The sequence below is a fragment of the Phoxinus phoxinus genome (assembly GCF_949152265.1).
Source record: "Phoxinus phoxinus genome assembly, chromosome: 24".
NCBI classification, from domain to species: Eukaryota; Metazoa; Chordata; class Actinopteri; order Cypriniformes; family Leuciscidae; genus Phoxinus; species Phoxinus phoxinus.
In genome coordinates this window covers 13,981,180-14,053,268 of record NC_136899.1, presented here as the reverse complement: position 1 = coordinate 14,053,268, position 72,089 = coordinate 13,981,180, and the positions used below count along the sequence as shown (strand labels likewise).

The window sequence follows — 72,089 nt, the reverse complement described above, 5'->3', positions numbered from 1 at the left end:
TCCCTACTGAGGTCTAAATCCACGAGACTTTAAGATACCAAGCCTTGTGACTATACAGTCTGCATGTAAAACAATGTCATTATGTATGACGAAGTGCATTGGTATGTTATATACACGAAGATGATTTTCACGTGCATCCAAAAACCACCAGAAACTTGAGCTCGACAAACATATTTTGATATGTATCTGTATCATCATGATTTCAGAGATTAATGGGAAATCTAAGCTTGTGAAATGCCCTTGTGTGTTTGCAGTCGAGTGAGCTGGATGATATCCTGGATGATCTACAGAACAGTCAGTCAGGCCTGTTCTCGGACTCCCGGCCGGTGTCTTTGCCTGCTGCCGTGGACAAGCAGTCAATCATCAATGACATCCTTCAGATGACTGGAGAGGGTGGAGCCAGCATGGGTACCCAGCAACAGAGAGCACTACAGGCTGTGGGCCAACAGAGTGAGTAACACACACACACACATTCTCCTACAGTTTTCATCTAGGAAGGAATACAGGAATCAAATCAGGACTGATGTTAAAACACTAGGCACTTGACGACTTTTTAAATGGTTACAGAGGAAAAACTGGGCGTCATACAATACACAATTGCTACACTGTAAATAATTGTGAAATTGACCATTTTTAAGTGAATTTCTTTTCAAACAAATGGCAACATTTGAATTTACAACAGTAACATTGAATTTAATGTGACGTTTTGAAATCGAATGTAGTATTTTCTTTTAAAACATACTCCATTAATCGGTATTTACAATATTGTAATGTGAACAATGAGTTCTAAATAAGCTCAATTGCCAAATATGCCTGATACACTTCGACTGGATGGAATCCGCGGAGTGGAGTCCGTATCCATCGTACAGTACGCCATTTTCTGTGAAATGTCATCTCAAATCTGCAGACTGGCTATGACTTTCCGGACTGTAAATCAAAGCAAAAGAAGTGTAGTGCGTTCCAACCCTTAAAGTGTCCTAATTATGCTATATTAAAGATTCCTCAATTTGTTTTGGAGGTCTTCTGAAAAACATCTGAGATGGTTAGATAAAGGATTTGGTTTCTTTAAACCCCTCCTTTCTGAGAGCCTACTCTTCTCTGATTGGTCAGATGACCCAGTCTGTTGTGTTTGGTCTACCGCTTACAGCGTGTGTCGGAAACAAAACGGCCATTACCAAATCTGATATTCAGCGGCTTCCTCGACATTTTTAGAGCCTACACCAGGGGTCGCAATCTTTTTGTCATGAAGTGCCATTTTTTTACGTTTCCGAGTTAATCAATGTGCCACAACCCTCAATCCTCATCCTTAGGAAGTGCATGCAAAATGGAAATGCTTTTCCAGAGTAGAAAGTAGTTCCAGTGTCTTCTTGACATGATAAAAACATGAACCAAACTCGCCCAGTCCTCAGCTACAACTACAGTGTTTGAGGGCGGGTCAAAATAGATGTTGTTTGCAGGCAGCCAATGAAGACCGTAGGCTGCCATTATGCTAATTTGTTACATACCTACATAGATTTGTGCAGAAAGTAATGGACTTGCTGACGATTCGCTTCAGTCAGGTCAGAATAGTTTTTTTTGTTTTTTTTTTACAAACTTTGCTGATCTTTTACATTCACAAACAGCACACGCTTTTATTAGCACTATATAAAAGGTAATATCCGAAAATAGCATAATAGAGGCACTTTAAAAGACAAAATTGAACGTGAACAACTTTCCAAGCGTGATTGTTTGTATACAAATAGTTGCCTTATCTCTCATATGTATGCACAATTACCCTCTTGAACTCTCATGTAAGAAGATTAGACCAATGTAATGCACTTGGTTTGAGCCTTGTGTATGTTGTGTTATGTAATCAACTACCTTTAGAACAACTTTGTCACCTTTAACCAGCTCTGACATCATAATCCTATTCAGACTTCACATGATATTTAGTGTGAATGTGCGTTTGTGTATTTACAAGGAGTTTCATTGACCAGTCTTGGATTTATTTGCACTTGTTTACAAGGTGACGGCAGAAGGAAAATTCCTCTCTTCTCGAACAGAGTCCTAATGTATTTGCAAAAATATTTGAAATAAATGAACGTGACAATGAAGTGAACCCAGAGCACTTTACATTTACAAACATGTCATCATTTTTGCAAAACACCCTGAAACTACTCGAGTGTGCCCAGAGGCTGACAAAAACTGTAAGCGAGTAGATCATGAGTTTGTCTTTTGTTTCTCATCCACATGATTTCAGCTGCGCGTATGTTCACTCACATACTCGGTCAACTGAGACATGTCAGAAACGGCAAAGACCGCTAATGCTACACAGTTGAGTCATGTTAACACTGGCTAGTCAACTACTTTTGGGAAAATAAGTGAAAATGGGTAGGCGTTCACACAAACCATAATATGTTACAATGAACATTATACATTATCATTCACTCATTTTCAAAAGTAATTTTTATACACTACCGTTCAAATGTTTGAGCAGTAAATCCATTAATAATGTCATAAAAGATTTCCAGTTCAAATAAATATTTTTGGAACTTTATATTCATAAAATAAACCTAAAATAGAGCATCATGGTTTCCACAAAAGTATCAAGCTGAAAAACTGTTTTCAACTTTGATCATAATAATAAATGTTTCTTGAGCACCATATTAGTATGATTTCTGTAGGATCATGTGACACTGAAGTAATGATGCTCAAATATAAAACAGTATTACAGTTTTTACTGTATTTTTGATTACATAACTGCAGCCATGGTGAACATAAGAGACGTTTAAACGGTAGTGTAATTTATCTAGAAACTCTTAAGGCCAGACTTCAACTAAATAGGGTGTTTTTACTGGATGTTTGCTGTGTGTGTGTGTGTCCTTAGATTTCGGTGCGCCGCGGCCAGGTCATCCCGGCAGAGCTCCTCCGGTCAGAAGCGTGTCTTTGGAAATGAACATGCCTGCTAAAGGTGCTCAGGGTCAGTACACTCTGATGAGGAACAACAGCCCCTACTCACTCATGCAGCAGCAAGGCATGATGGGAAACCACAGTGGCATGCCTGGTCAGCCCAACATGGTCAATGCAGGTGAGTTTAGCTGGGGTCAAAAGTGGACAATTGAAACGTGCAGTGACAAAATAAAGGACAAAATGAAGCTTGTCTGTGGAACTCAGGGCTTCCCCCACACTTAACACCTACTATGAGAGGAAAGTTCCAATGGCGCCTCGACCATGTGCAAACCAAAGTTTCTGTGTGATCACTGATGCACAGTCAAGTGTGACGCTGTTAGCCAAGAGAAAGAGAAAAGTGTAAAACGGCACAAAAGTGTTGAGTCAGATCAAAAGAACCCCTCTGTTTTGTTTGTGTGTGGTGGGTTGCATTCGCGTGCATGTGAATGTGCACATAAGGTGAGACTGTGAGCGGCTAGATATGAATGACTCATAACCTTTGGAAAGAATTGCAAGGTTTCTTTTCTGATCATACTGTATCTTCATGCATTTTTCAGGTGGTCCTTTTTTAAATCTCACAGTTTTGAGACATATTCGTAACACTTTAGTTTAGGGTCCAATTCTCATTATTAACTAGTTGCTTATTAGCATGCATATTATTAGTATATTTAGTACTTATAAAGTACATATTAATACCTTATTCTACATGACCATATTCTACATCCCTTAATCTACCCAATACCTAAACTTAAGAGCTACCTTACTATAAATAAGCTGTAATTAGGAGTTTATTGAGGCAAAAGTCATAGTTAATAGTTTCTTAGGACCCTAATCTAAAGTGTGACCCATATTTTATATTGAAAGATGTTGTCCTCTCACTCTTATTAGAGACCCGGTATCAACATTTTACCTTATTTTGGGATATTATCCGTAAAACCGCAGGAAAACCTCGGACTTGACAACACTGAAGATCTCTTATGCTCACCAAAGCTGCATTAATTTGATCAAAAATACAGTAAAAACAGTCATAAAAACTTATTAAAATAGTAATAATATTTTATGAGTAATACTATGTAGTCTTTACTGTAAATTTGTATCAATTTGATGCATCCTTGCTGAATAAAAGTTAATTTCTTACAAAAGTATTGTCCCCAAACTTTTGAATGCTAAATTCTCAGTTTCAATCAAAAAAATATGGCATAAAAAAAGAAACATTAAACAAAAGGAACCTTAAAATTAAAACCCCTTTTCTTTCTCTGTGTGTGTTTTTTTTTAAGGAGTCATGGGTAATAACGTTTCCCGTGTAGGAATGCAGCAGGACGGTTGGGGCGCACAGGGTCCTGGTAGCGCGACCTCACCCGCCACAGCTGCTCCCGCCGGCCAGCACCCAATCCCGCAGGGGGCGCTCCACGCTCGCATGGTGGCTAACTCTGGCACAGGCATGCCCATGAGGCCCAACAGCCAGCCTGGACCCAGACAGATGCTTCAGTCCCAGATGATGACCAATGGTAAATGTGCACAGAGCAGAGATTTCTGAGTGTCTTCTAACTTTGCTTTTATTCCAGACCCTTACAAGCTTTATTCAGTGACTTGTTAACTTATTCAGACCTATTTGCGTAAGAAGAAAAGAAGGTCTGAATGATCTTTACTGCTGTTTTAAACGTTTTGTCATCTTCTGTTTCTTCCTCAGCCCAGTCAAACATGGACATGGGCATGGCTGGCCACCAGTTTCCCCAGCAACAGGCACCGCCCAATCAGACGGCTCCATGGCCAGACAGTGTGATGCCTATAGAGCCGGTGCCATTTGGGAACCAGAACAGGTAAACAGCATTTATTATTGTCACTATTGTTAGACCGTCTGCTTTATTGGAGGCGTGTGCTGTCTGCACATGTTGATTTTGTACTTCTTTAACAAAAGAGCTTGACAAATGCACTCAGATGTAATCCATTATGGGATGTCCCATCATTCATGTCTCATTTACTGAATCAGTCTCTTGTGTCTGTCAGCTCCATATACAGCAGTTCTCAGGAGGATGTGCTGGGCCCTCCTCCCTCTGAGGGTCCGTCCGATGAGGGCGCTCTGCTCAGCCAGCTCTACACGGTCCTCAAAGATTTTGATGGTCTAGAGGAGATAGACCGTGCACTCGGCATCCCGGCATTAGTGGGACAGGTACGTAGTGCATTTTTCTTTTACAACCCAGGCCCTTTTTTTCTTTCAATGGATTGACTATCTTTCATTATACCTAGTGAAGCACAGACATAAAGTTTACAATTAGACAAAAAACAAAATAAAGTTTATTTAATTAATTTTAATTTGCATGAGCTCAATACTGACCGTGTTTCCTTTCCTTTCATAATAATGTTATTTTACCAAAAATAAAACTATTATCTCCACTCCTGACAAACCTTTTATTTTCAATAACCAAAAATGTATCAAATTTATTAAATAATCAACACTCAGCTCTAGCACTATATATAAACATTTAAATTGCACATAAGGCCGTTTATCAACTTTTGTTTATATAATTTATATAATTGTTTCTACTCCAATTTGTAGAGTTTATAATATAAACTTTTAAACCGTAGCTCTAGTAAAAAAACATGTTATCATGGCAGATTTATTCTTACATAAGTTAAATAATGAAGTAGAAATATTAAGAATATGTAATATAGTACATATATTTAGCAATATTCTCCTCTCTAGAGTTATTTTTTGTAGCTAACCTACCATTTGTGGACATTGAATGGCTTTCCTGAGGTAAATATAATGTTATGTGACATTAACAAGCTTTTTTTATTGATGTCTTTCCGCAGTTGAAACACTGATGCGATTACATGAGACATGATTCTTTTTTGGCCATATATTTTCAGTTGCTCATATTATTGCTTGTTAAAGTGTAACTGTATCCTCATCCTTGTGTTCAGGCCCAGCCGGTGGAGCAGGATCAGTTCTCCGGTCAGGACCCGGGTATGATGATGGATCAGAAGCCGCCCATGTACAGCCAGCAGCAGTACGCTGCGTCCCAGGCCCACATGCAGCAGGGCGGGTACACACCCATGCAGGACCCCAGCTTCCACGGCATGACGGGACAGATGGGACAGAGGCCGGGATACCCCATGCTCCGTGTGCCGGCCAGACCAGGACTCAGGCCCACCGGGGTCGTCCCTAACCAACCCAACACACTCAGACTGCAGCTTCAACACAGGCTACAAGCACAGCAGGTATAGTTTATACTCTCAAACTCAAGAAGAAAGCCCAGAGCGTGATTCAAGTTGAATAAAAGTGTTTATATTTTTATTTCTGGTGATACAATTAATATTAAGCACAGTGATCATTTAGTTGCTTTCTTTCACCCAAAAAAATCAAATTCTGTCATAATTTACTCGCCTTCATGTTGTTCCAAACCTGAATTACTTTCTTTTATTTGTGGAACACATGTTTTGCAGAATGTTGGTTACCAAACAGCTTTGGTAATCATTACAATCTTAAAATTAGCTTCTTTTATTTTTAAGTGAACTATACATTTAACAAAACCCCTCTTTTAAGTGGATATAAACAACACAATGGAAAGCTTTCCCTGTTTTGTTTTTGTTTTTTTATAGTTAGTTAATTGGTGACACTTAGCTTTGTTAATCCAAAGACTTAATGCATAATCTTTGTCTATCCTTACACACACACACACACACACAAAAGCTAAAACTATTATTTAATGTAAATCAGTACCGTCTGTGGTTAGCTGCCCCCTGCTGGACATTTCAGGAATTGTTCCTTGACCTCATTTGGGTTTATTTAGGGGTCATCACTCCTAACTGTATGGTGTCTGATAATGTGAAGCTACAAGCAGTAATTATATAGAATGTGATCATTATTATTTACAATATAATTTGATTTTATAAAAAAAAAAAAAAAATTAGAATAACCTTACCATTTTTTATTGTTATATTTTAGCTTTTTTATAATTGTAATATTTGCACACAACAGTGCAAATTTGTTCAGTGCATTCCAATACTGATGATATTTTGTATTACAGCCCTAGAATGTGTTGTTGTTTGTATCACTCCACTTTGAATGCTACATAGAATTCCAGTTTTATGGGTCATAATGAAACTTGATGACAGAGCAAAAATTAACAAAAAAAATCTTGTCCTATTGTGTCTGGAATGCCTTTTATGTGTAATACAATTCTTGTTTGTCAAGCTGATGTATATCAGTATCATACAAACAAAGAGTGTTGTTGTAGTATAATATAATTGCTTAAGTATTGAATAGTAATTACAGTGAAGCTTCTTTTGAAATAACTCTAAAATGTGACATCATGCTTTCGTGTCTCTCCCAGAATCGTCAGCCTATGATGAATCAGATGACTGGAGTGTCAAATATGAACCTACCTCTAAGACCCAACGTTCCAAATCAGGTATGCCCATTCACTTCCTGCATGCTCTCTGGTGCGCAGATGTCGAGCTTGCCTAAATAACACGCAGAACTGTCTCTGTCTTCCAGGGGACAATCAACGCTCAGATGCTGGCCCAGCGGCAGAGAGAGATGCTGAGTAATCACTTACGTCAGCGTCAGCTTGACCAGCAGCGACAGCAGCAGCAGCAGCAACAGCAGCAGCAGCAGCGCAGCATGGTCATGCGAGCCCAGGGTCTCAACCTGCCGCCCAACATGGCCGCCGCAGGCATGCCCGGAACCATGAGCAACCCGCGGATCCCCCAGGCCAACCCCCAGCAGTTCCCCTATCCGCCCAACTACGGTACAGGACTGGCCTCGCCGCCCCCCTCCACCAGCCCCTTCTCCCCCGGTTCTCCCAACCTCCCCGCCCCCCAGCTCCTCTCCCACAGCGCCATGCATGGCTCTCAGATGAGTCTAGCTAACCAGGGGATGCTGGGCAGTCTGAGCGGACAGTTTGGGGCTGTTATGAGCCCTCAAATGCAGCACAGTGCCTTTCAGTTCCCCAGCTCAGGTACTGCCTGCCCTTTCTCTCTGTCTGTGTGTCATGCGCTTCCACACACACGCACAAACACCTGCGACCAGCAGCGCTACAGGCTTAAGTTGTGTGATCGGGGCGTACAGTGAAAAAATCAGGGGTCAGTCGACATGGTTTAGTTAGAAACACAATAGTTCCGATGCAGGTCAGCTGTGTAAAAACACCATTCCAGCGACTATTGTGAGATACGATCTTAAAAAGCATATTCTAAAAAGACATAAATGATTATTTTTTGCAGAAATGATCATTTTGACATAATTTAATCACCCTCGTGTTGCTCCAAACATTTAGACTTTTTGTCTTCTGTGGAGCACGAAAGGTGACTTTTTCATTTCCTAACCAGCTTGTTTGAATAAAGACTAGACTCCAAAATTACACAAAAACACATCATTAATATATCATAAGTGGTTCATGTATTTTATTCAGTAGCCAGGATATTCTTAAAAAATCACCTTTTGTGTTCCATGGAGGGAAGAAAGCCAAGTTGTTATTGTTAACTAAAACTAACAAAAAATAGTTTTCGGTAATTGAAATTAAGCTGAAATCAAAGAAAATAGAAATATTAGATGAAAAACTTAAATGAGAGTTAGAAATGTTGCCTTTGCTACTAACTCCAATAGATAAAGTCCTAAAACTAATAATACTGAAATAAAAATAAATTCAAGCTAAATAGAAATATTAAAAAAATTATAAAAACATTAACAAAATTACTAAAATGTATAATAAAATTAATAATAGCAGTGGCGTTTCAGAACTATATTATGTACTGTATTAGGAGATTAGATGCCGCCATAAAACTAAAGACCAAAATTCACTTGTGTCTAGTAATGTTCCTTTTTATAATCTTAACTTTATGAGCTGTTTCAGGGAATATTTGGCCTTTTAAATATCTGTTTGTACATGTTCAGTCAAGTACTGTGAGATAATAGGTTATTTAGCACACTATGCTTGTTAAGTAGTATTAATTAAGCCTTTTTATTTATGTAGTGCCCTTGAAACATCTTAATGGTTATGGCAGAAGGTGGCACTAGAGGGCAGAAGAGTCACTTGAATGTTTTCCCCACATGAAATGAAGCACATGTTATCTGAATATATTACAGGAATATTCCAGCTCTTTTAGGACTTAATATCTAAGGGTAGCATGCTGTCTATTACCACAGAAAATTATTATGATTTACCGCTCAGTTTGTGAAAACAAATAGTGTGATCATTTGCATATTTTAAACTGCCACCTGCTCAATGGCCCTGTTAGGCTTCCATTGGAATTACATTTGATGAATTGCATTTTGCATTCTTTTTTTACAAACTGAAGAATGAGTTGAAATGATTCTGTGGTAATCAGCCAAATTCAACAGATCCAGACATTAAGAATATCCAGCTTTGCCACAGTAGATCTTTAGGTAACACATGAGCTCAGAGTCAGTATAGCATTACGCAAAAGCTTGTGTCGTGTCAAACTGTTGATAATTGTGGCCGTGTCTATGCCTGTGCTGTGTCTTATGTGTCAGTGTCTGTCCTGCATAGACTAATTGGCTGATGGTGATCAGTGGAGGCGGAGCAGTTGATTTTTAAACCAATTATGCGGTGACCCAAACCCCACCCCCCTATCCCGCCCATTACCCACCCACCCCTCTTTTCTCTGGCTGTCTCAGCCACTAACACTAACCTGCATGTGTAACTCTACTTTACTGCCTGCTTATAACACCTCTAAACCCCTCTAGTTAAACACAGGACACCAGTTCCTCACTTTTGATTATGGAGATGGGCTGAATATGATTTCTGCTTTGACATTTCTAAAAAATGATGATCAGCTAATTAGTTTGTTAAACGAATGATTTGAGTTGGTGACTAGTGTGTGTCTGTGAGTGTGTTTGTGTATGTTTCGATTCTGATTTGTGAATATTTGTAATCAATATTCCTGTTGTGGTTACAGATTAATTAATTAATTTCTGTGTGCTAAATGTGAATGCTGTCAGAGTGCGAGAGAGTGAATATGATGTGAATAGAGTGCTGTACAGTGATAATTATGTCATTTGTGTTTGATTCTTTGATTGTTTATTTCAAGCCGAGGTTTGTCTCCTCACATCTGTGTGTGTGTGTGTGTGTGTCAGGTATGAGTCAGCAGTCAGATGGTGGGTTCGGTGGTGCCGCCACCCCTCAGAGCCCCCTCATGTCTCCCAGGATGGGCCACGCCCAGAGTCCCATGATGCAACAGGCCCAGGGCAACACTTCTTTCCAGTCCTCCCCTGAAATGAACGGCTGGACACAGGGCAACATGAATGCCAACAGGTGCAGCTTTGTCACATGACATTCACTCGCTTTCACACAAAATAAGCACCAGGTTTTCGGTTGAACCCTTTTGCTAGTAAAGTATGTTTACTTATTTGTGATAGCTGTATGTTTTTAAATATATATTTATAGATCTTGATATACAATATATATATATATATACACTACCAATATTTTATTTATTTATTAATTACAATATTTTTTAAAGAAATTATTTGGCAAAAATGCATTTAATTGATCCATCTGTAAAAAAAAAAAATTTAATTTAATATAAATGCCATTGTTTAAACTTTCTAGTCATCAAATAATCCTCATGGTTTCCACAAAAATAATAAGCAGCATAACTGTTTTCAACATTGATAGGAATTGAAAAGGTTTATTGAGCAGAAAATCACCATATTAGAATTCTGAAGGATCATGTGACACTGAAGACTGGAGTTATGATGCTGAAAATTCAGCCTTGCTAAAATGTAAAAATTAATTTTACATTTAAATACGAATAAAATAGAAAACAGTTCATTTAAATTGTAAGAATATTTCACACTATTACTGTTTTTAACTATTTTTGAACAAATGAATGCAGCTTTGGTGAGCAATGGAATTTTTTATTTTTTTTATTAAACATAAAGAGTTGTTGTCTTAGAAAGGGAATTAGTTAGGAAACATTTGACCACCTAAAGGGTCTTAAACCTTTTATGTGCTTCCCTCCACAGTATGTTCACTCAGCAGTCGCCACCTCAGTTTGGCCAGCAGGCCAATAACAACATGTACAACGGGAACGGCATGAACCTCAACGTGCCCATGGCCACCAACTCGAGCAACATGGGCCAAATGGGCAACCAGATGAGCATGAGCTCAATGAACTCTGGACCTGGGGGCAGCATGGCCAACATGGGCCCTGAACAGGTTAGACACATACAGTCATGATGCGACACCTTCATCTAGAAAACGTGTGAATGTGTATTGCCTATTGGGAACACGTTCAAGCTCCGCTGTTCCCAACCATCACCTGAACTAGATGGTTTGAAAGCTCAAGCCACTTTTAAAAGCCATCTTTAGAGTGAAACTACTTTGCAGTGCTCGTCAAACTTTTCATTGCTAATGAAGCCCATATAAACTCCTCAATGTTCCAGCCAAGAGTTTAGTAAAAGCGTTACACCGTAGATTTATTGGATGCATTTATTTACTCAAACCATTAGACATAAAATGTCTAATGGTCAGACTTTAAGTGTCTGAGGTCACCAAATAGCGTAGTTGACTCTGAAACTAGCTCGTTAATAATTTACTCTAATTATCCTGGGTAATTTTGCAGATGATGCCGAACTAGACGTAATAGGACAGTGATGTGATTAGGCGCTGGCAATTAGTGCCCGTTTGAGGTGGATAAAGAGATCATATATGCAGACATGACGGACTTTGAGTGCTAAATATCAGACATGACGTCTATAAGTCAGCTAGAGTTTGACCACACATTTCTGCACTCCCAGAACTCCCATCTAACCAGATCTCCGTATCAGATTATATCGTCAGTAACAGTATCAACAGTATTGTGGTTCAATCATATAATTAAAAGCTAACTTACTGTGAGTGTGTATACATGTTTTATATACAGTACACTAATATATACAATATTGTTCAAAAGTTTTATTTATTTTTAAATACGTTTTTATTCAGCAAAGATGCATTAAATTGAGCAAAATTCATGACATTTATACTGTTACTAAAGATTTCTATTTCAAAGAAAGGCTGTTCATTTGAATTGTTCAAGCGATCCTGAAAAAAAAAAAAAATCCACACAAATATCAAGCTAAATCGATTATAAGAAATGTTAAAATAGAAAATATCGATTTTAAATTGTAATATTTCACAGTATAACTTTTTTCTGTATTTGTGACCAAATAAATGCAGCCTTAATAGCTAATGCAGTCTTTCTTCTTTCATTAAAGAAGACATTAAAACAATCTTACTGACCCCCAAACCATTGAATCCTTTAATATGTTGTTCTTCAAAAATAGTTCTTTAATATGTTTACTTAAGTGATGCACTCTCTCGCCAGTTCTTTTTTATGCTTTACACAGTCCGCTGCAGCTTTTAAGCTTCATTAAATAGTATGAATATTTAACCAAGCTGCATGGGTTTGATCGTGTGCACTTGGTGTTGTTATAAGTCCACAGGCCGTTGAAATCTCAGTCCGCTGATTTATTCCCAAGATGTGTGTATAGTCAGTCTTTTAATAATTTAGCATTTTGCCATTAGTGGAGGTTTAATGAATTATTGCACTCTGTTTCTTAGCTGTAATTATCTCTTCATGGCAACACAAAGTTTGGCATTACAACACATTTTAGTGAGGAGGGGTACATGAAACTGGGTTACAAGAGCTTTTAAAAAGTACTTTACCTGACGTGATTTATTACAGCGTATCTTTTGCCATATAACATCCCCCTCATTTAAGCACATTCTCATATATATTGTTGAGTATACATTGTTAAAAACTTTAGATTAGATTAGTTCTCATTTTTCACTAACTATTAACTACGACCTTTTCCTCAATAAACTCCCACTTACTGCTTATTAATAGTAAAGTAGTTGTTAAGTTTAGGTATGGGGTAGGATTAAGGGATGTAGAATATGGTCATGCAGAATCAGTCATTAATATGTGCTTTAAAAGTACTAATAACAGCCAATATCCTATCTATCCTACATGCTAATAAGCAACTAGTTAATAGTGAGAATTGGTAAATTTCAGAAAACTTTCATGGCCCCCAGAATATTTTGTTGTGTGACTGTGAATATTTGAACATGCAATAAATAAATAAAAACTTTAACAAATAGCTGAGAAAATTATGTCAATGGCGAGGAAAGAGTTATTAATAAGCTGTTAATGCATGTAGTCATTTAAATGTGTTAACATGTTTTCCTTTATCGGAGTAAGGTCATAAACCAATAGATACAGCAAAATGTTTGCCCCTTACTCTGATTTTGCCTGGTTTCGCCCACAATAAAAGGATAGATCACCCAAAAATGAAAATTCTGACATCATTTACTCCCCCTTTAAGCTGTTCCAAACCTGTATGAATTTCTTTCTTCTGTTGAACACAAAATAAGATATTTAGAAGAATATGGTTAACCAAACAGTCGATGGGCCCCATTGACTTCCATAGTATGGAGAAAAACAATACAGACTCAAAATGATTACTGGCATTCTTCAAAATATCTTATTTTGTGTTCAGCAGAAGAAAGAAACGATACAGGTTGTGAACAACTTGAGAGTGAGTTTAACCTGCGTTCTGTCGTCTGTGTAGTATATAACAGGACAGCATCCTAACTGCAATTTAAACAGACAAACTCTGACTCTTTCTCGACCCAATAAATGATAAAAACATGTTCTCATCTCTGCAGCCGAAGCAGAAGTCAAAATACTGCTTATTTATTTAACATCACATCTCAAATAACACGGAACAATCAGAGTCAGGTACAGGGATTAGGTTTTGATGTCACTACAGGGGAATAACCAGATTTTTTTTAATAAAGTCTTATAAATGCAGTTTACTTGTGTTGCCAAGTTATTGGTTTGCATGTAAATCAGGACAACGGGTTAAATTAAATAAGCTGATTTTAGGGAGTTATCAGTGTGTATGTTGATGTGATCAGTGACAACAACCACATATTTAAGAACAGATGCAATGAACACCCATTGACGCATAACTTAAAGCATACGCAACAACACCACTAAATAACCCAGCAAACAATAAAACAGAAGTTCACATGATTTATTCATACCATGATGCATGCCGTAGGAACCGTAGTCCTGACTCCAGCACTGCAGACATCAGTATAGAGTGCTGCAGGGATGACATGTTTTTATAGGCCTAACCCCAGTTAGCATGTTAGCATTTTAGCTCTCAATGGAGTTTGGTTTAAAGCCTGAAATAACGTCTGTGGTGAACACAAGCTCAAGATATTTTCATGTTTTATTCTATGACAAAAAAACACACCAGTAATACCTCACTCTTGATTTTTTTTTTTTAGAAGCTTTTATAAATTTTGACGAAGTTGCCAGAAGCATGGCTGTGGTGATGTTGAAGTCGAATGAGTGTGGTGTAGTTTGTTTACAGCCTAAGATTTATTTCTTGAGATTGTATTTAGGCTTCAACATTCATAAAAGTTGTGTTCATTTGTGAAAATTATCTTGATGGGCAAATCGTTTAAGTATCAGAAACTTTTGTTGATCACAGAGCTTATCATTCAAAAAATCACAGTTTTTTTCTCTCTCTCTCTTTTCCACAGCAGAAGTATTGTTGACACGGGGCAGACGACATCACAATGCAGTAAACCGAGTTTAATGAAGATGTTTCATGAGTGATGTTCATCTGCAGCGTGATCAAGGAGAGTTTGGAGTGATGCTGTGCTATTTAAGCTGCTATCGGGGCCGTACGGGTCTTTAGAGAGCCTGTCTACTGCCCCCTACTGGACATCTCTAGAGGATGCATCAGGGGTACTGGAGCTCGGAGGGGACGGACACTCTCCCTCACTCTCTCTCTCACACACACACACACACACACACACTGACACTTTGATCTTCTGGACCTAGAGCCCCCTCCCACCCCCTCAGTCGAGCACGGCCTTCTGTCTCGTACTTACACCGTAAGCCCTTTCCGTCAGTCTGCTCCGTTGCATTCACCGTAGTGTGACTTAGGTCTCCCCTGTCAGTGGCATCGGAATCCTTGTTTCCCATGAATGTATTCCTCCCTCTCTTTTTTTTTCTCTGTCTTCTCGTTTCTTCCTCTGGACTTCAGGCTCTTCTTAAGAAGACGTTCTATTGCCCAACCATCTTTCTCTCTTGACTCCTTTCCAATCTGACGTTCCAAAAACAGGCAAGAATACTGCATTTGAAATGCACGCTCAAAAATTCAGCCACTTTGCCTTTTTGTTTTCTTTATTGTTTTGTTTCAGAGTGCAAATAAAGATAGAATGATGTTGAAACGGCATCTATATAGATTATGAGAATCCAGATGGTGGTTTGTAAAATTAGCTTGATCTAGTCAAGAGGTTTATTGTGTATTAAATTAAGTTTTATTCTAATGTATAGTTTGTTTTTTAATAACAGTGTAGATTTCTTTATAAACCATCAGTTAGAAAGAGAAAAGTCACTGAGAGTGCATACGAAATGCCTCAGCATAAGATAAAGTTCAACATGGATTTTGTTTTCATTGGTCCAGTAGTTTCAGAGAGACGGTGATTTTTGTTGTGGTTAGTCAAATTAAATGCTGGTAGATTGTAAATACCAATTCTGGGGGGTGGGGGGACTCTGTTTCGTATTATATTTAAAAAAACTCAAATTTTCCAGTATATTTCCCCTTCCTCCCCTCAAATTCCAGTCTTAACTGTTTCTGGAACTAGGACGGAGTTTCTCACCACCACGAGCATGTTCGTTTTGGCGGGAAGATGAGGATGAGCTGATTCCTGTGGTACTAAGGAAGGGGGAGCTGGGGTCCGGTGGCTCTTCTTTCCTGGGTGGGGGTCTGGGAGGGTGCTGTGTGTACAGTGTACAGATACTCGCTTGCTTCTAAGCCTTTAGCCGGGAGCCCCACCGGAGGAACCCAACACAGCCATAAACTCAACACTGAAGCCTGCTTTCTTTGTTGTGTGGAGTGACGTGCTTCATGCCAGATGCTATAGGTACAAGCAGAATCCGGTGTGTGTAAGAAAAGACAACAAGCAATAAATATTACTTGAGGTTTTCTTTTGCTTTGTTTTGTAATTTTTGTACAGGACTTTTCAGGAGACACATTTTTGCTCCCCGGTTTAAACTCAGTATTAAAAACAGATTTTTTTATTGTGCTTTCTATTTTGAGAAGAAGAAAAAACACAAACGAGATGTCCAAATCTACTTGTTTCTCAGTGAAAAGCAGGTTTTTAGTTCTGGTGTAGCCAAAAAAAAAAAAAAAAGGATAAAAGCAGCAGCATTGGTGTTTTACGTGGCTATTCCTACATTCACACATTGTTCGCCATCTTGAAAACATCAACGGTTCAGATTTGGATCAACGGTCACTACAAACACGTAAACTCTTATCGCTGTAATGTTCGCAATACAGTCTTTGTTTTCTAGCCTATTTGAGGACTAAGCCAAATTTCCTCGACTTTAAATTGATCGGTAGACTTACACATGCCACTTTCTTTTTGTTTTCGTCTCATGTCTGCACACAGGTTGTATCGGGGGTTAGATTGTCAGCCTTTAGCTTTCGCTGAAAATATCGCCATGTCATCTGTGTTTAAGCTGGTGTGTTTAAAAAAAAAGTACTAGGCCTACATGTTTTAAGTATACTGTATGTACCAGCAGCAGCAACTGAAGTTTGCGACGACCAGCTCTGTCATTATTCGCTGAAGGTGCCGTGCTTGTGTACGAATATACCTGGTGTTTTGGTATAGCTTTAGCTTTTCCTTTTAAACACTGTAAATACAAGTTTGATTTCACATTGTTTGGGGTGAAGCGTCACTCTGGCCACCATTCAAAATGTTCTGTATCCTTTGAGAAACACCTGCATTCTCGTGTGGGATATAATCGATTTCAATAAACCCGCTAGCATTTGTCGACTAAAACGAGTACTTATTTATTCCAAGCTTTTTTTGATCACAATTTCGATGAATGTTGGATGCCTTGAACAAGGACTGACATCCATACGCATCTATACTACTATCATATTGGAGAAAAGCCAGTTTTGAGGTCGCACATGTACCACTACCCTCTGCAAAGTCCAAAGATTGTCAAGATTTTGAAATAAATATAAGCCATGATGTGAAGGTGGTGCAGAGTTTTCTAGACTTTTTATCAGTGCTAGTGCAAAAGAGCCATTTGTCCTCAAATAAAGAAATAAATCAATGGAGTTGTAACGGCTATTGAATTTCCTAAAATGATTTGTCTTTACCTTATACCTTTTTGGTTTTGTTTTTCTGAGACTTTAAACGTGTTTTGTATAGTCTGCCAATTTCTTAGAGCTAAATGCAACAACCTTGAAATGCTATAACTTAGCATATTGCCTTAGATCTGTTTTATCGTCTTGTATATTACAAAAGTTGTCTGTATTATATTTGTATAGCGAATCATTGACAGGATCGACCCAGTTCATCAATGGATACGTACAGAACTCTCTCTCTCTCTCTCTCTCTCTCTGTCTCTCCCTCACTCTCCTCCAGTCTCAATATTGCTCATTTTCCATGTTTTGTTTGTGATCAGTTGTGGGTTTTATTATTTTGTACAGTCCTGATTTTACCCTCTCAGTTATGTGTGAGAATGAAGACGATGCAATGGGAAATCGAAGCAATATGTAATTTATAAGGACTTTTTGGAGAAAGCTTACAGTGTTGCGCTCCTGAGATGTATTTTATTTCCCAGTTGTGGTCACAAACATCTCTGTTCATCCGCATCGATGTGTGTAATCTTAGTGTGAGCCTTTTATGCAAAGTTAGATATACCGAGAGAAATTTAAATACAGTTATGCAAGTTGTCAACTAATATGGCTTTGCTGATGCTATTTGATGTTGAATCAAATTGAATTGTAAATAAAGAATTCTGTTATTGCAACATTTATAATCATCTCATGGCTTATGTTTTCCATTTTACAGAGAAAATGATGCACAGATCTTTCTAAAAAAATAGCTTTTTAAAAGTAGGAAAACCTTGTTCGTATAAGGTTAATTAATAATGGCGCGCTTGCCAAACCATGTGAATAAATGAATAGCGTCAAAACCTTAATTCCACAAAACGCGTTTATTCAATGTAAACGAAAAAAAATGCTTTATAGACATTGAAGACAAAAAACAACACCCGTTACACAGGAACTGAAATGAATAGTGTCTTATTTAATATAAGAGAATATCAGAAGATTACGAAGTACAATGTATTAGGCTATATGTGCCTTAAAACCGCAATACTTTTTTAATAGGCTAATTATTAAATAATTTACTAATTAATATAGTAGTATTATATAAATAAGTGTATTTGTAATATTGTTAATAATGACAAATGGATTGTTATTTGTGCTAGGCTACCTAAAAAATCTGGTTACGTTTTTTTTTTTACATTTAAGTATGATAACAATAATTAACAACATGTAGCTACTTATATTATAGGGTTATGGTTTGGTTTGGTTTAGGGTTGCAATTAGTTAGTTGCAGTTGCAGCTAACAGTACATTAGTTGCAATTATGCATAATTTACTGTTATTGCCAAGTAGCTATGTAACGTGTAACAAGGACACTGTAATAAAGTGTTATCAAGTTTTTGCTTAATAGTTTATTTTTTGGTCTAAAAAATAAAAATTTTACCCAACAGAACTTAATGATTACTGAATTAATAATAATTTTTGTTCTTTTTATTTAGGAATAATTCCAAAATTATTGTGTTAAAGTCCCTGCGGCGAGACTTATTTTGTAAAAAAATTTTTTAAATAGGCTACCTTTTTTCGTAATAAAATTAGGCCTACCTCTCATTCATCTGGCTGTGAAGTGTCAATGATATTGCTGTGAAAGTTCGTTTTCACGGAATAAAATGATCCACAACAGATGTTTCCTCTTTGAGAAACTCCATGTAAAAAAAAGTAGGCCTATTATGTCAAACTTGAAGTAAGTTAGCTGGTTGCCTTAAAATTTTGAGCTAACACAATGGAGATCGCATGGCTTAATAAATAGAAATTCAAAATAATGTGTTATCTGAACCACAATAATTAAGTTAATTTGACAAAAGAGAAAAGTTTTATTGTTATACAAAACAATTATTGTTTAGTGACACGGTTAATTCCCATTATTAAATGCATGCTGCTGCAGACTTGGTTTCACAAACAGCCTCTATATCTAAACTGAACTCGTGCCGTTAGGAGCGGTTAACAGTGCGCCTGCAGTAGTTAACACATTAGAGACTGCGGTGCATATGAAAGAGAGCTGTGAGAGGATTCTCAGTGCTGCTACAGCGTGTTAAAGTGTAATTCCCTGAGGATGAACCCCAGACTGACCAATGACAGCACAGATCCGGGAAAGGCATCCCCTCTCGAGTAGCTATCCTACACTCAACCATATGTCTTCAGACCTGTCTCAAGCTTCACACACACGAGACCTTAGTTCATCGCTCCTGAACCGCCAAGTAAAGCTTCCCCATACACAATAGGAGGATCTCAGGACTTGCACACGTCGCTATATGGTAAGAACATCTTTAAGTAATTACAACTAACAATCTTTTTTCTAGTTTTGAAGACAGCAATACATTATTTGTGTTTTGTTTTGCATTAACATTATGGATTTAAGGCCACTCTTCATGCGCAATAACCAGCTGAGGTCAGGAGTATATGGAGCATGACACCTTTAATGCTTTTTAAAAGAGTTGGAAAGGCTTCATTAATGATGACCTTTCTTGCTGACCCTCTGTTCTTAAATTGTAGTGTCATGACCCTCATTAGTCTCTGTTAGTGGCGCGCTCGCGCGCAGTTTATTCCAGTGCTTAGTTTAGAAAAAGTAGAGGAATACTGGAAACTTTTGCTTTTGAAATCTCTGCAGTCGGAGTTATTTCTGTGTTGGGTTAGTTGACAAACCATTTCACAATGCATTAAAACATGACTTTCTGCGGGCATTTAGAAAGTCATATTTTTGGTTTGTCCGTGTTTGTAATATATTGTCATACTGTTTTAATTGCTCAGTAAATTTCAACTTAATAACACGTTAAATAAAATCAAATAAAAGTTGCAATAACCAGCCCAAAATGGTTGGGAATGATATTGGCTAAACATTTGCAAAGAACCTTTCTTTTAAAAAAGTACTTTTCATTTGAATTTGGACAAAATGGGACACTATACACTTTTAAAAATAAAAATTATTTATTGGCATCTATGGTTCCATGAATATATTAAGACCCACTGCAACAAATTATATGATCAATAAGTTATGACAACATGTTTTACATTTTATTCAACTATTCAGTTTAATGTAATTTAAGTTGAAATTACTTATCTAAGTTGATTTGTAGTAAAAAATGGTTCTTTAGATTATTAAAAATGTCACTAAGAAAAATAAAATATTCTTCTAAGAACTGAAAGGAGTGTGCCCTCTTAAATTTACATTTAATTTGAATTGTTGTCTGAAATATTTAAGTAAATGCCAAAGTTACAACCTGCAAGTTGATTGCCCCTTTTGGAGAAAATCGAAATGAAACTCGGAAATCATAGAATTTGTGAAAACTTGTATGGAAACAAAGATATTGTTATAGTGATGAAAACTTGTTTACAGTCTACAGGACTGAATACAAACCGCAAGTGAAACTGTCCTCGGATCCCCCTCATCGGCTGTGATGTCGGTGTCTCTCTCCAGTCACCCCGCAGTGAGAGACAGGAGTCTCGCTGTCTACCCGTCTCTGCCCGGCGCGCACTACACGAACATCCTCAAGAGCGCGCACAGCATCTTCCATCCGCTCAAGTCTCTGGGCCGCATGGTGACCGACGCACAGACAATCATGCCGTTCAACTTCACCGGGACTCCGTCTTTTTTCAGCCACAACAGCCACCAGACCGCGGTGTTCCATGAGCAGATCCTCAACGTGTCCAACATGCCATATTTCCAGCACGTGCATCCTCCACAAAGCATGTACAGCAGACACGAGGAGCAGAGCACCGGCTCTCCGTCCGAGTTCAGCAGCCCCTCCAGCAGAAAGTCTTCTTCGGCTTCATCCTCTCCGGTTAAGGACAGTTTCGGTTGCCTGCAGGCTGCCGCCCCGACACCCGAGCACACGCGCACCTTCCGTTTTACAGAGGAAGACCTGTTCACGGTCCTGTACGGATATTCCAAAAAACAAGGCCAAAGTCCTGGACATGCCATCTCTGGACTATCATTCCCTCCCAGCGCAGGTATATAATAATCATTTTAATGTAGTCTATTCATTGCAAAAAAAAGAAAAGAAAAAATAAGCATTTTCGATGTGCTGAACAAAAAAGGAGAACAAATCTGGTTGCACACTTAAAATTTTTGTTTACAATTATACCATGGGCTACTTTTCATTCTATTTAAACGCCTCCAGGTTCTTTTTTATTTTTCATGTTGGATTATTATAATTGTGTATTGTAAATTTTTTAAGTACAATCAACTTGGATGTTTAAGTCATTTCAACTTAAATTAAATTAAACTGACTTTAAAATGAGTTGAATCTTGTATGACTTAAATAAGTTAACTTATTTTGATGAGTTTGAGCAATGTAAAAACGTTTTTCTTCTTCTTCTTCTTCTTCTTCTTCAAATAATTAGCTGATCGTCATCTTCTCCCTGTTGATGCCGGAGGATTTGAACGCCCAGAAGGTAGAACTCTTTCTTTCTTTCTTTCTTTCTTTCTTTCTTTCTTTCTTTCTTTCTTTCTTTCTTTCTTTCTTGATAATTTCTTTTTTCTCTCTCTAACTTTACTGCTGGCAATTTCATAGAGTGTGTCTTGAATTTTTCAGGCTTATCGATTCTCCAAACTAATTGTGGAAGCCTTTCCCATTATGGAGTTTTTGCTGATAAAAGCACAATTCCAAAAGGCACCAGGTTTGGACCGTTTCAGGGAAAACTGGTGAACACAAGTGAGATCAAAACATTTGATGACAACACGCTCATGTGGGAGGTAAACAGCAAATTTGAAATTATTGCATTATTATTTAAATGCTTATTTTATATTAACGTGTGTGGGGATTTTTCAGTGAGATAATGCATACAGCTGTTATATTCTGATATGTTTATATTAAATTCCAAACCTTTTTTTATTTTCTTCCTATAAGATCTTTGAGAACGGGCGCTTGAGTCACTTTGTGGATGGAAGAGGCGCTCCGGGGAATTGGATGTCGTTGGTGAAGTGCGCGCGCTTTCCAGAGGAGCAGAACCTGACTGCGGTGCAGTGTGAAGGCCAGATTTACTATGAGGCCTGCAAAGAGATCCGAGCCGGCCAAGAACTGTTGGTCTGGTACGGAGACTGCTATGTGCAGTTTCTGGGTATTCCTCTCACCCTCAAAGAGTTTATTGATGCCAGTGAAGCGCTCCCAGCTGAAGGTATGCATGTGCGCAAAAATTATTTTATAGTCCAGCACGTTCTGTCATTTGTTATGAGATTATAATGTGATGTTTTTGCAAATGTTTCTTCGTTCCAGATTCTGGTGAAGGTTTTAAGTGTGATCGCTGTGGTAAAGTGTTCGCGTATAAGTACTACAGGGACAAGCACTTGAAATACACGCGCTGTGTGGATCAGGGCGACAGGAAGTTCCCCTGCCACCTCTGCAACAGGTCTTTCGAGAAGAGAGACCGACTCCGAATCCACATTCTCCATGTGCATGAGAAACACAGACCGCATAAGGTAAATATATCTTCATGCCGATCCATTGGATACTTTTACGGGGGGAACAATCAGCGGTGGTGCTGAAAGAACAGCTCCCTTTTAGAAAAACTGTACAAAACCGATGCCCAAAAGAAAATATCAAGATATTACCATTTTACTAATATTTTCTCACTCAACTCCTATTTAAAATTATTTGAATAAGAATTAGTGTAAAATGGTCTTTCAAAATGGGTGCCCTTTCCATTTTGGAAATGTGATTTTTTTATGAATTAGAATTCATTTAATTTTTAAGAATTTACGGATTATGATTTGTTTTGTTTATTTATTTATTTATAGAATTATACACTGAAAAAAATGCTGCCTTAAATTTTTAAGTACAATCAACTTGGATGTTCAAGTCATTTCAACTTAAATTACATTTAACTGACTTATACAAAACATTTGAATCTTGCATGACAAAAAAAAAAGTTGAAAATTGCTTAACTTATTTTAATAAGCAATGTAAAAACATAGGCCTATGTTGTCATAACAAATTGATCAGTGTAGTATCGTCATCTTAATAAAGAAAGGGGTGGAAGGAGCTGACACAACCTGGGCATACAACATTTTGTAAAATATTTGTGATATTTTTGTAACACTTAAATCGAAGAGTTTTAGCTTTTGATCGAAATATGCATAATAGCTATAATCGCAAGGAGCAATAAATAAATAAAACTTTATGTTATTTAAATACGTTTTTATATTATTTTTGTTTCAAATAAAACTTGATGTTAGCTTTTCATTGTCGCGGTTTACTCATATGCTAATGAGGGACACAAAAAGCACCCTTTTCGAGAAATGTCCCCCAGATGCACTAATGTTTAGGTAAAGCTTTTTACAATGTCAATAAAGCATCTTGAATGTAATTTGTGACCCTCTTTTTCCTCTTAGTGCTCCGTGTGCGGCAAAAGTTTCTCGCAGTCCTCCAGTCTGAACAAACACATGCGCGTGCACTCAGGAGAGCGGCCTTACAAATGTGTTTACTGTAACAAGGTGAGTGATGCTCAGCTCCAGCTAAATACTGTTTTAATTTCATGGTTTATCTGAGCTCTCATTAGCGCTGGACAGACACTTACATGCTAATTAATGGCAGATGCAGATCCAGTGCATTGTGCATGAGGATTATGTTTTAATTTATGACTCTCAAAGAGACAAAAGTTTGTCTGTCGCTTTGTTTTAAACTCGTCTCGTTCTATTCTTAAACACTTACGCGTGCTAAGAGCTCTGCAATGGTCACGTGTCACTCTCTCTATCTGTCCTTTTTGTGGAATGCTAGAGTTTTATTCCAGGAGCCTATAGCCCAATGTATGTTGGTCATGTTTTACCTACATCATAGGAAAAACTGTTTTAATAAACACACTAAATAATGCATGGAATGATGGTTTATATAGGCTATAAAATACAGGAAGGTTTATATGACGGTAGAAAAATTGTTGTTGTTTTGGTTATTTATAGACCTATAGAATTTAATTACATTTTCTTGCATTTTAAAATGCAATAGCCTACCATTAGGCCTAACAAATGTAATTCAACAGGATGTTCCTATTGGGATATTAACCTAAAGTAACTTTTTTTTGTGTGTGTATATTACCATTATTTAATATGAACATGTATTTGTGAATGTCACAGGCGTTCACGGCCTCCAGCATCCTCCGCACGCACATCCGCCAGCACTCCGGCGAGCGGCCGTTCAAGTGCAAACACTGCGGGAAAGCGTTCGCCTCTCACGCGGCACACGACAGCCACGTCCGCCGGACACACGCCAAAGACAAGCCCTTCTCCTGTGACGTGTGTGCGACCACTTTCCAGGATGCACAAGAGTTGAAATACCACATGAAGACGCATAAAAGTAACTAGTTAATACCCTACTAAGCAACCGAAAAAAAATAATTTATGCAATTTGAGAAGGACCGAAAACGTAAATTAAATGAAAACAAAACTATTAATTATATAAACATTTGTTGGATTCATGTGGCAATTATTAATTAAATATATTGTTATAAGACTATTTATGGGCTAATCTAATGAAATCTCTGCCTTTAGAGCTACCACTTTTGGACAGCACTGTTGTTCTTCCTGGAGACGAAAACACGCTTTTCCCCAGCAAAGATTCTTTACAGAAACAGCTGGGAGACAGTTTCTCATTTCCCGGGATGACCAGCATCACCTCCGAGTACAGACCCTGGAACTAATGCTTCACCACTGCATCTGCATCACTGGTTATGTTATTCCATTATTCAGCCTTTTCCCAGAAAAGATGGCTTTGCGTCAATGTTGTTTGCCGGTATTGTGTATTATTTAATCTAGTTACCTGTCCCCTAAGAAAATATTTTTGCTTTAACTTTATTATTTTTACTGTTGTTTCTATTTATTAAAATGTATTTGGCATTAGAAATACGTGTTTTTTTTTTGTACTTTTTAAAGTTAGCTCAAAGCAAATGTGTCGTCGTGTAATTGTGAGCTGCACAACCAAAGCAAGTTAATAATACCAAAGACTGAATTTATTATTGTTATTACTACTGAATTTACTGTTACCTATCGTTCATTTATATTTGTATTGTCTTTATCATGAGCTGTAACTGCTGTTCAAATTTGTCTGTGTCCGATCGTCTGCAAACTGAAAATTAAAATTAATGATGTGAGAAATAACTTAAATTACCCTTAAAGAAGATCATGTTTTTGTTCAATGAAACTTTCTGAAAATTGTGAAAGGGATTCATTATGAATGCAATTTTTGTTGCATTGATATAGGCTATTTAATTCAAATCGAACGAATTATTATGGTATTCTAATATTCTGGTTTCAATATATTTCAATATTTCAATAGCCTTTTTAATATTATAATATATACTATAAAACGTCAGACAGACAGATCAATCGTAGATACAGTGATTCACAATTCTGTTTCAAATAGTCTCTTTCTCTCTTATGCACAGACAGAATTTCAGATAAACTGGAAATGGAGAAATATCACATCACTAAATCATTCACATTTATAAAAGGATGAAATGAATGTATATAGATAGATAGATAGATAGATAGATAGATAGATAGATAGATAGATAGATAGATAGATAGATAGATAGATAGATAGATAGATAGATAGATAGACTGCAAAAAACGTTGCTGCCTTAAATTTGATACAATCAACTTGGACATTTAAGTTATTTCAACTTAAAATATACCGTACGGTGACAGTTATGAGTTGAATCTTTATTTTGATGAGTTAATGTAAAAACACATGTTGTCATAACTTAGTCTACATGGGAAGTCTACATCTATCTCTACACTGTAAAAAAATGGTATGATCAATGAGATTTTAGAGTGCGCACTTCTAGTGTTTTACTAAATGATGGTCAGCGACAGGAGAGGAGGAGTGTGAACATCCCCCAACAGCAAATTAATGACAATGGACTACTGCAATGAGGTGGTCTAGTGTGGAGAGAATAGAAACAAAGGCGGTCTCACTGACATCTGCTGCCCTCTGATTGTGTCTTCGTGCTACCAACTGTCTGTGATGGAGAAGGAAAGAGAGAAAAAGCCTTTCTGATAGATCACTCCGTCCATGAGTGTTCACCTTCTCAAAACACACAACAACAACCAAGGGTCAAAGGGCATCGCCAAATGTGACAATCATTAGTACTGCTGTTTGTTGTGATCACTACCTAGAATGCTGGACTGAAGCATTTTTGGACGAGTTTGTTGAATTCACTTCAAGTTATTGTATTTGATTTCCTGATATCATTACATCCAGTCACTCAACATATTCACTTTAAAATATTCCTAACATCAGAGATAGCATCAGGCTCAGAGATCATGTAAAGATGTTGAGCTCATATCCATAGTCATTGTTGTGAGGGATTCCCTGGCCAGGCTTCTCATTTGACTGGATTACCTGCAGAGTCTCAATGGTCCCCTGCCATCAGATTCACCCAGTGCTGGCACGAGGAGCGGACATGGATTCCTATTATTAATTTCACCCTCACTGGTTACATACAAAACTGGCCAGGTCATAGGTCAAGATTCAGAAGACAATTCAATTACCCTCTCGTCCTTCAGCCGGGAGAGATGCAGGCTTTACCATTCTGTCCGCCGCTTTTGAAGTTCCCTGGGGCTTCTGGTAGTACATATGTACATCAGAGCTCATGGTGAGTTAACAGAGCTTTGAGGAATGATAAAATCCAATAGAAGCCCTCAGGGTGAATGATAAAAAAGCATCCTAGGTGATAGTATGCTTTCCCCATGCATGCCAGAAAAAGAAGTGCACTTAATTGTACTGAATGTGCACTTAGTGTAAGGTGTCATTGTTACAGTGTAATTATACATTTAAATACTGAGTAATAACAACATGTATTTAATAGGTTTAGGATTAGATTTAGGGTTAGTTGCATGTAATTATGCATATGCAATTTCTGTTGTTACAAGTAAGTACATGCAAGATGTAACAAGGACACTGTAAAATAAAGTGTTACCATATAAGTTTACCATAAAAGCTTGTCAGTATATTCTGCAGTATCTAAAACCGTATTGTAAGTCATTTGGAAATTACTAATTGCTTTCAATTTACATTTGAGATATATAACGTGCAATTGTGTCCGAAGACATTTGCACTTAAGTCCTATATCATTTCTGTAGTAAGTACTCCTCTTTAAAGTATGACCAAGTGTACTTCTTTTTCACAAGGGGAATGTTGGACGACGCAGCACATGTGGTTCATAATGCAGAGCCCATAATGAGCTGGTAGAAACAGGCATCCTGATGCACTCGGTAAAAGCTCTGTGGCGTTAAAAGCGTGACTCGACAATCGTGCTTTGTGGGAAACTCATTTAGAGGCTGCGCTCGCTTTCTGTTTCTCTCCTTTCACTCGCCTGAATTTTTATACGCTCATTTATAGGCATTGATTTCACACTTAACCTTTGGTGCTTTAAAATGCCTCCCCGTCCACTGCGGACATCCATAATTCAGTTTGATTTCTTTATTAATATGAGATTAATGGCATCCCCCCAGTGGCGTTTAGATAATTGTGAATGATACGGCTACACCGAGGTCAACCTCTCATAATGGCCGCGCGATAATTCATTTGAAATGAGGGTTGCAGTATGTACTGGAATCACAAGTGGTAGATTTGAGATAAATAAAAAAACGTGTCTGTATTGGTTTCAGGGGAAAAGGGGCACATGTCCTTATGTTTGGCCCACACTGTCTCTCTTTAAGTGGTTACCTGTCAGTTCCTATTTCAGCTCTACGTCTAGTAGCCACCAACAGTTGAGCTAAACCACAATCTGATCAATTAGCCCTATTGATTCCCTAATAGCAGTCAGCACACATCACTAGACTTGTCTAAATCTAGCCCTGGGCTCTTTGCTGAGTGAAACCATAAACTCTGCTCTGTTCGGGTCATTTTGACCCGAAACGACTCTTATCTGGTGTGGTTGCCCTTTTGAACAATAACCACTCAAAATATATGGTATGCCGTCTCGAGTGGTCTTGCTAAAGAGGGTGAGGTGTTAAAGACTTTAATAACTGATCCCCGGTCAGGTGTTTGGGTCTCTTGAGCAGCTTGGAAGCAGAAGGTACAGGCTGGGGTGGTGTTGTCATTGTGCTGGTTGGTTCCTCTGGGACAGTAGGTAATCCTCTGCAAAGTCCAGCTAAATGCTCAGCATGCTGCTTACTGGATGAATGACAGATCAAACACAGTAAAGCCGCTCCGTACTGGTAGAGAGAGGAGTGAGAAGAAGGGAGAAAGATATTGTGCAAGAAACATATAGAGGGGGAAAGAGGAAAGAGGGATCGTCCAGATGACAGTAGCAATGGGGCAGATGGCCCTGGTTGCTTGGATGAAGCTTCAGTGAGCCTTCACTGACGGTCAGTCCCGTGGGGACGCACACACACACACACACACACACACACACACTTACACTTCTCTCCATAGATATCTGAGGTAACCCTGTACATGTATAGTGTAGTGTTCATTTTAAGATTTTATGGTATAATGTGATTACATTAAATAGGAGTGTAAAAGAAAAAGTCTTTCTCCAATTTGAATCATAATTTTGTCTTCACTGGTTCATTTTAAACAGTCCTATTTGCAAAGTTATGTTTATAATAGCTAGATTTGTAGGGATGATTGATGTTAGAATAATAAAAATGTGTGCTGTCAAATCGATTAATCACGATTAATCACATCTTACATAAAAGTTTGTAAATATTCAACCCGATCTCACGGCAATTCGTACGAATTTTGCGAGGTCGCTAATTCGTACGAATTTTGCGAGGTCGCTAATTCGTACGAATTCATACGACCTCACTCGTACGAATTCGTATGATTTTTGCTAAATCTTACATATTTTACGAGTTGTCCAATTTGCATGAATTCGTATGAATGGCCTACACATGACCCCGCCCCTAAACCTAACCGCCACGTGGATTTAGACAACTCGTACGAATTTGTACGAGTGAGGTCGTATGTATTCATATAAATTAGTCACCTTTTACTCACAAAGGTGTCTAAATTGTATGAATTCGTTTAGACACACACACACACACACACACACATTTACAAACTTTTGTTACATGCGATTAATCGTGTTTAATCGATTTGACAGCACTTTTAAAAATAGTTTGTTAATTTCAAATAGTTTTTTTTTTTGCAATACAATAAGCTTTATGGTTAGGCTACTTCATAATTCAGAATTTGATATTATGATATGAAATTAGGACATGTAATAGTGAATCATGAATAATTTATGAAATCGTCAAACAGTATTTGTAGACCAGCAGGTCTGAATCAGACATTGTCATTCACATTTGAGAGCTCTCTCCCCATGCATCATGTTAAACAATGGCCCAAGAGGAGTGTGTGTATGCGAATGCGTGAATGTGTGTGTGTGTGTTTGATGTGCCTTTGTCTCTTTTTCGCAGTTATTCCTCCTGACTCTAGCACAGCAGTGGGGGGTGGGGGGTGAAAGAGAGCAAGCGAATGGCAGAATGATTGAAAGAGAGCACGAAAGAGAGAGTGAAATAGTTAGGAAGAGAGATGCAGTTTAGGTGTTGCTGGCATGCTGACACTCTGTACTGGGAGATGACCTTTCTGGTTTTACATGAACATTCACACGCACAATATCACTAATGGTCTGTGTGAGTAAATAAAAGGACTATTGTTTTATAATATACATACTTTTCACACTGATGACAATTGAGGATCTCAAAAAGAACTATATATAAAAAAAAAGGTACAAACATTCACTGATGCTCCAGAGGGAAACACAATGCATTAAGAGCCGGGGGGTGAAAACTTTTGAACAGGATGAAGATGTCCAAAAAGTTTACATTTTGTTTAAATATTTTTTTTACAAATCATTTAGTACTACCCTTTGAAAGCAACAGAAGATGCTTACATATTTCCCAGAAGACAAATTTAGTACAATTTACCTTGATCTTTAAAATTCAAAAAGTTTTCACCCCCAGGCTCTTAATGCATCAGGTTTCCTTCTGGAGGATTAGTGAATGTTTTAGCCTTTTTTAATAGTCATGTTTGAGTCCATTTATTGTTTTGTAAACCTCAATTGTGAAAAGATGGATCTCAAAATCATACAGTCACTGCTGGAAACGGTTCAAAAATGCAAAAGATGCTGGAAAACTGAAGAATTTGCAGGACCTGTAGGATTTTTCTGAAGAACGTTGGGCAGTTTAACTGCTCAGGACAAACAAGGGACTCAAGAACAACTACACAAAACAAACAAAACAGTTGTGGATCATCCAGCTAACAGCACACATTAACAATTAAAGCAAAGTAAACTTTTAGGAATTGGGTAATTTTTATAAATTCAGCTTTTTTTATTATGTAAACATATTTAATGTAAAATATCTTATTCAGGACAGTACTAAATACATTTTCACATTTCCACAGATTCTGCAAGGGGTTCACCAATTTTCAAGCAGCACTGTATTCAAACTTTTATGTTAGATGTAATTAATCGTGATTATTCTATTTGACAGCATTAACACATAATATTATATAACATTTTATTATTTATTTTATGTTATTTCATTTAATTTCTTCATTTCATTATTTTATTTTATTTTATTTTATTTTTTATTTTTGGATATTCGTCTAACTATTATTAAATGTTACAACTGATTTCAGAGTGTTCAGAGAACATTCACAAGAACATTCCCATAATGTTAAAATAATGATAAAAAGGAATGATTCCTTAGCATTCGCATGACCACAGGTCATTTATTTGCATTAAAGTCGACATTTTGAGTGTTCAGAACAGAAATAACATCTTCATAATTTAATAGGAACATTAGCAAAACATTTTTAGAACAATTTTTTTATATCTAGTAACTATTTTAGTCATTTTATCAAGAGTTTTTCATTCCATAAGACTAAATTATAGAAAATCCTCATAGTACATCTGGTATTCAAATGACTATTGTTTTAAACAGATTATAAAGTCATAATCAGATATTGAAGTACAAAAAAAAGTAAATTCATAGTGTTTGATCAATCCTCCTGATGTGTTTTGCACTGAGTAAACTGTTTACACAGAGGATCTGAGTGATGAAAACTCTGCATCCCTGTTCTCTCTCCTCTGTGTTTACTGTCATCCTCCCTAATCCCCATCCTCTCACTATAACTGTCCTTAGGAAGCAGTGTGTGCACGTATGTACACGTCTGTGTGTGTGTGTGTGTGTGTGTGTGTGTGTGTGTGTGTGTGTGTCCTGTTTTTCTTGTCAACAAAATGACCATTCAGGTTAGTATCATTCACATTTAAAATAAAACAGTTTTTTAAATTGCAATATTTATGTTTTTGCTGTATTTAATATATGTAGGTTTACAAAGCTATAAACCAAAATGAAATTCATTGTGTGAGTGAGCACTCTGCCAATTTCATATATATTTATGTGTGTGTGTGTGTGTGTGTATTGTGTACGTATATATGATGATGACCTTGTCTTTCCCAGGATAGTCTATTAATCTGTTTAATGAGTGTGATGATTGAAGAATCTGTGACACTGTCTTTCTTTCGCTCTGTCTCTCAAAAGCAACGTTCTGCCCTTTCTTTTGTGCATAGGACAATTGGCAGTGACCCTTTCCAGCTCCCAAAGGTACTCAGAGGTCAGGAGGAGTAACTGCGAAGATAAATACACACTCTCAAACACTGGCTGGAGTGGGACGGGACGGCTGGCCGAGGGCTGTTGGGTCTGTAAAGAGAAGCTGCGGGCTTCACCTCATGTGGTAATATTTGGCTTGAAAACATCTTTGATAACTTTGGTTACTTTAAAGAATTCACAAATGAGATACAACTTGAATTTTCATTCATTGATCGGAAATAAAATCAGGCTTTAAACAATCAAGAAGCCTTTAAAACATAAACAATCACAGAAGCCTGAGCATTCATGACAAAGGTGAAATAAGACACACACACACACACACACACACACACACACACACACACACACACACACACACACACACACACACACACACACACACACACACACACACACGGACCGCTTGCAAAAGCCACAGCTCTCTCCCATGGAGAGCCGCCACAGGACAGTCCTGAGTATCTCTGAAACATTTATGAAGTCTTATAATCCCCTCTCTGCCTAATGTACCCTAACAAGCCTTTACTGCCTCTCTAGCCCTGCTCTAGTTCCCGGCATCTAACCCCTTTAACACCCTACACTTTCAGCGCTTTTACGTGGTTTTTGCATTTTTAAAACATATAGCATCAAATAGAGATGAGCATCCTAACAGATTCATAGCATACTAGTGCTTGTGCAGTATAATGTTTATACATAGTATTTGGGACATAACATATGTGGTAAAGAATTATATAAAAAGATATATACATTTTTTGACCCTCCTGTATATTCATTACTCGTATTATTACTCTTTTTTTGGTAACACTTTACAATAAGGTCCATTAGTTAAAGCATTAACTAACATGAACTAACAGCGATCAATACATTTGCTACAGTATTTATGATTCTTTGTTGACATTTGTTAATAAAAATACAGCTGTTCGTTGTTAGTCCATGTCATCTCAGGGTCATTAAAAAATATGAAATGATACGACTTTTGATTTCTTGAAATTAATGTTGAAATTAACATTACCTAAGATGAATAAATGCTTTAGAAGTGTTTTTCATTGTTAGTTCACGTTAACAAGTGTTAACTAATGTCAAAAAATTAAACCGTATTGTAAAGTGTTACTCATTTATTAATATACATATATATTAATATGAGCATTTATTAATATATATATATATGTGTGGATCTATTAATTTATTTATAGATACTATTGAAAGAATGTAAATAAAATGTTATTATCATCATCATCATTATTATTGTTAATTATAAAATAATTATAAAATATTTTTTATAATGAACAATAATAATGGTGAGGATGATGATGATTATCATGATAATAACTGAAAGACAAAACAGAAACATTTTATTTACATTCTTTCAACAGTGTCTATAAATAAATTCATAAATTCCAAAAAATAATATAAATAAACCCAAATATAGAAGTAAATTTGTATTTAAAGGTATTTTAATGTAAAGGATTTCATTGGAAAGAAGGATTTTTTAAATTATTATAGTTTTTACAATTTTATTAAAACTGAAATACAAAATAGAAATATTTTCTCTAAATTATGTTCTTTAACAATCTGAACATACAAATGTAAAACCTATAATTTAAAATCTGGCATAACCGGGGAGGAAAGTGAACTAACATGATTGATTCAGAGGCGCTGGCTGGGTGGGCGAGAGGTCCGTGTGCAGCGAGTGAAGTGACCTCAGGTTGTCATTGTGCTATAAAGGCTCTGACTGGACATCAGGAAACCTCCATTACTGCATGTATGTGAGTGTGTGTGTTAAAAACGGGGTCTTTGGGGACCTGGTCCTGATCCCGGGAGGCTGTTTTACTGCAGCCTCTGCCCTGTGCCTATGTTTACATGTTGAGAATGCCATATGCTAAATGGCTAGTGTTACTGCTCAGATTTCCCTTCCACACTCACAGCTCAATGAGGAGTTATCAGAGCACAGTTCCCATTTAAAGCAAAGCGATATTGAGCTGTTGGGGTTATTGATAAAGAACTTTACACCTGACAGTTCTCACAAGCATTTTTTTGACATTGCAAAGCCTTTTTTTCTCTCTCTAATTTCCATTCAAAAGTAAATAAAAAAGTGACCTGCAGACAAAAAAACAACAACAACATTGTTTCTTGAACAGCAAATCAGACATTGGTAAAAAATAAAGCCTGGAACAATGGCTGCTGAAAATTCAGCTTTGACACCAAAGGGAAAAATACATTTTTAAAGATATTTAAGAAAATAATATTTCACAATACCACTGTTTTTACAGTATTTTTGATCAAATAAATTCCACCTCTGTGAGCAAGTGACTTCTTTTAAAACCATTGAAAAAAATATGAATGATTCCCAACTTTTGACCGAAAGAATCACGTGTGAGAAACACATTTTGGATTAAAGCATGGCACTTTGTGTTTTTAATCAGCAAATGTTCTAATTACTACTGTTTATTAAATTAATTGGTGGATTGTTACCGTAATAGTTCATTTCAATACCTTAATAAATAAACTATAGGAAGTAAAAAAGGAAGAGTAAGTCGTCTGTTTGCTGGACTGAGCTTGTTTTTCTGGATCAATGCAGCTGCAATAGAGAATGCTTTTCATTCACAGTAGTCAAGCTAATGGTTCAGAACATCATCCAAAGGCATCCCATCAGCGCTGCACAGTCATAACACACACACACACACACACACGCAGGGGGAAGGAGACACAGAGGTCAATACGGCCGGTCGTGAGGAAGCTTGTGGTGTCCATTACATGCCATCTTCATTAGTAGCATGTTGAATACAAGAGCACGGAGAGTGGCCTCATACGATACAGCGTCTGCATCCAGAAAGCTGCTTTTTACGTCAAAAATACACCCCGTTCATATCCTTCAAGTCCCTCGTGTGAGATAACCGGCCCTTTTCTACATCCGTGTTGCCACTTCCTGACACAAAATATCCTGTCTGGTTGATATCAGCTAGTGTTAGTGATCAATGAGGAGAAAAGCATTTTTAATCCCCTAAAACACGTGTTCTGTTCTCCATTGCTGGATGTTGTGGTTACAGGAGGGCTGCAATATTCTCTTGCTGGAGGGACATTTGGTCAGCTCAGATCAGCTTTAGAGGAACCTCTCATGGGACAATGGATGTTTCACACAGGGAGGTCATAGATGGGGAGACCATTTCGAGCCCACCCAGATTGACAGGACAGTGTGTGTACGTGTGTGCGTTCTTATTTAACCTACATTGAGAGGAGAAACAAATGTCCCCATAAAAAGTGTGAATATTTTTGACGTGAAAAAAACAGCGTAGAAATCGTACTTTTTTATCATATGCTTTTTGAAAATGTAAAAATGCAGAACTATTCTGTGATGGGCATAGGTTTAGGGTTAAGGGAAAATATAGTTTGAACAGTGTAAAAACCATTACATCTATGGAAAGTCTAAGATTTTAAAACTGTGTGAGTGTTTGTGTGGTCTTGGTAAAACCTACGTTGTGGGGACCAAACATCTCCACAAAGAAGATAATAATACCACTTATTTTTTACCTTGTGGGAATATTATTTGGGCCCATGAGGAAAACAGCTTAGAAATCATACAGAATAATTTTTTTATATATATAATGTAAAAATGCAGAAAGTTTTCAGTGGTGGGTATAGTGGTAGGGTAGTGTAAACGGAAAGAATATTCAGTTTATACAGGATAAAAACCATTATGTCTTTGGAAAGTCTCTGTAAGACATGAAAACCCAACGTGTGTGTGTGTGTGTGTGTGTGTGTGTATGTGTGTGTGTGTGTGTGTGTGTGTGTGTGTGTGTGTGTGTGTGTGTGTGTGTGTGTGTGTGCGTGTGTGCGTGTGTGCGTGCGTGTGTGTTCCAATTTTCAAAGAAAATAGGGCCATTACGCTCATATTGTGAGTCAAAACGTTAAATACTAATAATTCTTAGCCTCTTTTTATTTTATTTTTTATTGATATTTGTCTCTGTGTATTTCACCAATGAAAAATCATCCTATCAATACCTCCTGTTCTCAGTTACCCAAATAATTGCGCTGTTTGATTACCTTTTCCCAGTGTGTAGTAGAAAGCATTTTTTCCTTTTGTTCTGGCAATGTTCAGCCCCGGCGGTTTATTGATCGGAATAAGTCAGTTAATAAGCTTGAGACTAATTCATCACGAGGCTAGAGACTGGAACAGCAAAGCCTAGCTTAATCAACTCATCAAAGCTCTCCGCGCATGAAGACGGTAATTAAAGGCAAAGCGGAATGTGTGTTAGATAGATAGTAACAGGGGTCTAGGCCCAACCAAGACTAAGATAGAGAACTTTCATTCTCTTTGCCCCGTTCATTGTGTGTAAATCTGTTTCGGCTCGCCGAACGCTGGCCAAACAACGTCTTTTGGATGATTATAAACTAATGGATAACGGCGGAAATGCCAGAACAGTGCAGCTTCATTTGCAACTGCTGGGGTTTTGCTGATTTAATGCAGTCATATCACATTTTTTTTTAATCTGAATATGAATATGAGATATTCAAACACTTTGAATGGACAATCAATTGAAAAAATGTCTAACTGTATTTTAAGGTGTCTTTGTTACATTGTAATTATACATTAATTACACATTAAAGTAATATTAATTAACTACATGTATAGGATTAGGGTTTGTTTTAGGGTTGTTTGCATGTAATCATGCTTAATTTATAGTTATGAATACAGTAATTACATGTAACATAAGTAACAAGGTCACTGTAAAATAAAGTGTTGAAAATTAATTAACTTAATTATATTGAAATCAATTAACTCAAGTAAAGTATTTTTCATTGTTAGTTAATGTTTATTACTAACTAATATTGTAAACTAATGTTAACAAATGGAACCTTGTTGTAAAGTGATACCAAAATAAGTTTTTTTGCACAATTGGTCTCACCTAAACCCCATGTGACTTCACAGCTTGAACCGTGAATCTGGCCGATAATCAGCGACCAATCGACTGTCTTTCCTCAGTTAGAAGATGATGCAGTCCTAATGACAGATAGGGCCTGGGAAAATCTCCAATAATTACCACCATCATCATCCGCAATATTTCACTCTACCTTGCAGGGCAACTATCGAGAGCTGAATACACCGAGAGCGATGACCTCACTGATAGTTCATGGAATCTAAGATTTACAGCGTGATGCAGAAGTAATGGCGGTTTTCCCAGTACAATAACTTCTCTCCTAACAGGCGAGTAGAAGAGAAGTGAAGACATTTAATGAGCGTTGGGTCTGGTTCAGAACATTGTGAGAAATGGGTTCATTAATATGAGAGAAAAAAAGGACATTTAGCAAGAATGTGCTAATAAACCATATAAAAAGCACTTGGCTGGTGGGAAAAAATAATAATTAATAATTAAATAATAAAACATTTTATGATGTCATGTAATATAATATAGTAATATAATATAATATAATATAATATATAAAAGGATTTCAAGTGTGTGTGTGTTTTGTTTTTTTGTTTTCTTTTATGTATGTTTAAATCAGACTTCAAATAGAAACATCCAGGCAAATATTTTGCATCTATAAATATATTATTAATGAATATTATATAAATATGTAATTAATGTAATTTATATTATATATATATATATATATATATATAATATTTTAATAATTGTATTTATTATATGTTTGGTAAATATTTAAAATATAATAATACTTTACAGGAGTCTGAACATGCTTTTTGGATTTAGAAATATTTTGCATTAATGTTTAAAGGTGATCAGTTGCTGTTTTGCTAATATTTGACTGTGAAACAGTCACTTTATGCAATACTTTAAGCCACAGTTCTGGTTATGAAGTACATTTGCGCTCTAAAAACTTGACCTCATTGTAATTTGTGGATTCATCAGCCCTTGTGTCATAATTGCAGTATCTGTCTCAAATTCATCGCCTTTAACCACAATAATAAGCTCCCCAGGTGAGTCCATGTCCACCAAAAGACTGAAACATTATTAAGATGTCTTTGTCTGTTGCTTTTGAACCTTTGTGAGTCCATGTGAACTGTCCATCCTCTCACGCAGGTAATATACCCCAGTGACCTATTAGATGATGTACTGTCCACTGAAGTACCCGTTCACAATCCTTACCTCAATAACACCCTAATGAATGAGGCCTGATGAGTAATTGCTCCTGTTGTTGCCCTTGAAGCCTTTCTCCAGGTGTGACACAAGTAGCCAAATGAGGTTGCACATCAGGGTTAGTTAGCGCTGCTGTGAGGCTTTGGCCCTTAGTGGTGGGGAGGACTGACAGGGGACATTATCATCAGCAGTGGTCAGTAGGTGTGAAAGAGTTGACCTAAGCGCTTTAGGACAGCCCTTCCAAATATTATGATCATGTATGCATGTACAAAACATGCGCACACATATAGGCCTATTCCAGCTGTTGAAGTATACAGTATGCATGCATTATAGCTCACACAGTCATGCAGTCATATTTATTTTTTCATTTATTTTATTTATTTTTGATTTCTTATATGTGAATGTGAATTATTGTCAGAATTAGGTGACTTAAATGTTGATCTGTATTTTATTTTATTATATTTATTTAAAAAAAGAGATTCCAAAATATGAGTCTATTAGTTTATTCTAAATGCAAAGAAGTATAAGCATTCAATTTTTTTAATAGCCTAGTTTATAATACTATAATATAAATTATTTTATTATTATTTCATGGGTATTTTAAGCAAAGTATGTTTAAAACAGACTTCAAACCTCTATTGTGCGGAAACATAATCTTTTATTTTCCTTATTAGTAGATGTCTACAGTTTTTTGACAGCTTTGTCCTACAGAGCATTAGCATGTCTTCATTTTATAGCGTTGTGGCCCTGGTGATGATCAGCTATTGATTAGAATGAGGGTTAAACCTAAACTGTACCCTCCCACTAATCATGAGCCGACCCAGTGGATTCCAATCCCCTCTCCCCCGGGACCCCGCCGAGGTCCTGCAGTCCTGCCATTCTTACCAATCCACGTCATTAAAGCGTGAATCATGGATGGATCTGCTTTACTGATACATCTTCATTTCATTTACATTCAAGAGCCATGACTTTTTCTTCTTTACGTCTGCTTGTATTACAGTATGCCATTTCACAGTATCACTAATAGCCAGAGAGTCATTTTTCAAAATGTATTTATGTCAGAAGAGACAAAAAAAAGGATTTCAATTTAAAGTGGGTAGCATATGCCAGGTATTTTTGGTTTTTAGAACAATATTGTTGAGAAATGTTAATATCTAAATATGTTTTCAGACTTTGGTATCTTGTCAAAACAAGACAAATTTGACACAGTTTGTCAAAATCAATCAGCTTTTAAAGACATGTACTTTAATTGAAATCTACAAATGCAAATAGATAACGTGGGGATAAAATAAACACGTAAATATGTATTTTAAATGATGTATTTTCTTTGTACTAGTCTGAAAGAGACCACTGACAAATATGAAACAAACACTCACACGCACGCACATTTCTTCATTCGCTTCTCAATTAATCTGACTGATTTTTAGGAGAAACTATTAAGATATTAATGAGATTTCAGTTATATGTTTTCTTCGCTACACGGACACTAACTGAATAATTTCTGATAGTTTATGGGTGTGTTCACACTTGGTTCAATTAAAACGAACTCTGGTGCGATTGCTCTGTTATTCAGATTTGAATAAGTGTGAACGCTGACATCCGAATCCTGGTGTGGACCAAACAAACCGACCGAGACCCATCTATTCAGGAGGTCTCAGCCCACTTCCAAATGAACTCGAGTGAAACATGAACACAACACTGACTAAAGACATCTAAACGAACCTAAAACCTGACTTGATGTCACAAGATGCGACCCTAAAAAGGACAATGCTCAAGGTTATTCTCGTCACTGGAGCTACGTTGCCCATTGCAGTTCGGCACACATTTTATTAGATCTTTGTGAGTTTTCAGTTGGTAAAAATACCATCATATGTACAGTCACCATGATTTTGCCAAATGCAACATGTTCCTGGAACAACATTCGTGTCCAAAAATTCTTTCTAGGTCTTAACCCTATCCCTAAACCTAACCCTACCTATAAATTGTCCATAAAATCAGAAGGAAATAATAAGTGGATAACACTGATGTAGAAGCACCTAACCCTGGTTGTAAGCCTAAACTAGACATAAACTGTAGACTTGTCCCTAAAAAATCTGATTGGTTGATTGGAATGTTGATTCAGGATCATGCTGTATATGCACATACAACAAGCACATTTGGTTTTGTATCTTTAGGCTAAGTGTCAAAAATGACAGTGTGAACGTTAAGCGAACCAGAACTAAATGTATCAAGAACCAAGAGAACCAAACTACAAATGTAAACACACCCTAATTTGATTCAGTGGATATGTTCTCCATATTGCTCTAGATTAGTCTTAATCTCTGTCATATTATCCAGCCCTGAGTATGCATACATGCAATTGAGAGCAGAATGGATGTTCATGCATAACCAGAGAGGCTGATCAGACTGGGACCGAGCTCAGGTATACACCCTCAATCCATTCTCATAGATCTGTTAGTTTGTCTGATCACTTGATCAATACCATATAACCTTAGAAGGTTTATTTAGGCAAGCGACTCTAGTGTTAGTAATATAAACAGAGAGGGGGGAAAGAAACATGTTGATTTGTTTTATTACAGATCAGGAACAGATGCAGCTAATCATTGGGCCATTGGACCGCCACCGAATCCCCACATGGGCCTTTTACACGGCCAAACCCAGACATCAGATCAGATCAATGAGATCCTCGGCAGTGCTTACCATGCTCTCTCTCTCACACTCACTCACTCTCTCTCTCTCTCTCTCTCACACACACACACACACACACACCTCGAGTTCATTGAATTCTTCCACTGTTTGGAAAACAGATACTACAGCGCTGTAAATATAGCCTTATACATGATGAGATATCAATAGCACATTGAGTTGAGTTGTCACGCTGGAGAGATGAATGAGACCATTAGAAGCTGTTAATAGTGTGTAGGCAAGAAAAAACAAAAAACAAACTGAGCGTCACGCTTTGTGGTGATCTCACTGAGTTAAGCAAATATATTCTTCTACTACATGGAAGCATCCGGATAAAATGTCCACAGATTCGATTTAAAACACACAATGTGCACACAGTATTTAAAGGGATAGTTCCCACAAAATTCTCTCATTATTTACTCTTCCTCGTGTTGTTCAAAAACCCGAATTATTTTCTTTCTTGGAACACGGATGAAGTATTTGAGGAATGTTGGTAACCAAACTTATTTAGGTAAAAAAAAGTCACTCGTGTTTTAGGATGATAAAATTAAACATTTTCATTTTTAGGTGAACTATATCCATGACAAAGAAGTTTGAACTGTGAAGCACATACAGTGACAGAAATATATGGCTCAGCAAAATAATGGTTGTTTCTTTAACTATAAACACTTTTGGCCATATGGTCGTGTAGGATATAAACATAAAATGTTCACTTTTCACAATCAAACTAGTTTATTTAATGTGTTCAGTAACAACGTCTAACTAAAAATATACACAGACAATACAAATTTAGAAGATGTAATAAAAATGTGTTTATTTACATACAGTAGAGACTGTATAATACAACAGTCAACATATTTTTTATACAGAGAAAAAATTAAATAAAATAAAAAAGGAACACACACACACAAAGAAAAAATATTTCTCTCAAAAAAAATGCTGGGTTGTCATGTTTTGGTCAAATAGGAAAATATGAATAAACCCAACTGTTGGTTTAAATTTTTGGTAACACTTTTGTTTAGGGTCTAATTCCGAATATTAAGCATATTAGGATATTGGCTGTTTATGAGTGCTTATAAAGCACATATCAATGCCTTGTTCTGCATGACCATATTCTACATCCAAAAATCATACCCAATACCTTTTGGGAGTTTTTTGAGGCAAAAGTCATAGTTAATAGTGAGAATCTATACATTGTTTGGTAACACTTTACAACAAGATCCCATATAGTCAACGTTTTAGCGTTAATTACATTAATTAACATTGAGCAATACATTTGTTACAGTATTTATTGATCTTTGTTAATGTTAGTTAATAAAAATACAACAGTTACCAATATTTCCAATGTGACCTTCATAACTAAATGAAAAGGTTGAAATCTCTTGAAACTCAAAACTCATTAAAAAAAAAAAAAGTCTTGGCCTTTCGTTTGGTCTGATGGTCGGGTTATTTGTAAGTCTAACTTTGCTGTGGCCCGTTACTCATTTGTCAGCCAACTGTGTCTTCATTGATCCTCATACAATCATTGACAGGGAGCTCTGAGTGCTCAATGAGGAACTGCAGCTGAATGACAGTTTAACTTCTTCACATCCATTTGTTAAGCAGCATTTCCAGCTCATAATCCGTGTGCCACTCACATCACTGGCAAAGTGTGCCCTCCATCACACCAATCACAATAGCCAGGCGTCACAATAGCTGTGTTTTGCGGGGCGGCACATGGGCTGTGGGTTTTCAGAGTGCCGTATAGAAGTCGAAACCCATTGTTCCTCGGGTTCCTCTGTTTCTCCTCACACTGGCTGTCATTCTGCTAATTGTGTCCCTTTCAGGGCTTTGTAGATCAGCACACTTCTGGACCCGAGTGTGAAAAGAAGAAGGGGTGGGGGGCCGGGGTCGGGTTAGCTCGGGTTAGCTCTGGTCGGGCACGTGCGCTCCACAATGCAGACTCCAGATTAGGGGCTGAACAAAAGCCGGGCGAACTGTAATTACACAGCAAACAGCTCTGAGGGTGAATGGGGGGACTGACACTGCTCCATTGGCAGCTGTGCTTCAAGCACACTCTTACAGTAAAGCAGGGGAGGAGAGGAGGTGGAGTGGACACACGCCATATGCCTCCCCTTTCCCTGCACAGACACAGCGCATGGGCTCCAGAAGTCTGAGGCCACTGGTGAAACGCTTCTGCTTTGTGTTCTTTCATCGGGGAAAAGTGGACTTCAGTATCTTAGCAGTTGGTTTGTGTCTTTTGCTTTAATGACAGCGGCTTTTGTGTTGCATGAACTTCAGAAGTTTGTGTAAAACCTGATGCTCGTGTTGTCCAGCGTGATTTGATGATTCGGATTTAGCACTCTTATGAAAATATGATAACATTTTGTTATTATAATTTAAATCGGACTAATTTTCAAACGGTTTGTTGTAAATAAACATCTTCTATGCGTATTGGTTTCAAACATGTCCTCTGTAGAAGACAGCAGGGATTTTGGGGAGACTCAACAAGTGAATAGGGTATATTAGATATAAATAATCTTCTGAAATATGAGATGTTCTTATGAAATTTTGCCTAGTATAGGCTCCTAGTATAGGCTCCTAGTATAGGCATAATAACTCCCATTATTGCACTTCTTTTTTCATTACATGTTGGCCCAAGAACACATTAATATGCAAATTAGATAAAATGTAGATACATTCATGGCCATTGTATGAAGTAAAATAGTATATCAAATCATTCTGTTATATCTTTCATAACATAGTTGAGAATTATCTTTAAGTTTGGTTAAAAAATAGGCTGAAACTAAAAAATTGATTGGTGAATAAAAAAACTAAAAAACTAAAACATTGCCTATACATGTGTTTTCATTTTCTTAATAACTCCGGACATTTTCTTATAAGTCCTGGTGTCCACATAGACATTAAATACAATTACATTTTTTTTTAACTAACTAACAAACAAACAAACAATGTAATGATATGAAAAATCTAAATTCATATTTTGTTTTATAAGTCCTAAACTTTTAATTTATTTACTAATTTCAATACAAACTCCCGCATGTTGATTGGTCAAATTCCATATTTTGTATTATTATTATTTAAAGGTTTAAATATATTTGTTTAGTTACAGGTTTTAATATTTGTTATAGGTTTTCTTTTTACTTTTATTTTATTTTCATTAATTTATCTTTCTCTCTGTATATATACAGAATATATTCTCTTAAATCCAAAAACGTTCTGTTTATTTACAGGTTCAAATAAAAATAATAATAATAAAAAGATTTTCAATGTGGCCTCATTTCAGACTTTAGGATGTATAGTATGTGTAGTGTAGTGTATTAAAAAAAACTGCATATAAGCAAACCCAGATGTATCTACTAAACTGTTGCAAATTAGAGCATTAATAAACATTTATTACCAGGTAATCACAGTATCTAAATACCTGTGCACTACAAAATCAATTTGATCTTTCATGCTGTGAAAGAAGTTCACATTAGTCGTTATTAAAGTAAAATGTGATCAGTGACGCTTTCTGTAACAGATTGTAAGCCCCAGTTTTAATAGGTGTGACTAATGATGGCCTGATATTTCCCACTCAATGCTAATTTGTGGAGGGGTCTTAAGCCAGCACTAGAATCTGCTTAAGCTGGTGAAATAAGGGATAAAGTTGCAGAGAGGTTAAAGACTAGAGATGAGGCAGCATGTTGGTTAGACTGCACTGAAGCACACTAGGGGAGCTATTGAAATGCAGCATGACTGGCTCAGGCTAATTAACAGTAGGGTCCAATTTACAGTACAGGTGGAGCAATTACAGAGATGGAGCCCGTAAGCAGAAACACAGGGGTTTTAGGGCACACAATAAGTCAGTATGGGGCAAATAAAACTGTGGACACATGACAGTGTCATTTGGTAATGCGGGTCTCTCTAGTCTACACGAACTGCGAACACTATAAACTAAATGAGCAGCCATTGGCTAAAGTGACAAGGGAGAAAATCAGGGGTGAAGACAAATGCAAAGTCTTTAAAGGGGGGTTTGGCATGTGGAGAGATAAAAACAATGTGTGTATATATATATATATATATATATATATATATATATATATATATATATATAACACGGGCTGCGAACAACTTTGGGGGTGAAAACAAATGCAAAGGCTGTAAAGAGAATTTTTTAACATGTGAAGAAATTAGAATAATGTATTTAATTAGAAATCTGCTTAGATGTTGACAATTAACTCAAATACTTTCATTTATATATAATTGTTTTGTCTGTGGAGGCACTCCTGATATTTCCAATTTATATATATAGGCTACATACAGGATATATAGGATACATACAGAAAATTTTTATAATTGTATATTTATTTCATTTTATAAATATAAAACAATGTTTATTTAGAACTGGTGTAATGTTGACATTCTTATTTGCATATTCATAACATTAGACAAGTACAGGACAGTATGTCACTACTTTTTTTTAAAACACAGGCTACTGGAATTAAAAAAAAAAAAACTAAAAAAAAAATGTTTTTTGCTAAACTTTGGGTTAGAAGTACCCCTAACTTGGGGTTAAAGTTGAAAACCCATTAGTCTTAATGATTCATTAGGAATATCCAAACAAACAACATTAAAATTATCACATGATTAATGAATGGATCATCTAAGCAGTCATCAGCGTTTGTGTTTGTTCATGTTAAACTTTGTGTTATTTCCTTATAGAGTGACAAGGGAAGTCCCTCATTCATTGTCATTGAGCTCAGTTTTGGGTTTGACGATCAGATCAGCCCACACCCTCTCTCACATTGTCCAAAGTTCCTCAGGAGATGGACTTAAAGCCCAACCGTCCCCACCTGATCCTGATCACCACGGCCTGAAGGCTCCATTGAAATAACAAGGCCTTTTAGACCTGCTACTTTAAGCTCCTCTAGAGCAATTATGCATTCATGTGCATGTAATTGGCATCCACGAATATGAAATGTTTGGTGGGCCCTTAAACACTGTTAGGGTCTTTGGATGTCGCCCTTGTTAGACAAAGCCTGGAGGTGTTACCCCATTTCCATCTATTTAGAGTGCTGGGAAGAGGTTGAAACAGCCCTGTGTTTACAGTAAACTTTAGGGGAAAATGCTGAGTGCTACTGAACTGCTCTTCACCCACTTATTAGTATCTACCCTACCAGCCATCAATAGCTGGAGTCTTAATTAAACAAGCAGATGCAGGAGTGTCAATCATACGCAGAGACAAGACTGTAACAGTCTAATATGCATCGTTCTGCTGGGCATTTTGTTCCCCTGACATTACTGTAAGCTCCGAAGGAGAAATCACGTGAAAGAAATGCAGACAAAAAACATCAATGTAATCCACCACAGCGTAGCACTTTATTTGTTTCTACATACTTATAATTTCTTTTTATAAAGGAACTTAAAGGGATAGTTCACCCAAAATGTTTAATTCTGTCATAATTTACTCTCGTGTTGTTTCAAACCTGCTATTCTGCTGAAAACAAAAAAAGAGATTTTGAAGAATGTGGGTAAGCAAAGCGGACTCCTATAGTAATTATGCAACTGTCAGGTTACTAACATTCTTCAAAATATCTTCCTTTGTGTTCAACAGAAGGAATAACTTCATGCAGGTTTAGAACAAGTTGAGAGTGAGTAAATGACGACAGAATTTTCATTTTTATTTTGAGTGAACTATCCCTTTAATCCATTTTAAAGTGAAACTTAATAATAATAATAAAACTTTTTACTTATAAAATATCATTGATTATTAATATTAAACACTGATTAACACTGAATATTGAAAATAACTGACTGAATAAATCATTCATATATAAATAATAGTGCTGTCAAATTGATTAATCGCGATTAATCGCATCTAACATAAAAGTTTGTAAAAAAAAACGTTTTATATATATATATATATATATATATATCACACACACACACACACACACACACACACACACTTTTATGTTACACACGATTAATCACGATTAATTGATTTGACAGCACTAATAAATAAACAAAAAATATCCTAAATAAAAACTTTAAAAGAAATGTTTGAAAAAAGAAAAAGGAAAGAGATTTATTTATGATACGATAGATTGAAAAGGGCCAAAATCACAAACAAATATTAACTCTCCGTTCTTTATCATTGATATGAGAAAGTGGTTAAAAAGCCAGAATTATGCATGAATTCCAGGCCTTAAATCAAAAGCTCCTTGTCGAGAAGAGAGAGCTCAATTCCCACTTCTCCGCAGGATTTTGCTTTGCCTGCGTGGTGTCTTTGTCAGAAGCAGTTGTATGTTATCTGAGTAACAGAAACAGCCCTGGTAATCCTTTATGTGGCAGGACGCATAACTGTTAGTCAGTGTGGGGGTTCGTGGCGCTCCATTGTCATTGAGCAGCGGCTCACGCGGTGTTACCATTGCATTCTTTGTAATGTGGCCTGAGTTTTTTGCATGACCATGAGGCCAATCTGCTTGGATTGCTGTGCTTGGTAAGGGGCCTATAGGTTTTCAATGAGGTCTGTATTTCACTCACTTTCCACTGTTATGCTCCCTGCCTACATCTTTGTCCTCGGTGTTAGTGTGTCGAGAGGAGCCGAAGGTGTGATGTTATTTTATTTAGAGTTCGACTAATTAGACCACATCTCTAAGAGTTTCATCCAGCTAATGATATTACCAGCCAAGACTAATTTAAGTGGGAGCCTTTCCAGAAACGGCACTAAAGAACATCCAATCAGAGGACAGAAAGAGACACGAAAGCCATTTACTGATGAGAGAGGGTATAGCAGAATGGGCCAACTTTTTTTTATTGCTTTTCCCCCCTCTAATCCATAAGAATGGGAACAAATGGGCAGCTGCTAATAATAATTACATTTACAATGTTCTCACAAACATAGATCCTCTGTGGCCATAACGGAGAGAAAGAGAGTGTATGTTCGGGAAAGGCTTTGTCAGAAGCATGTATGATTTCCTTTAATAGTTCCAGAGGCCCAGACACAGATTCATTAGTGATTCCTGTAAGGTCCATCATGTCAGGAGGGTTAACAGGAAGAGCGTCGGCAAGGCCACACAGAGAGCTTTACTCACATCTGTCTCTATCTGCTCTCACTTTGCACCTCTTTCTGCCTGTTTCTCATCTCATATTATTCGTTTTATATATCACTTGTGCTTTAATTGTAATTCTTTCAAGCACACACTCACAACATTTATCTTATTGTCTGAAACATGCATATACGGATGATTCTTCAATTAGGAGAAATGTTCTGTCCTTAAGTATTTTGTTTTAAAGAATGGATTAACCTACTATAGCTTCAAACGTGTCCCTTTTATTGTTTCCAGATGTTTAAGTGTTACACTCTTAGAAGTAAAGTTTCTAAAGGTTTTTTTTATGGGGTTCCCATCATGGAATTTAAAATGTTATGAATGTATCACTTTATCACGAAAACGTGTGGGTTCTAGAAGTCCGCTGAACATTTTTTCTAAGAGTGCAATGCATATTGCATACATTTAGCAGAATTACTCTATTATGGGCTTGTCATCTAGCACAAATTCAATTCAAAACACCATAATTGTTTGTAAATGTAGTTGCATTATATATTTGAAGACCATAAATGTAATTCATTTTAAAAGGTCTACGTGATAAGAATAGCTTTGTTTTAAAGGTAGCCATTTGTGAATTTAAGTTCAGAAACAATCAATTTATTTGTTTGCATAGATTTTTTTTTTTTTTTTTGCTATAGCTGCATTAGAAAGTCAGAGGATTAAAAAAAATCTGCAAAAGGAGAAATATAATTACCATCATGCACAATATTAATCCGCAGGTTCGGTTGCACAAGTCATCTAATTTTTTTTTGAAAGTCTGAAGCCAGTTGCATATACATAGCCATTATGTTAAGACTGTGTCTTGAGTAGGCTACTACTATGACCAACTATAGTTGGTCATACTATTTATGTATGCGATTATCAAGAGGCAATCAATCTTAATTTTGGTATTAAATTAGACCAATATGCAGGCAACTTGACTTATAGGGATAGTTCACCCCAAAACTAAATTCTGTCATCATTAACTTACCCATATGTTGTTCTAAACCTCTATTAATTTTTTTTCTTCTGTTGAACACAAAAGATTATATTTTAAAGAATGTTAGTAACCAGACAGTTGACATAAAAATACTATGGAAGTCAATGGGGTCATCAACTGTTTGGTTACCCATATTCTTTAAAATATCTTCTTTTGTGTTCAACAGTAAAAAAATAAAAAAATAAACTCATCCAGGTTTGGAACAACTTGAGGGTGAGTAAATGTTGACAACATTTTCATTTTTGAGTGAACTATCCCTCTAAAACTGTTATAGACAACCTTAAAGAATAAAAATGTGATTAACTAATCTTAAAACTAGCCTTAGCCCCTGACATACGTTTTTAAGTCAATTATATAAAAAGGTAGATTGGTCTAATTTTAACCTGAAACCGGATTAGCCCTAACTTTTTTGGTCAGATTTCTTAACTTGGCAGCTATGTTTGCCCTTGCAGATCTTTATTTCAAAAGATGTGAATTTAAGAGGTCAGAAATGCTTATAATGTAAGAATCATTATAAATAAATAAGTTCAGTTCAGTTACTCACATTACTCAATGTGCTTCACTCTTCAGTCGCATGCAGGCATGTGAGGTCAAATGGACTCTTTCGCCATCTTCTGGTGAAATGCAAAGCTGCAGACATTTCATGAAAGTCGAAAATCACATATCCTATTTTAGAATTGTGAATAAACAACAAACAAGTAGACATACGCACTTTGATCCAGCTATATTTATATTTAAGTTGGTTTGGTTAGTTATCAGCTGAAAAATTCCCTAAAACATGCAGGCTATGCGAATTTCTATTCTAATTTATTTAATTGTATTCTTTTTATTGATGAATGAATTATGAATTGTATCCTTTTTATAAATATTATTCATCTTTTATGAATTCTAGATCCACATGTTAGGCCTATTGATTTCTTTAATCGTTTGGCCTAAAGCCCATAGCCGCTCTGATATGTTTGATTATTTCCTAATGTAAGATCTTTTGTGTCTCTTCTGTGCTAAAGGATCGAGTGGGCGTAGCCTATTTTCCATCAGAATTGATTATATGTACCTTGGTATCAAAATATGTTTCCATCTCTGCAGGCATATGGTAATAGGCCTACAAGATAAAATATTATCTTAAAGGTCTTAAACCACAGTTGCTTTTTAAGTTATTCTGTGTGGCTTATAAGGACCACGTGGGCCTAATCAGACCGTCTGGGTACATAGTCTTGATGGCATCATAATGGTTGCAAGAGAAGTAGGCTACAAAGAACTCCAATAGCCACTTTCCCACGTCCTACTTTATGTATTTTTAAGGTTACTACTTTTAATGGCTGAAATAATAAGCCGGGGTCAATTACCTTTGTGTATGTAATACTAAGTATATAATTAAAGCACGTTGAAACCTTGTTTTAATTTATACAGTCTATGGTTGAAATACGAAATAGTCCTGACAAAGATTTTTTTTCTGAATCGCTTTCTTCGAGTTTTGTCCCTACGTGGTACCCGTATCAACTTGGCTAATCCAAAATGGCGACGACCACAGTTGGAAACGTGAGTTGTTCTTTAACTAAATAAATCTGTCCTTATTTTAACTTATACATATATGCGCTATAATGGGTCTGGTATATTATAGTTTTATCGTCGGTTTGCCATGGAATTGTGCGTTACTTCGCGGATAAATTACGAGATGCGGTCAAATTCACGTTGGCTAACCTGGTAACGTTAGCCTTTATGATATCTATTCTCTGCCAAATAATTAACTGATATAGTTGTCTTTTGCAGGATGTTATTGACACTGACCTTCCCACTGCCGTGAGTCTACTCAACAGTCTCACAGAACAGGTCTGTAATGTAATTTAGATAGACAGCATCACAATTGGATGATATAACAGAGATATGAGGTTAATATGGAGAAGATATGATGATTGACACTTATATATTTTCAGGTTGCTTCAGTAACAAGTCATGTCCGGGATATGATAAAGAAAGTCAGAGAGAAAGCGTTTCAGACTTCTAAGGTAGAACTATTTTTTATGGTATAAATACACTCTCACACACACACACACACACACACACACACACACACACACACACACACACACACTCAAAATGTTTATGACATTCATTTTCCTTTACGCTCTAGGGTCTGTCTTTTCTGGACTTGAGATATCATCTTTTACTGTTTTACTTGCAAGACATCACTCATTTGATCAGTTCAAAGACAGAAGGAGAAAGTTTGAAGGACAACAGCGCCATCCACAGGCTGGTCACCATAAGGACGGTATGACATAAAAAAATATCATATAAATTTTCTCATTGCATTTTTTTTTTTTTAGACAATATTCCCTTAATCGTATATAACAAATCAAAGAGTTTAATCCGTTTTTGTCAAAATCCCTCAGATGAATTGATAACGGTAATTCTCTACAATAAATTCTCAGTTTTCAGAATTCTGACTGGTCAAGCTTCAAATCAAATGTGATAATGCAATAAACTACATGTTTAATAAATAAATACACGTTAGTTTTGCCCCATGCCTTGGTTAATTTCCGACTCTGGTACATAGTTAAAATTCACACAGTGTACGCATCAGGTCACATCTGTTATAAATCAGTATACTTCATTATTCTACAGTATGCAGACTACCTTTAATGCTGTGCCTATGCTTGACGTGTATTTTTCCCCTTTCTGTGTTTGTTGTATAGGTTTTGGAGAAGATGCGTCCCCTAGATCAAAAGCTGAAATATCAGATTGATAAATTAGTGCGGACTGCAGTGACAGGCAGCCTCTGTAAGATTTGTAATGTTTTAGTCATTGATTTTATATTTTAAGAACACTGAACCACAAGTTTACTGACTTGAATGATGGTGTTTCTTCCAGCTGAAAATGACCCTCTACACTTTCGCCCTAATCCTCAGAATCTGGTTAGCAAGGTAAGGCTCTTGTCATGTAATATATAATGTATTATATAACATTAAAACAACATATTATATGTTATATGAAAATGATTCTTCACACTCCCTACCAACCATCCTTTCACAATTTGAGCCTGATGAATCTCCACATTGTCCTAGATGGTTGTTTAATAATTGAAAAGCCACACACTCCATCAATTAGGATTAGAAGAACTGTTGCAAAACATAATAATCACTGCAATAATGATCCATTCACAGACTCTTAAGCATTTTTCTATTTAAATCCAAACAGCGACTTGTTTTGTGGCCGGCCAGTGTATATATAATTATCTAAAATCGCTGCATTTCTTCCACACAGCTCAGTGAATCTGAGAATTCAGGTGATGAGGACGAAGAAGGAAAAACAAAAGAGGGAAAAGAGGCTTCATCCGGCAGGAGATACGTACCTCCTCGAATTGCTCCAATGCACTACGGTAAGTCCTTTTATTTTGTAACGGTTCAATTGATCTTTATTTCACATTAGGATTCAGATGTAGAGACATACTTGCAGTTAATACTCATCCCAAGCCCTCTCCTGTCCGTACATAGATGGGGACACGACGGAAGCAGACCGGAAGAAGGAGCGCATTGACAAACAGAAGAAAGCGGCTCTCCGCAGCTCCGTGATCCAGGAGCTCCGGCAGCAGTACAGCGACGCTCCGGAGGAGATCCGAGACCGCAGAGACTTCCAGACTGAGCGGGAGAGCCGAGAGGAGCAGAACAGGTACGTCATGTGGAGGTTCTAGATAATAGAGGGTATTTTGAACCTAGTGTCACATTTTAGATTACATTAAATTAAGCACTTTCAGATGTTTGTTTCCTAATACTCTTGGAAATTGTTTTGTGAAAGGAAAAACTACGAGGAGTCCATGATGGTCCGTCTCAGTATGACACGCGAGCAGAGGCTCAGGAAGAGAGGAATGATGGGAATGGCGTCACAGCTGAGTAACATCACGCGATTCGGTGACATCACTGTTCTGACAGGGGGAGAAGCACAGGTGAGCTGGACAATGGCATCATGGGTAGTTTTGCATATCTTTTAAAAGTCCCAGTTGCCGTTGTAGTGACACACAGCAGTAGTTGCATGTGTATTTCTGTAACAGCTGAAATCCTCTCGCATACTCGGAACATGTAGAAATGCAGCGTTTATAAAAGCTTCATGTGGTTCATCTACGCGAGCTATAACACGTCTGCTGATCTCAGATCCTTCATTTTAGAAAATGTGTCTGAGTGCATTTTCTCTTTTCATAGGATATTGGTCATTCAAAACCCAAGAAAAAGAAGAAAACAATTAAGAAAAGTAAAAAGAAAAGTAAGTATTTGTTTTGTATGGTTTGAGTGCTTTCAAAAATATAAGCTTCCATGTTGCATATTAATACATGTTTTATGTTTTCAGTTTTCAGGAAGCACAAGTAAACCTCGGCTGCAAAGGAGAACGTTTAAGAAGAATTTCAGCAAAAAAGGATTCTAAATAATCTTTGCTTGGGACAGTTTCTATTTTCCTTCCATGAACAAAATGGTATATTGAAATACGTGTGGAGCTTATGTAATTTTGGTTAATGCAAGATGTCGGATTACCTTGATTAGCATAACCAAGTGCATTCTGTTGTAATACATTCTTGTAAATGTGATGGATGCTAGGATCTTAATGTTTACAATAATTTCATATTTAATTGAATACAATTTAAATTTTTGTGCTGATTGAAAAAAATTCCAATTCTAGACCATTAATTTTGCAGTAAATGAAGGCATGATCGTGATGCAGTCAAGTTAAAAAAAAATTTCAACCCATGTGGAGTCTGTGTCCATTAAAGTGGCCATCACTTTTAACTACTGTTTTTTAAATGGTTTTTGTCCCTTCCAGATCGCAGGATTATATTAAATGTGGCCAAGTCATACCGTTGGTGCCATATAACTTTTGCTTTTTGAAAAGTATATTCCTTTCAGATGAAACATGCTGTCCGAAAAAATATATACTATTCTTATATTTGAAAACTTCAGTTGTCAAGTCACCTTTATTTATGTCGCGTTTCATACATTATACAGATTGTTTCAAAGAAGCTTTACAGCAATAACAGGAAAATGATTATTCATTTTGGCTGTACAGCATCTCTAAAAGGAATTAGTGTCATTGTTCAGCTGAAGTCGGTTCAGTGTGTATTCAGTTCCTTTGTAAAAATGATTCATTATTAAATTAGTTCATTTATATATAAAGTGGTTCTGCAGCAAACACTATCATCGTCCAGCTCAGTTCAGTTCTAATCCGATAGTGTCAGTGCAGTCAAATCAATAATGTTATTGAGTATTTAGTGGCCCCAAGTATAAAATAATGCTGAGCAATGACCTCAAAATCATGATACGCAGAACTGTTTCTTGCAGAGGACTTGTTCAAATTTTTATGTTTATTGTAATGGCCAGTGGATCTCAATATGCCTAATAGGTGTACTACTGTATAAAACTGTAAACAAACAGATATCAGGACACAAGGGCTAGGTTATAAAAGACATGGGCTAAGATAGTTTACCCAAAAATTTTAATTCTGTCATTATTTGTTCTAAACCTGAGTTTCTTCTGTTGAACACAAAATATATTTAGAAGAATGTGGGTAACCAAACAGTTTCTGGACTTCATTGACTTCCATAGAATATATATATATATATATATATATATATATATATATATATTATTTCATACTATTGAATTCAGTGTGGATCATTAACTGTTTGGTTGAATGTGAATTCAAATGGAATTTTATTCAATTAGCCTATAGGTTTTAATGAAAAGTAAAGATGTTTGATATATACATTGCATTGGAATTATTAAATAACCCCATCAATTACAAAATGTGTTTAAAAATGAATAAATAATAACATGCCATTTGGGGCCTTCTGTGCCAAATCATCATCTAAAAACAGTCTCCAAAAACCCTTTATTAACAAATAGACATAAAACTATCCAATGTCATAGATAACTATTTTCCAGAGACACAAAATTAGATTAACCTCAAAAAGTGTTGAGAAGAAATTTTGCTATCGCTCAGAACATGTCCATTGTGCTATTTATTTTTTTTATCAGATTTTGTGTGTGCTAATTATCATTTAGGTTATATATGGGAGAAAACTAAAGCTTGGACATGTTTTGAGTCCCCGTGACAGGTAAAATCCGTTGTACATTATGCTGGCATGAGAAAATATCCTCAGCAAAACCACAAGAATCCTCTGCGCAGACCCTACGGCCAGCTTCAACTCCCTCCATATGCCAATGTGACGTACTTCAAACTGAACGACCTGGAGGATTTTTCTGAATGATCAATCCACATTCTGACTTGTGATGCAGTCTGGAATTAAATCACACCATGTTCATTCGTCTAGCAAATTGCCTGGACATTTCTGGTATGCCTACAAGACCTTGATTGGCAGGGTGAGGTGTGTTTAATTGAGGTTGGAGCTGAACTTTGCAGGATTGGACACCCGAGGTCTAAGTTTTTTCTCTCTCCATTTCTGTCACAGATGACAAGTTTGGGTTCATTGCCACTATCATCTTTTTGGCTTGCTCAGTCAGAGACACTTAATATTCGACAATAGTCAATATGATTAATTTGATTGCACAGACACTACTGGATGAGAACTGTACTGAGCTGGATGATGACATCATTCACCTTTATAGATGAATTTAACTTGTTGCATAACTGATGAACTTTACAGTAATTGAACTGAATCAACACTAAACTGATCACAACTGAATAATGAGTTTCCTATTATCTTTCTAGAGCTGCTTTACAGCAGAAATGAATTATGTTTGCCTCATAGAACATTATTTGTCTGCTTATTAGAAACCGATTGAATTGCTATAAAGGTGACTTGACCAAACGCATTAAAAATATATATGGTGGGTGTCGTCTGACCAAACCACTGACAGGCTTCCCATACTTTTTGACAAATAAATCCCCCTAATGGATAATGATTTTATTCATTTTACATGCCACCCTCAAAAATTGAGATGTCTAGCCAATATATATTTTTAAGAAAATCTTATTTTCTCAAAAACCATGAGAAAACCCACAGAGGCAAATTGAAACTTAAAGGTCTTAAAATTCCCACCTACAAATAAAGACCCAAACACTAAGTACTTTTTACACAATGTCTTTTATTTTTTTTCTAATTACAGACTCATGGGTTAAAAATAAAATAAAAAAGGAAAACATCTTTTCTCTTTTCGTCCATACCCACTCCCCCATCTGAAAAAGGAAAACGAACAGAAACGAGAAAACCATCTGCACACAAATCCCTCTCCCTCCCTCCCCCCCCCCCCCCCCCCCCAAAAATAAAAGCTCCGAAGCCCTCAAGTAACCGATACCTGTAGCCCACGCGTTAGTGCTCCATCGTGCCCTAACTGCACTGTGCGCTGAGACAGACAAGGCCCTAGAAGAACCCTCCCCTTCAACCTCTTTCTGGTCCTGCCTCTCTCTCACTCGCAATTTAAGCAGCCATTGCTCTATCATGGCTCTGCCTTCACGATATATAAATTTGTGTGGTGGATGTGTGCGGTGTATGCGGTGTCTGTCTGTATGTGTTAACATGGGCCTGGTGCATCTCAGTAAATTTATGTTGATAAAGCTCAGCGCTTGTTATTGTAATAAATGCCTCCCGCAGTGGGTCGGTGGTCGCCCTGTCCCCCTCCCCCTCCCCCCCACACGGAGAGGATGGGGTGAGTGTGCATAGCGGGAGCAGAAAGAGACAGAGACGCCGCCGAGACGGTAGGGGGCGCCGCGGCCACGGGAGGAGGGGTAGTCAGTCTCCACTGGTCCTGAAACCTGAAACGACAAGAAGTGGTCTAATATACAAAGAGAGAGCAAGGGAGAGGGGGGTGGGGAGGGGGGAGCACAGGAACAGAGGAAGGAAAAAAAAACGGATGGTCGGGAATGGCATATGGCAGCATGAGACAAAAAAATAACTCTTAAAACACAAAAGAAAAGATCTCAGAGCTCAGGCCATGCCACCTTACAATAGTCGTATGATGTGGAAGATGGTTCAAGAACAGTAAAACGTAAAAACAACGCCGAACTCTAAACCATTGTCGGAATAACAGGTGGAGGAGGTAATCCGAGTGAGGGATGAACAGGAAAGAAAACAGCGCTGGGGGGGGAAAGGGATTCCAGAGAGCACAGACAAATAGAGAATATGATCTCAAATAGCACAACTTTGTGAAAACAACAACATTCTTGCTATTAAATTGTTCACATATTCACGGTACAATAATTATTAAAAAAAAAAAGTTAACATTTTTTTTTCTGTTTGCCTTTTTTGAATGCAAACATAAGAGGGGCTGTTTGGTGAGAGAAAAATCACAGCCAGACAAAAGGACACATCTGCAGCCTGAGATTACATCATCATCTTCTCAAATTTAAACAAATGCCACCAAATCTCCCAGACGGCCATATTGTACCTTACCAGGGCGATCGCAACACCTCCTCACACCCACGCGCACACACAATCGCACACTGCGGCCAGTCAGTCTGTCTTTCCAGGAGATGCTCTTTTTTTCTTTTTTTTTTCTTTTTTGTCTTTTTTTTTTTCTTCTTTTTTTCTTCCTTTATTGAGAGGGGTCTTTTTTCTTTTCTATAGGGATACGGGGTGATAGTAAGGGGGATTTCATAGGGGGGTAGGGAGGTATTAGTAAGGGGAGTACCACGATGTTGTTCGCCCTCGGCCCCTGGAAAAGAGAGAGAAAAAGAGGGTGAGTTCTTTTTTGTGATTGGTTTAAGAAGACGGACACCAATTCAGTTTTTTGGGGTACGAGTGTATATCAGTAATATGCATTTTAAAGGGCCGGTTGAGGACAAGCTGAACGTTTATGCACTCACGTTACAGGTATACACAATTCAAAATATGAAATGAAATGTATACCCCTCTTCTACGGATAACAAGATTTAAATAGTAATCAATGCAACCATGTGTAAAGAATGTGGTTTACTATAAAGGGAAGCTGAGGAAGATTATCCAACAGCAGAATGTGTGTGCGTTAGTTATATTCAAGCTTTATAAATTATCTAGTGTCCAGTGTTGGGGACAGTGAAAGCACGCTCTCCCTCTTTCTCTCTCTCTGAACGGGGCGGCTCCTGTGGTCTCTGTAAGGGAGAGATCCTGGGGACATGAACCCTCGAACACATGCACACACACAGTTGCAGTCAACGAGGCACAGCTTTACACAAATGGACTGGGCCACAGAGTGCGCACACACGCTCACACATATATACATCAATAAATGCAGTGGCATCCATTCAGGCAGCCAGAGACGCTCGTCATTCACACAAAACCCCTCCAGGAACAGCCTGTGCTCTTTGTGGCACAGAAACCGGTTATCGGTTGGATTCTAAAACAGTCAATATCAGGCTGCAGGAATGAACCCTCCATTCTGGAAGTGAACACATTGTTATTCATGCGAGGGGTGAAAATGTACCAAACTAGGTCTTTCTAAAGCAAACTTGCCAGGTCAAACACACACTTGCCTTTAAGTTATTCAGAGCTGAGCTTGACATCAGCTACATACTCAAACTTGTAGGATCCCATTGGCTAATTATAAAGATATAAAAATATACAATCATAGTCACCTATTAAACATCAAAATTATTTGGGATAAAATTAATTCTTAAACTATTCACTAACACAAGCTCCACTCCAACAAAAAAAAAAGTCAAAGTGTGGCAGTGCACGTACAAGAGTTTCCCAACAAACTGATGTACAAGATTCTGATGCATAAAATGCTTTCACTCTACCAGATCTTAAAAGACAGGAAATATTCAAATGCTCCCAAAAATCTTCAATTTAAAGACCTTCATCACACTAGGTTATCAAAACAATTGGGGCCAACAGTAATGACACAGATATAGGCCTGGTTTCACAGACAGGGCTTAGAGGATTAGGCCTTATTTAAATTAGGACATTTACCCCCCAGTTCCAAAGACAAGGTTTAAGGTAGTCCAAGACTAAAATGCATGTTTGAGCCGTTTTAACTGAAAGCAACTTGCACTGACATATCTTAAAATATACCAGTGCCATTGTTTTGTCTCAAGATGGACATTTTTTTAGTCTAAGGCACGTTTATAAAAGCAACTTAAATGTCCTAATTGAACTAAGGCCTAATCCTGGCTTAATCTAAGCCTTGTCTGTGAAACTGAGCCTTTAGTAGCTTTTATAAATGTTCCTTTGAAAAATACATTACTGGTGTGCATCTTGAGAAAAACGACAACAACGGCACTGACACATTTTAAGATCAGTACAAGTTGCTTTCAGTAATTCAAACTGGTTCAAACATGCATTTTAGTCCAGAACTAGGCTTAAGAACTTGTCTGTGAAACCGAGTGCTAAATCTGTCCAGAGGGCCTAACAGGCTTTTGAGTTGAGTCTCGAAAGCTAGCGAGATGCCTACTGAGACAGGATCACAGGTCTACCCTTTATGAAAATTCCTAAAAATAAAAATAAAATAAAAATTCTAACTCTGTTTTGAGGCACAAGGCAGACAATCTTCACATTGCGAATCAGGTTATTAACCTCTGGAGAGTGTGAAGGATCATTCATGCTCAGAATCTTACACTGCAGGAGGGAAATGGAGATGATAACGATGTGTGTGTTTTAATGGTTTCTGTAATTCTTCCTCAGTTTTCCTTTTAACATGACGACACAGAGGGGTTTGTACAGAGAGTGCAGACTACAAAAGAGAGTGGTGCAGTTCCTTCTCTCCTCAGGCCGAGGCATTAAACAGCAGCATACATGCATACATACAGGAGACAGACTGCAGTTACACTTTAATTTAAGGTGACGTAGTTACATTGTACTAACTCAAATAAGCACTGAGTACTATTAATTGACTAAATGTACTTACTATAGAGTTATGGTTTGGTTTAGGGTTAGTTACTTGTTATTATGAATAATATACTATTTTACTTTAGTAAGTATATGTAGTAACGTGCAACTGTCACCATTAAATAAAATGTGACCCAGAATGCTTTACAATTGCAAAGTTGTACAATTGCAGAGTTGATGGATTTTAAGAAAAGACATGAAATAGATATATAGTTTTTTTTTTTTTATAAAATAATTTTTTCTTTTGGTAATTGTTCCTGAAATGTTTATATTACATGATGGGATTAATCAAAATAAATAAATGAGAAACACTCATTTTAGATCGTCCCCCACCCAATTCGCGCACACTTTCACATCAGCACTCTCTGTCAGGATGGAGCCTGTGTGTCAGTCAATGTCAAACGTGCAGGTTGGCATGGAGCTCACCTGAAGGCCCGTCCTCTGCCTCTGGGAGGTGTGTAGCCACTGTAGTAGCGCGCCCGGGATGAGAAGTTTCCTCCCCGTGAGCGGAAGCGGGCCCGAGGGAAACCGCGGTCTGTGGTGCTGATGCCAGGACGATTTGTTCTCTTGGCCCCAACCTGGAAGAACAGTTAGGAAATTTAAGTTTCAAATTTTAAGACTCCAAGAAATCCCTATCAAGGATCCATTTTCAAACCTGTCCTGGAGCACCCCCAGCACTGCACATTTTGTATGCCTGCCTTATCTGACATAACCATTTCAGGTCCTGCACTCTCAACAAATGAGCTCAATTGGATAAATCAGGCGTGTTAGATGAGGGAGACATACAAAATATGCAGGTTTGAAAACCCCTGGTATAGGATGTAAAAAACAACAACTTTACTATACTACTAAATTGAGATACACGACTTAAATTTTCTTGGCTAATTCCAAATGAAAAAGACGTGTATTGTGCAGCTTTTTAATGGGGCAACAAGATATGATAGATACTAGGGGTGTGCCAAAAAAATCGATTCACAGAAGAATCTAGATTCTCATTGGCAACGATTCAGAATCGATCTGAAATGTCCAAGAATCGATTTAATAAATAAATAAAATCAGCTGGCTGTTCGCCTCCATTTTTGTAACTAGCCTATACGGGACGTGAGCGGCAAATCACTAAAACAAAAAGGAAGCAAATGGATGAGAGGGAGATCTTTCGTTCCTACCATTTGCATGTGTTTTAAGTCCTGTCAGTTTAACAGGGCGCGCTTGACAGGACATAAGAACGAGCAGAGAGAGAGAGCCGGCCGCACGCGCGCACTCACCCGAGCGCTGTCTGCTCTCTCTCTCTCCCTCGCGCATATGAATCAAAATCAATTAATACGATGGTGTCGGGAAAAAAACTCTCCAGTGATGAAATGGTTTCCGTGTTGACAAATCTTGTGCGATATCCTAAACTGCCGAATGCATTGCTTGTTTTTTCTGTTTACATTTCATTGTGAATGCTGCTACGTCAGAGCGGCCAAAGCGTCAACAAGATTCCCCGTACTTTTTGACAAGCGTCCTTGACAGGGCGGCCATAGCTTTTTTGCAGATCAAGTCGGCGGCGGTGTGAACGTACAGTCGGCCGCCAGCTGCAGACCAACGCACACTGCAGTGCTTCACGAAACTCCCTGCCAACTCCGAGAGGGCAAAAAAAAAAAAAAACTCGGTCTATCGCTGCTTCATCACCAGGTAGCTTACACCGTGTCCTAACTACACGCGACGCGATAAAATTCCAGCGACAGCAAGTGTGTCTGTCCACACTAGACGCGACGCGACTGTGAGACGGCACACGTCAATCAAAAAATCACAGCCATTCAGAACAGCGTGTGGGCGGAGTCTCTCTGTGAAAGCGCACTGCTGGCCCGCACTCGCATTGGAAATGGGTAAGGACATAATCAAATCAAGAAATAACATTATTAAAAATCAAAACATTAACAAAATATACTTATTGACTAATTTTGTTATGAAGTACAGTTGTATGTTTGCATAGAATTCAGTTTGAACGCTATATTATATGCTTTCAAAATCTGAGGTAAATTATCCATTATCGCTTGTGGCACAGTGACCTATTTTTAACTAAAAATAAATAATGTGTACTCATAACCAGTGTAATTTCTTCATATGACAATCAGTTTATTCAATGAGATCTCTGTGTGGGCGGATCTGTCAGCCGCGACGTCGCAGAAATAGGAACCGTTTCTAAATTAGAAACTTCGCGTGTCGCCGTCGCGTCTGGTTAGGACAAAAACTCTGATTAACATGGAAAAGATACCTTTTATCGCGTGTCGCGGCGTCGCGTCGCGTGTAGTTAGGACACGGTGTAAGGGGTAGGACTATTATTCATTTTGAAAGAAGCACTTTATTTTCATAACTTGTTATTCTTTAAGTTACTGAGTCTGACTGAGAAATATAGATGTTTTTTTGTCTTCACCGGTTGTGTTCTACATGATATTTGTGGTAAACTGCATCTATTTTCAACCATTTTGTATTATTAAGAAGCACTTTTGTTTTGTTCCAACTTATTTTATAGCTAGATACTAATGAGTAGCAATTGAGAACCAGACAATGTTTTTGATAAAAGGCACTTCCCTGAGAATTGAACTTAATAAATGTGAAAAAGACACTTTAAAGTCTCCGTTTGTCATTCTGTATAGCAAAGCAGATGAGAGTAGATCATGATCAGAAACCTGATTAGAAATCATTATGGATAAAATCGAATCGAATCGTTTTGAATCGAAAATCTTTTTGAATCGAAAATCGATTTTGAATCGAATCGTGGCCTCAAGAATCGGAATCGAATCGAATCGTGAGATGGTAAAAGATTCCCACCCCTAATAGATACGACAGAACAAGATAGGCTTTTAATAATCAGTGCACAAAACCATAATAATATGAAACGCTTCAAAACAGAGAGGCACAAAGCGTGTACGCATCGCGGGTGCAGAATGATGACCTTGAAGCAACAAGAGGTCACAGTGCGCAGCGCTGCACAAGTGCAAAATTAAAAGTTCACGGCACAAAGTGAAGAAATGCGAGCGCGCAAATCCTAGTGTATATCTGTCTAACAGTTTATTGATTATTTGTTTCTTCAGTTTTAACTTCCAGTTATTGTGTGTTTGATGCCAATTCATAGTCCTTGTAACATGTGTGATCTAACAGGCACGTTTAGAGTCGTTTAGAATCAGCAATAAATTCCAAAAAACAAAACAAACAAGTTATTTTATTCAAATCCACAGCGCTTTATCTACAGATCAAGCATTATAATGTGGATATATAATATTGGAGAGTTTTACGTGCATCCTGCTGGAACTGGACAACGCGCGCTGAATGGAGAATGATTGACAGACGCAGAGGAGGGAAGACGAGTTTCCGTGAACTTAAATTTAACGATGTAAATAGACTTCTGTCCCTCACATTAAGCTATGGAATGGCTTCAGATGACTGAATATATTGCTGGAAAACTTAAGTGCTTGTCTATATATTTTGGTCTATGACTCCTTTGTGCCATAGGCCTACCGTATTTTCCGGACTATAAGTCGCTCCGTAGTATAAGTCGCATCAGTCATAAAATGTGTCATTAAGAGGAAAAAAACATAAGTCGCACTGGACTATAAGTCACATTTATTTAGAAATTTATTTCACAAAATCCAAGACCAAGAACAGACATTTAATCTGGAAAGGCAAGATATTCAGCTACACAATAGCACACAGAACAACAGGCTGAATAGGTGTCCGGCATGTTAACGTAGCACAGGGTTTTTCCGCAGAACTTTGGAAGGCGGCCGCCTAAGCAACACACGCCTGCCGCCTTAAGTACGTCGTCAAAACAAATTATATGAGCTATATGAGCGATATCCGCCACGTTACTCTGTCCTGTTTAGAGCTTGGATTCTCTGCCCGAGCCCGATATTTCCCGCCGCTATACTCGGGCCGGACCCGTGATCTAGAGACGGAATTATTAAGAGAGCGCACTTTGCGCACATTTAGTCATGGCAAACCATGCACGCAGCCTGCTTGCTTTTATGTTAAATTAACAGTGGTTTGTGAATGTTAATGCTTTAATCACAAATCATTTATCAGTAGCATTTATGCTGATGTTTATGGTGGCGACACGTAGGCTAGCACAAAGTTAAGTTACACCTGAACTAACAAATTTTCTGCGGGAAACCCTACACAATAGCATAAAGAACATATACCTGGGAGGCTGAATATGCTAAATTAACATTAGCCAGCAAGTTCACCGAGCTCCCGCGATCTCATTCCACAACACTGAATCCATTGAGTTCTTCCTAATAATGTTTTCTCTTGGTTCATCTCAGTCAGTATGAATTAATTTTTATATATTAGTCGCACCGGACTACAAGTCACAGGACCAGCAAACCTATGAAAAAAAGTGTGACTTATAGTCCGGAAAATACGGTATACAAGAGCACAATAATCGCGGTTGTCTTAATCGCGGTTAGATCAAATAATTGTGATCAGACTAGGGCTGGACGATATGGCCAACATTTATATCACAATATATTTCTTAATTTCGGTCGATACGATATAATTCCGATATCTATATGGACAATATAAAAGCCTCAGGAAAAACAGCCAGGAACGCCCACAATTAATGTCTGTACCTACAAACTTCTGAAAAATAATTTTGCCAAGTCTCTGAAACCACCTCCTATAAAACTATATAATATTTTAGAAATAAAAATGGTACTAATAAATTATATTTGTATTTAGCCTTCTTACAAACAAGATATGTGAAATAAACCGTCAAATAAACATAAGTTAATAACTCAACTTATTCAAATCTTTAACTTTAAGCTATAGGCTTCAAGTTAAAAATTAAATTCAAACGGATATCAAATACAAGCCTATGTATTCGAATATCTATTACCCCCCGCGAAAAAAAAACGTAACGGAGATTCAATCAAAACTTTACTAACAGTTTGACGGTCATAAACAGGACTCCCAAAATTACACTTATAGGACTCATATCTGCAAATAAACCTTGCCTTTACACGTGCATCTGCAAGGTGCCGACTGGTTGTGCAGGAAAGTATGCAGTCATACGATGTTGGACGCCTGGCGATGCTCTGGCCGTCAGCTGCGTTTCTGGGGCTGTTTACACCTGGCCACTTCATGCGTTTTCTCAGATCGGATAGCTATCTGATTTATCAAAACGATTCCATTTACACCTGGTCACATAGGCCTAAATGTGGTTTTAAAACGGATATAAATCTGATCTTCAATTCCCGCGCTATATGCAGATTTAATGGATTTAATGTCACCGAAAGCATATGAGCTGCATTTTATTGATCATCAGCTAACATCAAAGACTGCAATAAGAGAGAGCGGCAGCCCTGGTAAGAATTTCGTTTCTTTACTTTTAATGAAGATTATTATTATTGTGTGTTAAAGCGTCTGCGACTTACTTTCACTTTGATTTGCGATAGTTTGCACGTTGGCTCGGCGCTTGATGAATAGATCATCTGCGGTGATACGTGTTGCAGCGCGCCGTCATATCTGACTATAACATACAGCCAGTAACATGCTTTCAAAATAACACGCTTTTTTAAAATAAAAAACAAACGGTCTAATCTTAGACTGTAAAAAATGCGCTAGACATGGCACTTTAAAAACCGGATAGTTTATTTGAAGTTCGATTACGGATATTTCACGTCATGTTCGAATGCATATTCGAATATCGAATAAAAAGTGACAGCCCTAATAGGCTAACATAGGTTGATTATATTATTCTTATAGATTGAAAAAAGTGCTTCAGCCAGGATAAAGAAAATAAAGTGCTCAGAGTTCCTGCAGAAAACAACCAAAAAAAAAAATAAGTGAGAAAGAACAAAAACCCATGTTGCTGAGGGACCTTTTGAGTGTTGATGACACCCAGAATTCATTTTGATTGATGAATCTGAATGTAGTGTTTACATGAACGCTAAACACGTGATCGGGTTGATGTGTGCGTTTATGTCACAAGCTTCAAATTAGAATTGATTTTTTGACATGCGCACACTGCACACATAGTTTCCAGCTGTTTGCACATAACTCCATTCGCTGAATCCGCCATTTTTGGTGTGGCGTGAGAGCGGCGTAGCTTGTTGGACATAGCAAGAGTAACTAAAGGGGGCGGGTCTTTGCGAACGGTCAATTAAGAGACAATGAACATGAACCGTTGTGCCATGCTGCTTATATTTATCAAGCAGTAAAAATGAAAACGTAGCCCATGCCTGTAATGTATATCGAAGTATCGGAAATGTGTTTAAAAATCATATCACCGAAAAATATATTGCGATATATATTGATAATGAATTCTTGTCCGGCCCTAGATCAGATGGTTATTTAATCGCAACAGGCCTATATTCAGGAAAGAAATACTACAGAAATTTAAAGATGCAGTCCGTCGTTTTTCCTCTTTGTCGCCATCTCTGTTCGAAATCTGCAATTGCAGTTATTCGCGGAATTATTAACTGTGCGTGGGTAGTAAATCGGCATGAAACAGCGCGGATGAACACAATGTATTGAGGCTGCCGCGTCGCTGTGGATATTGTACTGTCATCAGCAATCTCAGAGTATACATTAGAATTTTCATCGGAAAATGTCATCTGAACAAGTAAGTAACATTCACTTTTGTTCTGACCAAATTCGGGGGGTGGGGGGAAGCAGTGCAGTAGGGTACCATGCTGATCAAATCTAACGATTGCTTATATCACGTCAAAACATGAAAAATATATTTTTTCTGTAGCCAATCTGAAGTCCGAAGTCTTTGTGTTTTACAACTGGTGAATCTCCAGTTGTCACTGGTGATTGTCGCTTTAAACTTTCGGGATCCGCCATACCAAGTGCTAAGCTAAATCTCCACCATCATCCACACACGCTAGCCGGGGACTCCTTCTCTATGTGTACAGAAGTGACGTAATGACGCAAAGACATGCTCGAAATTCCCGCGGAAATCCACCAGTACCACTGGAATTAAAATCATTATTACAAGCTTACCGTTTTGAATCGAGGTAAGGCAAGCAGATCGTTTTGAACACTGGCTGGTTACGTTTTTTTTCAAAAATGTCTTTTTTGATATTTTTAAACACAAAAAAGTGCCGGACTGCAGCTTTAAGGAATCAAATGCAAAATAACTGGATCGTCTTCATTGTAAAAATGAAATACAGATTAATGTTTACAATTAGTTACAAATGTTATTCAGTCAAGAGCAGAGAGTGATTTTCTTTGTCTGTTGTTCTTTTACTAAAATGACAGACAGCAGCAGAAATATTAGGCTGCCATCTCTTTAAAGCAGGGCTATGCAGTTTCGGGAATTGATTTGCTTTTTGCTCGCAGGTTTCTCTATAGAGCTCCCCCTACAGCTTCGGAATAGATATTTGACAACACTGTCGAAAAACTTGTTGTCGACTGATACCAGAGGCTAGTAAATCAACGACATCAAAGCATATGGGACATTCTTTAAAACGTCTTCATTCGGGTTCGAACAGCGTGAGGTAGCGCAATAATTACAGAATTGTAGCAGATTTTTTTAACCGTAAAGCATTACAAGCGTTACATCGCGAGACCTGACATCAAGCAATACTTCCTGACGCTGCAGCCCAAAGTTGCAAGGGTGGTTTTTCCGCTCACAGGCGATAGAAGGGTGCGAGGCGACCACCATTCAACCCGAAAAAAAGTAATATAACCATTCCAATGACTCCGAAGCTGTTCAGTTAAGGTAAAAAAACCTGCATAGTTCACCTTTAAGAGTTTATGCACGGATCCAACACACTGTTACACAACTGAGAAGCGGCTTGTGATCTCCCCTTATATGATAAGTGGTGCGCGTTTTTGGTGTGAGGGCGAAACTTGATTATGCACAATACGAGTACTATTTAACCGGAGCGAATGAGACGAGTGAGTGTGTCACTTCGTCATAAGAGAGAAGAGAGCGAGAACGTGCAGCTCAGGGTTCCCACTCTTTTCTTGAAATGATTTTCCAGGACATTTTCAAGACTTTTTCAGCTGCTACAGTGCGAGTCAAGTTATCACAACTAAGGCTGGGCAATATACCGATATTATCATATAGAGATATATTTTGAAACAGATGTGATATTTTACCTATACCGTTATATCTGTATTATAGTTGTGCAAAGATTGTTGTCTTTCACAATGCCACCTGCTTTCCTCTACTTGCAATGCCACACTACTAAAACAGAAGTAATTCTCTACTTTAGTTCATAAAATGCTATTTTACTTGCTGATATCAGTTTAAAAGTCCAAACTCTCACAGTCAAGCTGTATTCGCAATCAGTCACTAACGTTAGAAAATATTAACTATTATCGGACTTCTAAATTAATTGCATCTGCTCGCACCAAGGCACATTACGCATCTGGTATACATATTGGCATAAACTGATGAGTTATGCATTTTTGACTCTAAATTATTTTGATTTGTCAAATCTTTGTAACTGTTTTTGTCAATTATATTGCTGAAATGGATAGACCTTTTGTAAAGCTAAATGTGTTTAAATGCAAATAATAATTTAAAATTATTTTCCAGGACAACGCAAACGTTTTCAGGACATTTAATTTTTGTTTTCCAGGACTGGAAAATTGGTCTTTCATTTTCCAGGTTTTCCAGGACACGTGGGAACCCTGCTCATGTTATTGCCTGTGGCGCTGGCAACAAAACGGACCGGCTCGGAATCGGAAAGACGTGAGACTGCCCGCTCACTGATCTGGGTCGATCAAGCGGAAAATCTGCCGATTCCGGTCCCTGGCCGGTCGATCTGTGCATTTCTACTACTAAAGTGTTTGTCAGTGCTTTAAATCTGCTTCAAAACTCATATTGACTTTTGAATATGTCAAGACGATTTATGTTATGCCTCATCTCACCTTAATCTGCCTTCCTCTGAATAAGGACTCATCCAGTGCCATGGCCGTCCTAACAGACTCCTTGTCTGCAAACTCTATATATGCAAACCTGAAATGTGAAGAGGGCAAAATGATCATGACAGTCAAGGTCAATTAAAAAGAACAGGAAAGCATATACTGAAACTGCTATGAATTATTAATTGTTCTGCACAAATATATACATGCATCAGAAACTAAGCAAGCATATTGTTAAAGATTTAAAGATGACAGAAAGTAGATGTGATTAAAGCTTTGCATCAAATGTTACCCCATCTGGTAAATAATTAATGGGAGAGCTTGAAAATACTGCGAACCAGAATAACTAAAGAACAATCTCAAACTCAGTTTCAAGTCCACATATAAATAGTATAAAATTGCAACACATACAAAGAAAATACCCTAATTATGGCAATGTTCCTACAGACACTGAGTGGCCATGCACAAAGATAAACAGTTGTTAATATAAAAATACATATTTCTTTATAAAAAAGCTCTAAATTCTGAAGAGAAAAATGTTTTTAATTTAGTTAGCAATTAATAATGTGTTCAATTAAACACTTAACAATACTTCTTTACTAGCATCACAGCCACATGCCTCAAATTATAGATGTTTTTAATTTCAGTGGCTACTGTTCACTATATATGGGTTAAGGTGATGCATCAATGCCTTCTCTAAACCTACAGTGCCTATCTAGAGCAGACGCTGCACAACAGAGAACAAGAAAAGGACAAATACGACAGGTAGGAAAGTGCAGGTTAAGATGGAAGAAAAAAAAACCAGAGGAGAATGCATGAATTACCCTTTAGGGTGTCCTGTAAACTTGTCACACAAGATGGTGACTCTGTTTACGGACCCACATCCGTGGAAGTGCGCCTCCAACTCCTCTGCCGTCGCACCATAATCCACCTGCAAGAAACAAGATCCAATCACTACCATTTCTAACCTCAAGCATGCCTCAGAAAACATTACAAAATGCAACGAAATGTATGAATCCAGCTCGTAGGTGAGAGAATAATTGCCCATACATTTCCAACATAAATAGATCTTCCATCGGCTTCCATCTTCTCTTCAATGGACATGATGACAGGGCCAGCTGCAAAGAGAAAACATTATTTCCACACAACTCTGAAACTCTCATTCATCAACATATGCAACTTCATGATTTATCATAGTAACCCCATTGTAGGGCAAGGTTATTGCATCTCTGAAATCTACTTTTCGTTCTGTTTCTAGTCATATCTCTATTGACCTCAAATGGTCCAGTGCTAGTTATCCTTCTCCTAATGCAGTCCTATGCATCATCACTGTCTGTTCTGCAATGCTCTCCTTTAACTCAATCTTTGTTCCCAAGACTTGGCCGTTCTCTCTCCCTCCCTGATTCATTCATTCAGTCTCACTTACCAGGTGGAGGACTGAGATTCATCTGTTTCTCCACCTCGTTCTGTAGCTCCTTCAGTTTCTCTGCCTCCTCCTCCATCTCTCTCACCCGGGCTTTAATTGCCTCCAACTCCTGAGAAACCAAATAAACACGCACATTTAGACCGTACCCAAAAAACACAGAATATTAAACATTCAACAAAGTTGTAAATAAATATTTTGCATAGCTAGATCCTGATATTGAAACGAGTCAATTGTTTTAGTGTTTGGACATTGGATCCAAATGCATTAGTATCATGTGTTTCTGCTAAACCCATTTTGTCAAAATCAGTCATTATTCTCACCGGTTTTCATGGAGACAGCATGCACATGCACTTTCACGCACGTGATTATGCACTGGGCTCTTTCAAACCATTTATTGTCCAGTCAGCAAAACGCCCTAAGCATGATGCCATCCGTGCACGCATTGTTGTGCGCGAGCGAACACACTTTTGGTGTGTATTCATTCACACGCACGCACACAAGTTTCAGCAGTGCTGCATTGCAGGGCAGTCGCTTTGGATCGCTCCTAAAGTAACACAGCATGCATGTGATGGCCCATTTTACGCAGTTAAGATTTTGCATGATACGATTTAAATAGAATACACAACCAACAGCATATTATAAAGTAACAAATGATTAAATAGGAGACATAAATAGAGCACAATTGCATGATGAAATATGGTAGACATGCATTCAGCATGCAAATACATGACCTACTCTAGTTCCAATAACGTTAATGTGCATGGAGAGAAATGCACCAGCCCAGCCCTATTGCCCCATCTCCATCACACACACTCGCAAAAATCGCCAACAAATTATGCAATACATCAAGAGCGGCATTTAATCTCTAAAGTACATCGAATACAACGATCACGGCGATGCAGATGTGCATGACATACAGCGTTTTGCCGAACGACAACTATGCAGCTTTCCTTAATGTAACCAATTCGATGCAAAAATCAGAAAATAAAAGCATTTCACGCCTTTTAAACATGTCACACACGTCGCATGAAGATTTATCCCATTGCAGAGGCCAAAAACAATCACGCGCAATTACCAACGCGACTTACTTTTTCACGCCACAAATATCACTGATCAGAAAAGAGGCGTGTTTACCGTGAGCCGTCTGCTTCTTTGCGGATGGACCCACACACTGCTGCGGCTAATGGCGGCCTGTCCTACCCTCGCCCCTGTCTCTTACATCTCCCGTCGCGCATTTTTGCGATGAAGATTTTTTCCCTCCGCTAGGTCTGCAGATCTGGCGCAGAGGAACCCAGACCGATGTTGCGCCAACATGGCGGCCAGCAGCACGCATGTCACTCACTAATTCTACTGCACTGCGTGAGCCACAATGGCGGGCAGACCGACCTGGCAAAACCGGTTTCGCGTTCACATGATTATTTGGTTTGTAATTCAGTTGTATTTAATTTTATAAATGTGAGGTTAAAGAGGAAATTGGGGTGAAAACCTATACCAATACACGAATTGAGTTGTTAAAGCGTGTGTGATAAGTCATTCACTCACCGGATCTTCAATAGCGGCCTCTCCCTCGTCTAATCCAGGTTCTTCATCGCCGGCGCCTGGGTCTTCAAGTTCTGAGTGACCCGGGTCTGAATCCAGCAGAGACTCATCTGCCAGTCCGTTACCAAACTCCGCCATCGCCTGATTCCCGGTGGTCCGACGCGCCTCGTGGCTGAACTACAGGCCGCGACTCTCGCAGGGGGGAGCAAGAGAGAGGGGCAGGGGAGGGAATAAAAAAAACGGCGGAAAACGCCGCTCACCAAAGTTAAAATGGGGAATAAAAAGCCCGCCTCGCTTCTGCTGGAGCTCAAACGTGTCCTTCCGCGAGTAAAACAACAACACTGTTTATCCAAATATAAATAGGTTTCACAATATGTCGCACTTACTACTCTATTTACATTAGAAGACAAATTCAGAAAAGCAAATGTGTATTCTTCGCGAGGGCTCGTGTGTTCCAGAACAGAAATGGAAGCCGAGGGCGGGGATTCCGAGCACTGCAGGCGCACTATCGAAAGGTGATTGGACAATTTCGCATTTTAGACACGCCCTCTCAACGTATCGAGAACGGGTATTGGTGTTCTCTTGGGATATTTCAATGCGCTCCGCCACTTAGACTTTACAACAGTGACTGTGATTGGATGAAAGCAGCGTCATTCGCGGCTCACAGACCACCTTTAGATTGCTTGCAACGGTATTTGTATCGGATTAGAGCTACTATGCAATGTTGCCATGTCCGCACAGTATAATACACTTTGACTTGTATTTTACGTAAAGTCACTTATAAATTATCAATTTATTAAACTTATTTCCAGAATATAGTCCCATCTTTAGGCTTTCTGCTTGCCTGGCCTAAATAGCACAATACAGCATGACCAAGCAGCAGTTGTCGAAAACCAGGAAAAAAAA

At 37.6% G+C, this 72,089-nt stretch overlaps 4 protein-coding genes across 13 annotated transcripts in view; 3 read left to right on the top strand and 1 right to left on the bottom strand.

The window, feature by feature from the left end:
- The window catches only part of ncoa2 (nuclear receptor coactivator 2), a 91,837-nt gene extending 75,891 nt beyond the window's left edge, over positions 1-15,946 (top strand). For 3 of the 7 annotated variants that reach the window (XM_079601335.1, XM_079601333.1, XM_079601334.1), the window contains 11 exons: positions 255-450; positions 2,867-3,067; positions 4,206-4,436; positions 4,619-4,748; positions 4,936-5,098; positions 5,854-6,150; positions 7,266-7,343; positions 7,430-7,892; positions 10,028-10,205; positions 10,919-11,111; positions 14,493-15,946. In XM_079601335.1, coding sequence (XP_079457461.1) covers positions 255-450; positions 2,867-3,067; positions 4,206-4,436; positions 4,619-4,748; positions 4,936-5,098; positions 5,854-6,150; positions 7,266-7,343; positions 7,430-7,892; positions 10,028-10,205; positions 10,919-11,111; positions 14,493-14,507 — 2,145 coding nt within the window. In that variant the 3' untranslated portion in view covers positions 14,508-15,946. The remainder of the gene's footprint in view (positions 1-254; positions 451-2,866; positions 3,068-4,205; positions 4,437-4,618; positions 4,749-4,935; positions 5,099-5,853; positions 6,151-7,265; positions 7,344-7,429; positions 7,893-10,027; positions 10,206-10,918; positions 11,112-14,492) is intronic. The other 4 variants (XM_079601338.1, XM_079601337.1, XM_079601339.1 and 1 more) reach the window with 3 other exon arrangements.
- A 3,318-nt stretch (positions 15,947-19,264) lies between these two features.
- prdm14 (PR domain containing 14) lies at positions 19,265-25,230 on the top strand. The gene is made up of 9 exons (XM_079602341.1): positions 19,265-19,397; positions 20,477-21,090; positions 21,484-21,534; positions 21,675-21,835; positions 21,990-22,257; positions 22,356-22,558; positions 23,471-23,572; positions 24,209-24,428; positions 24,623-25,230. Exons 2-9 carry the CDS (start codon positions 20,538-20,540, stop codon positions 24,769-24,771), a joined length of 1,707 nt encoding a protein of 568 aa, XP_079458467.1. The 5' UTR covers positions 19,265-19,397; positions 20,477-20,537; the 3' UTR covers positions 24,772-25,230.
- Positions 25,231-49,625: 24,395 nt separating this feature from the next.
- On the top strand, positions 49,626-53,743 carry ngdn (neuroguidin, EIF4E binding protein). Its single transcript, XM_079602091.1, has 11 exons — positions 49,626-50,091; positions 50,323-50,382; positions 50,487-50,558; positions 50,684-50,821; positions 51,246-51,330; positions 51,421-51,473; positions 51,814-51,928; positions 52,044-52,218; positions 52,345-52,492; positions 52,746-52,806; positions 52,891-53,743. The coding sequence occupies exons 1-11, from the start codon at positions 50,068-50,070 to the stop codon at positions 52,908-52,910; spliced, it is 951 nt and encodes a 316-aa protein (XP_079458217.1). The 5' UTR covers positions 49,626-50,067; the 3' UTR covers positions 52,911-53,743.
- Positions 53,744-55,621: 1,878 nt separating this feature from the next.
- On the bottom strand, positions 55,622-71,853 carry pabpn1 (poly(A) binding protein, nuclear 1). Of its 4 annotated transcripts, XR_013796312.1 has the most exons (8): positions 71,187-71,853; positions 69,645-69,753; positions 69,269-69,336; positions 69,043-69,149; positions 68,225-68,312; positions 59,783-59,934; positions 56,945-57,206; positions 55,629-56,307 (listed from the first exon to the last, which is right to left on the bottom strand). XR_013796312.1 is itself a non-coding variant. In XM_079601687.1 (7 exons), the coding sequence occupies exons 1-7, from the start codon at positions 71,319-71,321 to the stop codon at positions 56,112-56,114; spliced, it is 855 nt and encodes a 284-aa protein (XP_079457813.1). In that variant the 5' UTR covers positions 71,322-71,749; the 3' UTR covers positions 55,622-56,111. The 4 variants fall into 4 exon arrangements, 3 of the variants coding, with proteins under 3 accessions (XP_079457813.1, XP_079457815.1, XP_079457814.1); XM_079601687.1 differs by lacking the exon at positions 56,945-57,206 and having other exon boundaries at positions 55,622-56,307; positions 71,187-71,749; XM_079601689.1 differs by lacking the exons at positions 56,945-57,206; positions 71,187-71,853 and adding an exon at positions 70,779-70,984.
- Positions 71,854-72,089: the final 236 nt, after the last annotated feature.

Excerpts from the sequence above, each read along its gene's own strand:
- prdm14 (XM_079602341.1), top strand. The coding sequence starts at position 20,538 with ATGTCGGTGTCTCTCTCCAGTCACCCCGCAGTGAGAGACAGGAGTCTC. Across the intron at positions 21,535-21,674 it reads AGGATTTGAACGCCCAGAAG|GCTTATCGATTCTCCAAACT; the intron begins GTAGAACTCTTT and ends TGAATTTTTCAG. Across the intron at positions 21,836-21,989 it reads ACAACACGCTCATGTGGGAG|ATCTTTGAGAACGGGCGCTT; the intron begins GTAAACAGCAAA and ends TCTTCCTATAAG.
- pabpn1 (XM_079601687.1), bottom strand. The coding sequence starts at position 71,321 with ATGGCGGAGTTTGGTAACGGACTGGCAGATGAGTCTCTGCTGGATTCA. Across the intron at positions 69,754-71,186 it reads AGGCCGCTATTGAAGATCCG|GAGTTGGAGGCAATTAAAGC; the intron begins GTGAGTGAATGA and ends TTGGTTTCTCAG. Across the intron at positions 56,308-59,782 it reads GGCAGAGGACGGGCCTTCAG|GTTTCAGGACCAGTGGAGAC; the intron begins GTGAGCTCCATG and ends TTGTCGTTTCAG.
- ngdn (XM_079602091.1), top strand. The coding sequence starts at position 50,068 with ATGGCGACGACCACAGTTGGAAAC. Across the intron at positions 50,092-50,322 it reads CGACGACCACAGTTGGAAAC|GATGTTATTGACACTGACCT; the intron begins GTGAGTTGTTCT and ends TGTCTTTTGCAG. Across the intron at positions 50,822-51,245 it reads GGCTGGTCACCATAAGGACG|GTTTTGGAGAAGATGCGTCC; the intron begins GTATGACATAAA and ends TTTGTTGTATAG.